This window comes from Aegilops tauschii, chromosome 7 (genome assembly GCF_002575655.3).
Source record: "Aegilops tauschii subsp. strangulata cultivar AL8/78 chromosome 7, Aet v6.0, whole genome shotgun sequence".
Lineage (NCBI taxonomy): Eukaryota > Viridiplantae > Streptophyta > Magnoliopsida > Poales > Poaceae > Aegilops > Aegilops tauschii.
The window spans coordinates 130,590,911-130,662,999 of record NC_053041.3 but is presented as its reverse complement, the minus strand read 5'-3'; the positions used below and the strand labels follow the sequence as shown (position 1 = coordinate 130,662,999).

The 72,089-nt window shown below is 45.9% G+C and overlaps 2 protein-coding genes and 1 pseudogene across 5 annotated transcripts in view; 2 read left to right on the top strand and 1 right to left on the bottom strand.

Moving 5' to 3' along the window:
- Positions 1-5,163, top strand: part of LOC109773379 (uncharacterized) — an 11,751-nt gene extending 6,588 nt beyond the window's left edge. For all 4 annotated transcript variants that reach the window (XM_073504809.1, XM_020332072.4, XM_073504811.1 and 1 more), the window contains 10 exons: positions 1-240; positions 316-534; positions 610-831; positions 911-964; positions 1,148-1,213; positions 1,306-1,443; positions 1,670-1,723; positions 2,583-2,642; positions 3,720-4,352; positions 4,436-5,163. The exon at positions 1-240 is cut by the window's left edge. In XM_073504809.1, the coding sequence (XP_073360910.1) occupies positions 1-240; positions 316-534; positions 610-831; positions 911-964; positions 1,148-1,213; positions 1,306-1,443; positions 1,670-1,723; positions 2,583-2,642; positions 3,720-4,352; positions 4,436-4,594 (1,845 nt within the window). In that variant the 3' untranslated portion in view covers positions 4,595-5,163. The remainder of the gene's footprint in view (positions 241-315; positions 535-609; positions 832-910; positions 965-1,147; positions 1,214-1,305; positions 1,444-1,669; positions 1,724-2,582; positions 2,643-3,719; positions 4,353-4,435) is intronic.
- A 2,193-nt stretch (positions 5,164-7,356) lies between these two features.
- LOC109773381 (aspartic proteinase nepenthesin-1) lies at positions 7,357-9,177 on the bottom strand. The gene has a single exon (XM_020332074.4). The coding sequence runs from the start codon at positions 9,002-9,004 to the stop codon at positions 7,679-7,681; it is 1,326 nt and encodes a 441-aa protein (XP_020187663.1). The 5' UTR covers positions 9,005-9,177; the 3' UTR covers positions 7,357-7,678.
- A 25,452-nt stretch (positions 9,178-34,629) lies between these two features.
- LOC109773391 (uncharacterized) lies at positions 34,630-36,024 on the top strand (annotated as a pseudogene).
- The last annotated feature ends 36,065 nt before the right edge of the window (positions 36,025-72,089 follow it).

Here is a 72,089-nt window from a genome sequence, read left to right as displayed (position 1 = left end):
AAGGTTGTCCAGAGTCTTCCTCAAGAAATGGATTCTTCCAATAAAAGAAAATGGGACCATATCATTGTGAACCAGTTCCTTCGTGATATAAGGGAAGCTAAGAAACGCGGGAACACAGAGAGGAGACACAAAGAAGCTCAGGCTATCCTAGCTGCAACTGCACCTATTGCTGCACCCACCTCAAAAGATGTAAACATTCGGAAAGAGACAGAAAATGATGCTGTGCCTGTCAAACAAGAGGTTTATACTTGTTCTTGTGCTTGTTTCATTGATCTTGTGCTATGGATATTCATATTTTTCTTTTTGTTGTTGCAGAGTATTACCAAAGTCCATGCTGGATCTTTAAGAGTCAGCCAATTGACTTCGTTGCCACAAACAAAGGATCCATCATTTTCTAACAGTAAAGTCTCAGCGGATACTAATTTTGGCATTTTCGATCTGGCAAAATTTTCCAAGAAAAATGGTCTTCCGTGTGATGTGTGCATGCGACGTGAGACTGTATTGAACCGAGTATTTCTCTGCTCAAGCTGCAAGGTGGATTTGTATCCCCCTTCTTGTACTTTTCTCATGTTGCACTTCAATAAATCATTAACCCCGCATGTTTTGCAGGCTGCTGTCCACTTGGACTGTTACCAGAGTCGAACGAATCCCACCGGCCCCTGGAAGTGTGAACGTTGCCAAGAGATGCTATCAGATGCTGTCGTGTCGGATAGTCAATCAGACTGCAGTGGTTCAAAATCCTGGTTGGTGCAGTGCGGTTTGTGCCATGGTACATCAGGAGCTCTTCGGAAGACTACAAACGGGCAATGGGTTCATGCTTTTTGTGCCGAGGTACTTTGTCTGGCATCTTTATTTTTCATATTGCAGCCTTTGCTTAACTGACATTGTTGACTTCGTCAAATTTCTATAGTGGCTCCTGGAGAACTCATTCATAAGGGGACAATGCAATCCAGTAGATGGAATGGTACCCAACCTCTTCCAGCATCGCACATGCTCATAATTTTAATATTGAGAAATAAATACTTAAATAGGTCATCTTCCATAATTTTATTTCATTGTTTATATATTGATACCATCTGAAGACATCTATTATAAGTTCCTGCTAATTATCTTATTGTAATATTCTGACTATTTGGATCTATCTAAGGAGGGTCTTCTTAAGGGGAAAGACACATGCTCAATCTGCCAACACAATGTTGGCACATGCTTGAAGGTCTGAACTTGTAATTATTCGTTGGACCTAATCTCTAATGATAAGACAAACCAATTCATTCTTGCTATGTTTTTCCTCTTTCAACCATGCAGTGCAGCACTGTAGGCTGTCAAGTTACTTTCCACCCTGCATGTGCTAGAGATGCTGGTCTTTACATGAACACAAAAAAGTTTGGGAGCTTGTGGCAACACAAAGCATATTGTGGCAATCACAGTATTGAGCAAAAAAAGGTAAGTGTTGCTTTAAGATGTTTAGTTGGATATCTTTGATCTGCAACAAGAAACTGGTTTCCCTCAAAATCCGCCTTTTATGGATCTGCTAGTACAATAGAAATGTAGTACTACAACATTCTTCTATAGTAGTCTTATGTTAAAAATACTCTTATTTTCTTATTATTCTTCTATAGCAGTCTTATGTTAACAATACTCTTGTTTTCTTATTTGTAAACTTTCACAGGTCGACTCTCAACAATATGGACCCGCGGAAGTCAAGATCATGAAACAAATGAGGGTAAATGTGTCCATCGCATGCTTTATGTAGTTCTGCTTTGTAGGTATTAGCTGGAAACCTGAAAGTAGCACTATGTAACAACCTTCGAATTTGAATTTTATATGCTAATATCTGTGGTATGTGCCATGCCGGCAATTTTAATAGGTACTAACGAGCAGCTTTAGTTTACTGCTAAATTGTGTATCCCAAGCTGACCAGATTAATGGATGTGGCTATCAGATAACTAGTTGTCGTAGGGTTTACAAAAAAAAGAACTTCATTGCTTTTTCCTTTAGCTTTTTGCAAGCTGTAGATGCTTTTTAGGATATTTATCTGGAAGTTGAGAAAAATATTTTTGGAAAGTATTATCTCTGGACCAGTTTGAAGCCATTATGCTGAAGAAATATGAACTCCTAATTTATTTGGATTTTGGTAATGTGTACTCCATGTGCCAGAGCCATGAGTTGGTTGCGAGATCTTATGGGTTTCACCTCTAGCCTACCCCAACTTGTTTGGGACTAAAGGCTTTGTTGTTGTTGTTGTTGTTGTTGTTGTTGTTTGGTAACGTGTACTCAATGCTAGCTTGAAGCCAGTGTTTCTGTTGCTGGTGGCGGCATCCGTGTTTTAAGTGTTATAAACAAGGTTGTTTCCATAGGTTAGTATTCGATGAAGCCTTAAACGCTCTGTGTCCTTAGGTTAGTATTCGAAACGCTCTGTGCTGAGTTGGCTTATCTTTAGTGTAGATCATTATAAGTGGCACTAATGACTCTGCATATATCACTAACACAAGGCTTGTGCAGTAAAAGAGCACCTTCTGCTTACGAACTCCTTAGGGTTAAATGTGATTTATGCTAACGTAATATTACCTCTCACGTGGCAGGTTGAATTGGAAAGATTACGTCTTCTTTGCGAGAGGGTTGTTAAAAGAGAAAAGGAGAAGGTACTGTATCTGTGATATGCATTTACTTTTTGTGCCTTTTGGTTGCCCAGAAAACTAGACTTCATCAGGCACTAGTATGATCTCTTTGAGAATTACTGGCATTATTCCTTTGTGCTAGTAGTGATCGTGCTGAGTGACTTGCATCATTTGATTTCATAATTATTGTATTATATCTGATTTTCCTATCAACGCCTTAGTTGTGGATATTTTTCTACTGAACTATCCCTTCAGTCTCAAGATCTGAGTACCCCACATATTATATCAAGAGTAAGTTGAACTTAGTATACTTTGGTGAGCAATTGATGCATGGACATAGTGTATAAATTTGACCACACATACTCAGACACTTAGATATATTGAACATTCTAGTACTTAACAAAGTTCCCCAGATACCCGCCCCACAGCAACATGTGACTTATATCTTGAAACAGAGTGGGTTGTAGCAGAAAAATTGAGGACTGGTCCCTTCTCCTTTTCCATAGTTTTTTATGTTTGCAGATATGTTCTTTTTTACTTACCAATGTTGGGCTTTAAGGACCCAGTTACTCGGTTGTGGTGGGTCGGCATTCAAGGTGACGGACGGCGGATACTTAAGATTTATCATTCAGGGAACTGGGTTGCAGGTTAAAAATTACTCCCTCCGATCCAAATTATTTGTCGCAGCTTTAGTACAACTTTGTACTAAAGCTGCGACAATTAATATGGATCGGAGGGAGTACTATGAATCAGGCTCTAGTTTGGACTTCTTGACAGGCGTTCCAAATATCTACTGTACTGTTTTTCCTGTCCAGGTGATTTGGTACATATGTGGTTGTGAGACATTTAGAAATGGGGAATTCACAAATAATATAAGATTCTGGGTAGTTAATTTCAAAGTGAGTGGGTGTGACAGATACGCTATTAAACAAAACGTATTAATTATTAAATACTCATCTGAGATACAGTAAAGAGTATACTTCAAAACATCAATTGTATACAAGGTTTGGTTATGCCAGTTTATATGATACTTTGTCATACGTTAGTTGTCTAGCTGCAATAGTTACGGAGTTTTTACATGCCAACTTTTTTTTATATCAGAAAGAGTTGCTTGTATGTGAACATGATATACTTGCTGTGAAGAGGGACTATGTTGCCTTCTCGATGCGGGCTTCATGTTATACGCCTGCACCTGGAGCAAGTTCAGAATCTGCCACTACTTCCGTTAATAACAATTCGTATGGTGGAAAAAGGCAAAGGTCGGATGATATCACAGTGAGATCAGACGATGTGACAGTGGATAGTACTATTCCCAGGAAACACACTATCAGGTTCCCAGTGCATAGCAAGGACACTGATAGGAATACAGCTGACAGTTCGACATCAACAATATCATACAAGCGTAAGTTGGATGATGTGGAATCACTCGCTCTTAAGAATCTTCAAGAAAGAGCAGCTACTGCCATGCAGAAATCAGAAGACGGAGAAACAAAGTCAACAGATAATGCCTTGCAGAAATCAGAAGACGGAGAAACAAAGTCAACAGATTATGCCTTGCAGAAATCAGAAGACGGAGAAACAAAGTCAACAGATAATGCCTTGCAGAAATCAGAAGACGGAGAAACAAAGTCAACAGATAATGCCTTGCAGAAATCAGAAGACGGAGAAATAAAGTCAACAGATAATGCCTTGCAGATATCAGAAGACGGAGAAACAAAGTCAGCAGATAAAAAGGTTCAGTATTTTTTTTCTCTGCAGTTGATTTATATTCTGTTACATCCCCTCATTGCTGATACTTGAACTATATGACGTTGCAGCATGAGGAAACAGCTAAAAAGGAGCCTGCTATCACATCTGACCAAGCTGTGTCGCAGAAACAACACCCTCCAAAGAGACTTGTTTATACTCGCCGTGGCTCCTCCAAAAAGAAGCAACGGAGTCAGGATGTTGTAGTACAAGGGCCTGTTGGTGGATAGCAGCAGCGTATCGAAGTGGCTCCTTCCTCCATGGCCAGGGAACATGGTTTCTTGCCCGGCGTCCGAAAAGCAGATTGCAGCAAGCGGGGCTGGCCAGTGTTACCATCTCATCACACAGCCAATGGGGGCACGGACGGGCGGAGGTTATAAAATGGTGTGCACCGAGCCCTGCAGTGTGATTTGAGCTTCCAGCCAGAAGGTTTGACCCCTTGAGCTGATGCCACTCAGATGACGTGGCGGCATGGGTGAATTCATCCACTGATTAAGTTATTCGAGGGCAGATTTTGTGAAATATGCTCTGTACGTTGTCATCTCTGTAGTCATTAGTTTAGTCTTGTAACAGAGAACAAGTAGCTACATCTGGTGGATGATGAAAGAAGAGGGAGGGGTAGTAGGGGGGTTGTCACTGACTGACATCTGTAGTTGACAAATTGACTTCTGTAGTTAACGTAGGCCATCCATCTGCACATGAATTATCTCTGTACAACAGCAGCAGCATATGTAGGCCCGAATGTACACAGAAATTTGACTGCTCGGTTGATCAGTAGTGTGGGTGTGCTTACAGCTTACATTAGCTTGTGACCTTTGAGACGAAACGTTGCCAATTTCATGAATCCTGGTAGAGCACAGCAACTTGTTGTTTAAATTCTTTACACAGTTTCAGCTTCCTTCCATATGGCACTTGTTTTTGTGAGAAAACAGAGCTGCCATGCATGCGGCGATGTCCCTATTATGCGTTGAAAACGTGATGGATTTCATTTTAATGCCACCTGCATCTATATGTTTGTTCCAAATGTCATGATTGGGAATTGCACCGTGCAGCCATGGCAGCATCTCCAGCCCTGGCGTGGACTTTGATGCCCGCATATGGACTCACCATACGCAGGCATGTCAACGTCCCCTACCTCCCAGTCTCCTATAGATTACGGTCCCATATTCCTAATGTCGTCGATCCCAAGGCCCTTGCACCCACACCTGCGATTTGGCACCGGCAGATGGGCCATATAGTACGCCCTGGACTTTGATGCCATATGTCATCGACTCGCCCTTGTTTTGGCATGTCAACGTCTGCGACCTCCTAGATTATCACCCCAAATGGCATATGTGCGGAATGAAAACGCCGGATTCCCGGGAATGTTTTTCTCAAAGAGTTAGGGGCCTGTAGCAGTGGACATAAGTCAGGTCGCAGATTTTGACCCTTTTGCACACCAAAGTAGGCCTCGTATCCGTTAAATGCATCTTCACTTATTTTGACCTGCCGACAAAGCGCCGAAAGCTAAATGCATCTTCACTGAGCCTTTTGGCGCATGGCGACTTGGACGTACCTGCTGTGATTTTTGACCGACGACTTATAGCTAAGCTACAGAAACAGTAGATGTTTGTTACTAGTAATGTTCATAGAATCTTGCATATTAATAAATTAATCCCTAAAAATATTAATAACGGAAAAGTTATGTACGTAAAATTCTGCCCCAGAAAAGAAGAGCAGCCTCTCCACCAGAAACAGTAGACAACCACCACCGCTTCACACGCTCCCAGCCGACGAGGCAGCAATGCTACATTCACGGGCTTAATACGGGGCATTTACGGAGTGTCTCTGAGTTGGCAGGGGCTGATTGGATTAAGGGGGGAGATTGGGCCCCACCCACCTGAAAAGAGGGGGGGGGGGGGGGGCAGGTTTAGTTATATGAAAGCAGCCCGTAAAAGCCTGTGTAACTAGCCTGTGCGTTTAGCATTTTTGCCCGTGAGGCCACATGTCCCTCCTCCCCCGCTTGCCGCTTCGGCGGCGGGATTGCATGGGGACCCTAGATCTGTGGTGCGGCATTGCAGTTAGGTCTTTTAAGGTTGGAGTTTGGTTCCTTAGCGGCAGTGTTTGTGGTGGCGATGGTGGTGGAGTGCGGATCAAGAATAAAGTTTCCCCGAGTCCTGGTGTACTGCGGTGTGGATGTACAGTCCTCCATGTTGTGAGGACTTATTGCCTCTCGATTATAACCCTGTAAGTTTGGAATAAAACTCCCATATGATGTCGCAAAAAAAAAACTAGGGACACAGGGAGGATACTTTATCGTCTGGTCGTTTCTCTTATTGAATCTAAGGTGCACCTTGCCTTTTTCAGGTAGCTTTGTTACGCCTATTCAGCTAGGTGGGGCATTGGTCATAGTCGAAGTCAAAGGAAAAAAAATTAAGATAATGAGATGATGGTGCCATCAAGAAGTTTTCGATGAACGTAGTAGCGGCCAAAAATGAAACTCTTGCATGAAAGACCGGATTTGACGCAAGATGAATGTATGTTATACAGGTGGTGTTTGAAGGCGTCTTATGACAGGGTATACAACGGCGCCTCGTATCTTGGTCCTCTGGCTCCTTCTCCGACATGTGATGTTCCTCCAGTTTAGGCGTCACAGGGGAGCTTCTGAGGTTAGGTCCCCTGAACCTGTCTGACTGGATATGGGGTGGTCTTCTAGTCTTCTTCTCCGGGGCGACGACCTATTTTTCAAATCACTATTAGTGCCATCTTCTGGCTCGGATCGATGACTTCCTAGCCGTTGCGTCAACATTTTCCTGATGATGTTTGGAGGGCCAGAGATGACATCAAGCTTCGCTCATGGCGCGTCGTCCATGAGTGTAGGAGGAAGATGGCGTCCTTCCTCCAATAATGACACGCGTGTAATTTTTAATTTCTGTAAGGATGACCTTGTAAGGGTTGGTCGACTTTAATATATGGCCCTTTGCATTTTTGCAAAATAAAAATAAAATAAAAGTTATGTACTACTACAAGCTTAAAGAAGAGCAACACCTCATGCGAGGCACCGGCGGGAGCAACATCTTGAGACCCATCGGCTTGCTTTCGCTTAAGAACGCTCCTAAGTGCCAAGGACATGTTTTCCTTAGCTTTGGAATTTTCCAAACTCTGTACAACCGAAGCGCTCGGCATTCCGTTGGAGAGGCTCATGCGTGTGCGCCGTCAGATCAGCCACATGGACGGTCCAGTTTACACGGCCGCACAAAATTTACTCTACCGCCGCCACGTCGGCGCGTTTCACCCGATCAGTGCTACGAGTTCTACTATGTACAATTTCACCATTACAACGATGCTACGAGCTTGTCGCACTGCGCCGGCGCGAAGGACAGCAGGTCCCTGTCGAGGTCGTAGACGACGTGCGTGTTCTGCTGCTGGTAGTTGCCGATGACGGTCTGCTCCCCGGCCGCCGCGTCGAGCACCAGGCACATGACCCGCGCGCCGTGGTCCTCGAACACGTAGTTGCCGCGCGGCAGCTCCCAGTCGGCGCCGTCCAGGTGGAGCGTCAGCGACGGCACGGCCACGGCCCGCCGCCTCCAGAACGGCGCCGTCGCCGGCAGCGCGAAGCAGAGGTCCAGCGCCGCGCCGGCCTCCGCGCCGATCACCGGCAGCCCGACCTGCGCCACGAACTCCGCCTTCACCGCCTCGTACACGTCCTCCGGCAGCGTCGTGATCGACGCGCCCGAGTCGATGATCGTCGACCGGAGCCGCCGCTCCGGCACCGGCAGCCGCTTCGAGCCGACGCTGATGCCCTTCAGCGAGAGGAAGTAGAGCGACGGCTGCGAGGGGTCCTTGATCAGCGGGGTGGACTGGAAGACGGTGCCGCTCTTGAGCTCGGCCGCCGCGCCGAGCGTCACGCGGCTGCTCTTGGACTCGAACATGGACGTGAAGCAGTAGGAGAAGCTGGTGACGCCGAGCTGCGACGGCAGCGACCACCGCCCCCGCCCGAAGCCGGCAATGCCGGTCTCGTTCGCCTGGAAGATGCCCTTGTTGAAGTGGCCGCAGCCGAACGTCAGCCGCCGCTCGGCATTGCCGAAGGTGAAGCGGTCGGCGGCGAGCTGGCCGACGGTGAGCGACTTGTCGCCGTAGTGGTAGACGTAGACGCAGCTCCGTTCGCCCCAGCTCCCTCCGCCACCGCCGCACGACGTGAACGGGAGCGCGCGGCACAGCGGCGCGTCGCAGGGGAGCGCGGCGTAGGTGGAGGACCGGGCGGGGTCCAGGAGCGGCATCCCCTGATCAAAGCAGTCGAGGCAGGGCGCGCACTGCGTCCAGACGAGGTCGCTGCCGGTGTCGAGCGTGAGCGCCACGGGCCGCGGCGGCGTGCCCACGGACAGGTGCACCAGGTACTCGTTCGTCACGATGCTGCCGCCGCCGCCGGCGCCGAGGCCGGCGCGCACCGGCCGACCCGCCCCCGTCTCCTGCGACGACAGCAGCCGCCGCCGCCGCGCCCTGGACCGGTGCGCCATCCGCCGCACGAGCTCGGGCCTCGCGAGCCCGAGGCCGGCGTCGGCGTGCGTCAGCAGCGCCGCGATCCCGGCGCCCGGAGCGGACGCGGCGAACGCCGGCAGCGCGAGCAGGACCAGCAGCGCGGCCACGAGCTGCTGCTTCATGGCTGGTTGGTAGCTAAAGGCAGTGACAAAGATCGCCGGGAGCTAGTCGTGGGATTACGCTGCTTATTTATGTTCCATTTAGCAAGCAGCGAGAGAGCTGCTTAGTCGTGATTGGATTAGTCATTGGATAATTCAGGGGACCAGTAGTTGGGTGATGTGCCACTGCCTACTGGATGGCTACTTCTCGGCGGAAGCCAGTAACAGCAATCTTAAAATAAGATTGCTTGATAACCAAAAAAAACAACAGCACTTTTGTTGCTCTTGCACTTGTCAGGGGGTCGATCTATGCCCCCGTTTGTGTGGTGGTTTGCATAGATGCAACTGAATTCATGTTTTTTTATGACTCACAAGTTCCATGTTTTGGTGACATTTGTACGAACGGTGTAATAAGTTGGCTGTGTGCATCTCACGATGCTAAGACGGAGCGGGACATCTCTTACTTTTATAGTATATTTTCGCCCTACTCCATGTGCACATTTTTTTTGTCAAAATTCTAAAAATGCAGAAATTCACAATATCTTATAATAAAACACCATGATTTCCTCCTACAACAACTATCACCCATGATTATTTTAATAAATAGACAGAAGTGCATGCAAGAACCACAAAATAGTCCCTGTGATTGGTATTGTAATGAGGTCTAACATCTTGGCTAGAAATCCTATGAAATTGAAGTGTGGGAAAGCAATCAACAAATGGTCTCTTTGATTGGTATCGCAATGTTCATGCCCATTTAAATCCTACATGATTGAATTTTCAGTGTATGTTGCTTGATCGCATCATCGGAAAACAAAAATAATATTTTCAAGAAGACTTTCCGATGTACATTTCTACAAAATGCAATGCAAATGAATTCCAATGAAAAAGTTCTATATAACATAATGATACAAAGCATCAAACATAGGAAATATTGACAAATATTCTAATCCTTGAATGCTGAAAATCTTTTGAGTAAAAGAGGCCAATAAATTTTGGTGGTCATGATTTCCTACTCCTACACAAACTATTGCACATGATTTTTTTTATAAATAGAAACATGGTGCATGCAAGAACCACATGGAGCCTCAATGAAGTCTAACATTTGGCTAGAAATCCTATGAAATTGAAGTGTGGGAAATCAATCAACAGATGGTCTCTTTGATTGGTATTGCATTGTTCATGCACATTTAATTAAATCATGCATGATTGAATTTACAGTCTATTTTGTTTGATTACATCATCAGAAAACAAAAATAATATTTCCAAGAAGACTTATCCAATGGACATTTCAACAAAATGCAATGCAAATGAATTCAAAGGAAAAAGTTCTATAGAAGATAATGATACAAAACATCGAACATAACGGTGGAAAATGCAATGCAAATATTTTAATCCTTTAATGTTCCTATGAAAATCTTTTGAGTAGAAGAGGCCAATAAGTTTTGGTGGTCATATTAGTTAATCCAACGGAACACTAAAGATTCTTTTGCATTATTATAATCTTATGGAAGTCGCGTGTCACATACAACCCTTCATGAGTGTGTCTATCATTCAGATAACGTTTAAGGAACTTCGAAGGATTTAAATCCTTGTGAATTTCTCCTATGTGGATTGTTTGATTTGTAGGATTGTATCCCATTTACAATTTTCTACACTACATTTCAAAAGTTTTTCTATCCGCTTGAATTTCATAGAAAAACATTTGTTTTTCCTTGTTGCGACCAAACAAAATTTATTACAAATCAATCATGTAATATTTGAGTGACATGAGACCGCAATGTCTTGAATGGGTTCTTAATGTTTTAAAGGGTATAAAGTAAATTAATTGTACGAATATTTCATAAATGTGAGTATCTGACGGATATATGTGCGACTGACCACACATTGGACTTAGAAATATTGTTGTATTGCAGTAGAGTACTCGAAAGGCATGTGTATACGATGCAAATAGTGTTAGATCGAGTTGAGTTGAGTACTTGTATTCTTGGCCTCTTAAACGAGGAGGCGACACATGTTGTAATCCAACGTGGGAGAATAACTTTGATTAGCAAAGGGCCCGGTTAGGGCATCTCCAACGCTGACCCGCAAATTTGCTCCAGCATCCGTCCGTGGACAAGGGGGTGTGTGTGTGTGTGTGGGGGGGGGGGGGGGGGGGGGGGCGAATATGGATGCGGGAGGTGGCCATCCAGTGATGCGCGCATACATACATTTCAACCACCGTTTGATCTGAATTTAAAAAACATAATTTTAACTAACCGGACGAAATTCTTGCAAACACGATGGATTTCATCAAAGTTCGGATAGAAAATAGCACAAATCATCCATACATATCATGCAAGTAAGTCTAGTACACCAATATGTCAAATTTAACTTCAACAATATTAACCCGATGTTCAACTAGTTTTTCATGAACGGATCATGTCGTCCCACACATACCGTCCCTTCAACTTCATCCAATAGTGTATGCACCTAAATGGCCGTCCCTCTATCCTCTGGTACATTATAACATCGCGTACGGGTTACACATTGTGTAGAGTAACATTGAATGAATGAATGAATCGATCCACAAATTGAGCAAGAAGAAGCAAAAGTTACGATCTCTTTGGATGCCGCACACAATGGCCATCTTGCCTCTAGCATATCAACCGCGCCACAAAACTTGGTGACGCTAGTCTGGATGGCATACCATCGATATGAGAATGACCTCACATTGCAACCATGGATGGTGTGCATGTCATAGGGCACAATGTGTTTTCGCGCGTGAAGCGAGTCATGCACGCTCTACCAGAACGACCCCCCTCTGCCCCTGCCTGTGAAAACCGCAGATATGGCCAACCACGCATCACACAACAACTCATTCTTCATGGTTGAGTACCCCGCCATCCTACATACTCTAAAAAAACGACATGGCGCTCGAAAATAAGCTTAATGGCATTTGAACGAACACCTACCGGGTGTGGTGACCACCATGGGCCAATTCGACGACGAGGGGGGGGGGGGGAGTGTACCTACCTATGGACGGGTCCTGGGTGGACTACGCCGTCATAAAAGGCGAGCGGGCGCGTCGGTGCTGCTTGCAGAGGTCTGGCAATGCATGTGTGCCAGCCGAAGAGGTACATCGGCGACGGCGGAGGAGGGTGCGATGCAAAGTAAGGGGGAGAAGGGGCGGATTGAAAGAAAATGTGGGATTTAGTGGGCCGGGGTGTCAAGCCCTACGTGGCTCTTGTCCGGACTCCGGCAAAGCCATCGCCAATTTTGTCTCCGTTTTGCAGGAAAAGTGCGCCCGGACCGCTCGGCGGACCGATACAAGCCTGCGTTGGATGGTACAACACGTCCGGACCACGTGGTTAGTACGTATGAGGGCGATTTGAGAGACAACTTTGGAGATGTCCTTAAATATCGTGCACCCAAAAGATGTCTATATGGTTAGCATATTTTAACAATACAGGCGCTAAAGGTTCGGAGAAGGGTTGTGTAATGAACCATTAACAAATTTTGGTGTCGTCGTGCTGTGATTGCTTATCCTAAAAATCTCCTTCTATCTATCTTCCGATCATAATAGTGTTTCTTTTCTTTCATTTTACTACATATTTTTCAAAAATGACCTTTTTACATATTATTTTTCTTTGCGAGGAACCTTCTTACATATTTACATTTGAAAATCCAGTCTCAGTCTCAACATCATACACGCTGAAATGGAGTACATGAATTTGGCTGTCAAACATAGGTCGGTGCACGGACTGGAACATCATGTTATAGTTTGACCTTGACGCCTCGTCGGCTACCTATGCATGTGGCTGGGCTGGATGAACACGTGAGAAATCGAAGTATGGCAACGTGATGGTGAATGAGAACGTAAGAATTTTGCGTCCACTTCTTCTGTGGACATCGACCTGTAATTAAACCGGTCGACATGTTATGTTCTTCCGTAGGTGATGAGTAACACATCTCTTCTCTCCTACTCCCTCTGTAAAAAAAAAAAAAGAATATTTAGATCACTACTTTAGTATTCTAAATGCTCTTATATTGTTTACGGAGGGAGTACTTAAAAAGCGCGGAAGCCTAAGGTTATGTCGTTTGCTCGTCCTTCGTCCAATCTTATGCAGGGCTCCATTCTCTTTTCATTTTGATTTTCCTCTCATTTCAATAAGTCAATACATTTTTACTTAATAAAATTCTAGTTTTTACACAATCATACTAATATGGACAAATAAATCATGTGCTAAATTAATAAAATATTTATGTTCCCATTGTAACGTACGTGGAATTATCTAATCTATTTTAAAAAAGTAAGGTTGTGTGGTCCGCTCGTCCTTCGTCCAACTTAGGTATATCCTTCCTGCCTTTTCCCTCCCTCTCTTCTTTCTATATTTCCTTCGATCTTTGTTTATTTTACTTCATCCATCCCATAATATATTAGTTTGCACTTATATTACGGGACAGATGGAGTAGCATTTTTGGAAAACCGCATTAACTTCACATTTTTTTATTAACTTACCAAATAAAGTTATGTTGTCTTCAAGGCAATAAATGTTTACCCAATAATAGTTTATCAAATAAAATCCTTCTTTTTTACACAATCACACATACATCCTACCAGATAAATCACGGACTAACCTGCTAGATTATTTATGCCCCCGTTGCAATGCACAGCCAATTATCTAGTAACTAATGGTGCGCCAAGTGCGGTATAGTAGTAACCCGCATGAGACATCCATCCTTTGCGTACTAAGGATAACTTAGATGATTAGATTCCTTGTGGTGAAAGCAGCCTATTTAGATTTAAGACCTAGAGTAGGCACATGTGTTCGCATATCTTTTGAATTTATTTCAGCCTTTTCGGTGCTATTTCTTTCAATAGTATGATATGCCTGTCGACTACATGGTGCTTGCGACGACTTCATCAATCTCAAGACCCGCAGACTCAGTCTTTCGAAAGTGCTCATATGTAGGATGTACTCCCTCCGTTCCCAAATATAAGTCTTTCTAGATATTCCAACAAGTGACTACATACAGAACAAAATGAGTGAATCTACACTCTAAAATATGTCTACATACATCCGTATGTTGTTGTCTATTTGAAATGTTTAAAAAGACTTATATTTAGGAACGGAGGGAGTATATGTGAAGACTTGTTTTTTAACCGATCAGCTTTTTAGCCCTGTCAATCTTGACATGACCCGCAAAAAAGCGTCTTGATATGACCAGTACTTTTGTTGCAATAAGATTTCCAGTAACACGTAGTTTTCATCAACTACCTGGAGGTGGAAGCGTCCTAATCCGCACCGGAAACCGCAGAGTCAAACAACGGTGGTTAGCTCTAGAACAAAGAAGCCAAAAGCGTGTAGTGGCTACATATATTCTCAAATGGTAGCCAACTATATAACCATATAAGTAGGTGATTTGCTTTAGCCTCTTATTAATCGGGATGAGACGTCATACCGAAAAAAGGCTAATTATTTCTCCGCGAAGAAACCTTTACCCATCGCTTTTTAGAGTCATCACCGTCGCGGATCAGGGCCATCTTTCTTGGTCTGTTCATTTCGGCCAAGTTGTCTCTGTCGCCCGCTTGGATCTTAGTACCAAGCAATCAAGCACGGTGGGGTTGCACTCGTGGCGTTGCTTTGAGTGATTAGCACTCAAGGCACCGTAGAGCGATCTTGGACAGTGTTGGCGACGTATGTGTACCGGAGCATGGCCCGGGCTGGGAAACGGACAATTTCCTTCCTTCCTATCCATCGCGGGCTGGCGTGCACCGACCGAAAATGCACATGCTTAAAATCGCTAGAAAGATACACGGAGGAAGGCTGAAATATAGCATGATTAGCAAGTATCTAGGACCGATCGCGTACACCTCCAAAACTCTTGCTAAGTTTGACTAGCTACAGCTGGATCCGACGTAACTCTATGGGAGAGGTGCTTGGGCACATTAATGCTTCAGCTAATTCATTCAATCAAAAGTCATAACTGATGAAGAGAGATATACAATTGATTTCAACACTTTTTCTCGTTGTAGCCTTACATAATTTTTTTAATACTGCATTGGAAGGGTTTTGAACTTAAGACCTCTTGGCCGTCTGACTTACAACGTTGTGCTGAAATAAGCATCAATGGCGAACAACCCATATTATGCGCTCTAGTCAACTCATCCAAAAGTTCAAACTAATGAAAAGAGACGGCAATATATTTTAACATAGACTCTCACCATTAGTCTTACGAAGTCGAGGCCAAATACACGATTGTCTATACAATGGTTCGTTCTTTCCTTTTTCTTTTTTGGCACAAATTTGCACTTCCGAAGAATGGTTTTGCAAAGAAAAATCTTGGGATCTCGAGCTTCCAAGCGCTGTAACCGACTCCTGTTAGGAAGAAGGGTCCAACCACTGCCACTAGCGACGTACGGCATGTCACGCCAGACTCTGGCGGCAGCTAGCATCTAGCGGCATTCACAATGACTAAATGTGTCACCGCCGAGTAGGACAAATGGGTGGATGGGTCAAGCACTGCAGAATAGGTGGCAACGATGCGTTCTTCAGTAGTTAACTGTGAGTGATTCGCTCGTGTGTGCTCAGCAGTCCAAAGAAATGGGCATGCAGAAATGAGCCTCGAGCTCGATGGCGTACCGAACTATGGATGGATCACTGGAACTCGCAGGTTCGTCATATTTATTTCCTCACGACTAGCTGGATGCCATAGCAGTAGTAGCAAGCTTAATTCACCGCCGTCCGTCCGTTTGTCAGTCAACAAGATCAATCCACGACTAGTGACTAGTTACGATTCTACTCTACCAGTATCTCAACTGCAGGTGTCATCTAGCGTCGGGGCCTACTCTCTTGTCTCTTGTAGGGCACCGCGCGATAGTCAGCGTCGTCCACTGTTCGCGAGGCCTTGGCGTCCCAACATAGATCGATTTGGACGCTACTACCTTCGCAGGCAGGCAACTTGACGGGTTAATTAACGGGGTCTCGCCAATCACGTATAAGTAGGAGGGCATGCTAGCTTGCTGGTTTTGCCGGCCGATGGATGAAGATCTCACTAATCATGCATGTAAGTGGAAAGCCGGAGCTTGTTGCACGTCTCGCCTCGGCGGCGTGCGTATTGGCCGTAGCGCAAGTGTTGACCTCCCAGCACGACGGAAAGGTTAACTTATTGAGCTCCCCTTTACGGTGATTGGGGCGGTACTGGGAGTACTTTCGACTACTTACCTCTCCGATTTTTATTAGCCGTCCGATCTGGTGGGGGATTAAAAATGAATTAACTTAATTAGCTTAATCAGAGAAGGGCATAATGGTTCAGGGTATTTTTTTTTTCAACCGATCATGTCCACGACCAGAACCACGTCTAGATCTAGTAGCTCGGTCAAGTCCTCCTTCTCGTCCTCTTCCTTCTGTCCGACGAGCCCGGCGAGCGGAACCAATTCACCGTCGTCGGCGTCGTTCTCGTCCTCCTCCTGGTCCCCTTCACTATAAAAGTCGTGGTCGGCGGCAGGAAGAAGAATAAGGCCGCGTGACATCTACGGCGGCAGTGTCGGCGGCGGTATAGGAGAAAGCCCCCCGCTGATCCCATCGCTTCCGGACTTGCATCTTAAGGTATGAATCGCCCGAACCTCAACTTACTTTGATTCGTAGCCTGCACTTCCTACTTAGATTTGTTTAGTCATCATCGATTTAGGTTTCCCTAGTGCATGCAATTCAATTTAGAATTTTTCATCATCCATGGTCACTTCACTAGTTTACGGGAGACCCAGTTTATGGACGTTTATGATCGCTTGCCATAACATGTACAAGGAGCAAAGTTTAAAATTCCACGCAAGATTTCATACTGGGTTTTGCATGCATTTATGTTTTCAGATTTTTATTCGTCCGAATTGTGATGCAGCAAGACATGGTGGATGTAAGTCACGAGTCAATGATGGAGTACTATCATATTGTCAACAAGATGTTTAATAGTGAGGATGAAGGTTATACATTCTATAACAAATATGGTCTTGAGAAAGGTTTTAGTGTCCGGAGAAGCTATGTCGAGTGGGATGGATCCAACTGCCATATAATTTTAAGGAAATTTGTGTGTAGTCGTGAAGGGGTTCGTGAAGAGAAGCACATGAAGAGGAAGATGGAAGATAGAAAGAGGAGGCCACGGAGTATAACTCGTGTAGGGTGTAAAGCTAAATTGGTGATTGCAAGACAGGAGGAAACAGGTCAGTGGTTTGTCAAGGATTTCATCGATGAACACAACCATCCTCTAGCCCCACGGGATCTGTCGTGTCTTTTGCGTTCACACAGAAGAATTAGCGATGAGTAGAAAACGGACATTGCAGACATGGAAAAATCTGGGATCAGAAAACACCATATTATGGATATTATGTGCATGCAATACGGTGGATATGATGAGGTTGGATGCATTATGAGGGACATTTACAATTTCTGCCATGCTAACAAGCAGGAAACAATTTCTTCCGGGGATGCTCAAACGGTGATCAATCACATGGTGGCGAGGCAAGAGAAAGATTCAGATTTTTTCTTCAGGTACTTGGTTGATGAAGCTGGCCATCTGAAGGGACTGTTCTGGTGTGATAGTCAATCCCGACTTGACTACGAGGCTTTCGGAGACGTTATTGTTTTTGATAGCACATACAGAACCAATAAGTACAATCTGCCATTTGTGCCGTTTGTCGGGTTGAATCACCACCGCAGCACCGTTATTTTTGCATGTGGTATCATTTCACATGAAACAAGCCAGGCATATGAGTGGATGTTACGGACCTTTTCTAATGCTATGGGACAGAAGCATCCTATAACTGTGATCACGGATGGGGACCTTGCAATGCAGAGAGCAATTAGGGTGGTGTGGCCTGACTCAAACCATAGGCTCTGTATATGGCACATTCAGCAGAACATTGTACGCCATCTGCATGATGACGCGGTAAAGGAGGAATTCCGATCTTTCATATATGATACATCTTCCATTGAAGAGCATGAGAGAAAATGGTTACACCTCTTACAATGAAATAAAGTAACATGTGAGGACTCCTGGCTGCATCAGATGTATAAGATGAGAAAACTATGGTGTGCTCCATATCTTGAGGGCCGTTGTTTCCTAGGATTGAGCACCAATCAGCGGAGTGAGAGTTTAAACTCGGTGCTACATACACATCTTGAGGCTAAGATGACGTTGTTTCAAATGCTAGAGCACTATGAGCGTTTCCTTGCGTCGCGACGCTTGAACGAGGCTCTCCAAGACGTCGAGGCCTTACAGTCCGTTCCGTTCACAGAGGAAAATCCTTCAGTTCTTGAGAAACACGCCACGAAAGTTTTCACTCCTGCTGTGTTTAAGTTGGTCTTATGGAGCATAGATGCTGTCAAAAAATGTGAGATCAGAGAGGTACTTGATGCAGCAGAGGTTACCACATACGTTGTGTCTAAGAAGGAAAGAATGGATAAAAAGATCAAAGTGCGCACGGAGTCGAAGGAAGGTATGCTTCACAGTATCAGTTGTTCTTGCCGCAATTTGGAATGCGCAGGCACACCATGTTCCCACATATTTTACATATTGGGAATTTTACAAGAAGAAACATTGCCCAGGTGTTGTGTTCCCACTAGGTGAACAATGAGTGCAAAATGTGCATTCGCACTGACCAGAAAGAGCGAGATGTATGCATACTCTGCAGCCCTACAAAGGTACCGTAAGCTAAGGAATTTTAGCACACAACATGTTTCAAGGCATGCCACTCTGATGAGGCGTTTCAGCATCTAAAAAGGGTTTTGGAAGGACAAGATGTTTGCAAGGGATCAACAAGTGAACAAGCAGATAGCAAGGGATCAACTAATGCTCAGGGTAACAACATTAGGTTTGGGCCGTTGATGCCACAATCGGCTAACCTTGACGGTGAAGGTTTCGAAAAGGCTCTGGATCCCATGCATGTGCCAGGCCGAGGTGCTCCGAAGAAAAGGCTACAGGCAAAGATGAAGACAACCAGAACAATGGGTAGATGTAGCTATTGTCATGAGGCAGATGGTCACAATTGACGTACGTGCGCCAAATTGGTAGAGGTACCTAATATGCCATAATTTAATGTTTTAATGTGTCCAAATATATTCCATGGCATTAATAATATCCTTATGTGCAGGATCTCAAAGCAGAACTATGATAGCTACAACATTGTGCGCACGGTCGGACAGCAAGTACGTCGACGATCAACCTGATGTTGGCGTGTGCATTATCGTCTATGTCAAGTATCGTGTGACCTTTTCTCTAAAATACTTCATTCTGTCAGTTAGTGACTTCTTCATAATGTATGACTCAGCTATTTGGTTGTCCACTCCCTTGTAACAGTATTAGTTTGGGATATTTTTTTTGCATTTTATATGTGAGTTTTTCAAGTGCAACCTCAAGAATCATGGTTTCTTCGTGGCCAGTGTGTAGCTTGTTTATGTTGCACGATAAAATTTGGAAATAGATGTAATGGAGGAATTATATTTCGCTCCTGAAAACAAAATAAAAGCCTGATAAATCCAAAAAATACATTAGTCATCCATGCTCTCCAATTGAAGAATATACAGGATGAATAAAGATGATGAATCATACTCATCCTACATATCCTCCATGTAGAGTGCAAGGAAAACTGCTTGCGACTTCTTATCACAGTGTGTTTGTATCTGCATGTACAACTCACCATGCTACAGGGGAGCCAGGCGAACAAAACAGTGAAAACGGCGAAGAAACTGGTGAAGAAATCGTTCCGGGTGAGTTATATCGCGTGTGCCGCGGCGTGGGGAACATATCCTCCTCGGGATTTCCATCGCAGAGGCCCAGGCAATCGTCTCCGGGATCAGCGCCAGGTGACAGCTGCGGATCCACTGCAGATCGACCAGACGCGCCAGCTGCGGTCGGCTGCACGCGCGCCTCCGACCCGCCGCTCGACACGTGGCCACCTCGGACCGGGCGAGGCGCGCCCTCCAGCCCACACCAATCACCGGCGGCCACGCGGCAACCAGATAATGGTCAAGGACGCACGCGCTTTGCGGCCCAGCCCGTGTGCTACAAGCGGCGCCCCGCTGTTCGCCAGGCAGACGTGGAGACAGCCCCTGACTCCAGTGGGCCATCATGGGCTCATGATGAGTCTGCTAGCCGCCCTGGATCTTTTGCGGCTCCAATCTCACCAGCGCCTCGGCCCGCTGCCACAGAAGATCAGAATCTGCCTTGGATTCCGTCGCTGTCCTGTCTCATGTGGGTCAGCGTGTAAAAGAAAATTTGGGTGATTTGGAGGTGGTGGAAAAAATCACCTTTGTTCAAAAAATGGCTTAAGTTAGACCAAATGGCCCCTCCGGAAAGCGGTGATTTTTTCGACCACCTCCAAATCACCCAAAAATTAGCACATATGATCTCTTGCACAAACAAAGCTAGGTTTCCAAGGTTTTATATATTTTTTATTTATTTTGAATTTATACTGCGCTCTAGACTGACTGATCAAAAAATCGGTCTATACCTCTAGGGGGCATTGTAAAATATTTTTTTTCCAAATTTTCTTTCATAGACATGTTTGGCACATGTGGGTCACCGTGACATAGAAAAATTGGGTGATTTTGAGGTGGTGGAAAAAATCACCTTTGTTCAAAAAATGGCTTAAGTTAGACCAAATGGTCCCTTCGGAATGCGGTGATTTTTTCGACCACCTCCAAATCACCTTAATTTTGGCACACATGATCTCTTGCACAAACAAAGCTAAGTTTCCAAGGTTTTATATTTTTTGAATTTTTTTGAATTTATACTGCCCTCTAGACTGACTGATCATAACATCGGTCTATACCTCAGGGGGCATTGTAAAATACTTTTTTTCCAAATTTTCTTTCATGGACATGTTTGGCACATGTGGGTCGCTGTGTAAAAGAAAATTTGAGTGATTTGGAGGTGGTGGAAAAAATCACCTTTGTTCAAAAAATGACTTAAGTTAGACCAAATGGTCCCTGCGGAATGCGGTGATTTTTTCGACCACCTCCAAATCACCTCAATTTTGGCACAGATGATCTCTTGCACAAACAAAGCTAGGTTCTCAAGGTTTTATATTTTTTTGAATTTATACTGCCCTCTAGACTGACTGATCATAACATCGGTCTATATCTCAAGGGGGCATTGTAAAATATTTTTTTTCCAAATTTTTCTTTCATAGACATGTTTCGCACATATGGGTCATCATGTCATAGAAATTTTGGCTGATTTGGAGGTGGTGGAAAAAAATCACCTTTGTTCAAAAAATGGCTTAAGTTAAACCAACTGGTCTCTCCGGAATACGGTGATTTTTTCGACCACCTCCAAATCACCCAAATTTTGGCACACATGATCTCTTGCACAAACAAAGCTAGGTTTCCAAAGTTTTATTTGTTTTAATTTTTTTTTGAATTTATACTGCCCTCTAGACTGATTGATCATAACATCGGTCTATACCTTAAGGGGGCATTGTAAAATATATTTTTTCCAAATTTTCTTTCATAGACATGTTTGGCACATGTGGGTCACCGTGTCATAGAAAATTTGGGTGATTTGGAGGTGGTGGAAAAAATCACCTTTGTTCAAAAAATGGCTTAAGTTAGACCAAAACGTCTCTCCGGAATGCGGTGATTTTTTCGACCACCTCCAAATCACCTCAATTTTGGCACACATGATCTCTTGCACAAACAAAGCTAGGTAAGTCGGTGAGCATGTGTTAAATTTTGTTGACTAATTTCAATATGAATGCAAAAAAAAAATGCACACCTACCATACCAGAGGTAGGAGTTTTCATACACCACGACCTGTATACGACTAGGAACCCAACAGTTTATGGGCCAGGATACAGGCCCGGGGTGCAGATTACTTTTCTGCTGGTGGGCCCAACTGGACAAAGAGCATGAACATTAGGCAAAGTACTGCCTGCATATGAGAGGAGATTGAGTGGGGAGGCACAGCCGGGTATATAAGCTGGTGCGTCTCCCTCTCGCTCGGCGAGGTGGGACTAAACTCCCACCACCGTCTGCTCTGCCCTGGTGTGCCCACGCGATGGGCCAGATTAGATGAGCTATCACAGGCCAGCCTATCCCGCGTGCTGGACCACGCGTGGGTCTAGATGTCTAGGCTGGCCCATGCTTTTCCTTTTGTTTATTTTTTTCCTTTTCCTTTTGTTTACATAAAAATTACCTGACCACTCAAAAAATAACATGAAAGTTACACGACGCCTCGAAAAATAACATACAAAAAATTCAAAAGGTATTTTTATCAAACACAGCTTTTTAAATATTTATATTTTCTTTTCTTATAAATAAGTGACATTTTCAAAATTCTAATAAGTAGGATAATATAACTTTATTAAAAATATATATTACATCTTATTTCAAATTCTCTTTTTTGCACACACTATTTTTAATAGTCCACACCCTTGTAACAATATGAGTTTGCGATATTTGGTTTGCATTTTCTATAAATCTAAAAAAAATACATCAGTCGTCCTTGCTCTCCAATTAAAGAATATATAGGATGAATACAGATGATTAATCATACTCATCCTACATATCCTCCACGTAGAGTGCAAGGAAGACCAACGCTTGTAATAATCAAATAGATGAAGGTATTTAAGCCGATGCAGCACTTGCTCGGGGGGCGAGGTGGGACTAAAAATATTAAGACATGATCTTGGCTCGAGATCGCCGCGACGTGGGCCGGCCCGCCCTGAATTGCTTGAATGGGTCGGGCTTTGGGGGAGGAGGCGTGGCGGACGTGGGAAACCTACGTGCATGCATGGAATTGCACAGCAGGCGGATCGCGCGGGATTATCGAACTGGGCCCGACAGGCGTACATGTGCGGGGCCCGCATAGATTAATTCGGTCGGCCTGTCTCCGGGTGACGACGCGCGGGCGTGCGACGGCCCTTTCTCGTGCGCTTTGGCGGGGATCCGCCTGCGCTTCGATGCGCCCTGACACCGCACCGATCCCGGAGCAGATCTCGTCAGGTCTGACTCCACGGATCCCGAGGATGATTCGCCAATAATTTTGTCACTTTGTGCCACATAAAATGTCCGTTTGGTTTATTTCTTGCACCATTTTGCAGCAATTTTTTTCCAGTCGCAGTTGTACATGATCCTGCAGCACCTGCTCATTAACAACTACTCCCTCCGTTCGTAAATATAAGTCTTTTTTGAGATTTCAGTATGAAATACATACGGAGCAAAATGAGTGAATCTACACTCTAAAATACGTCTATATACATCCGTATGTAGTTCATAATTGAAATATCTTAAAAAACATATAGTATTTAGGAACGGACGGAGTGTACAGTTGGGTATAAACACATGCATGTCGCGTTGGAAATGGAAAGCACATTCTAGCAAAAATGTTATTACAAGACCTCCATCGTGAATGAATTGTTCCATAACAGAAAACATTCGTAAAAAACCAAAAAATGTTGTCTCCAGCTTAAAACATTTCAAATAACATTAGCCCTACTACGGAAGCTCGTCTCTGGTGCCAAAATCCAGTGACTTCTTCGTATTGGTCGTTGGAGTTTGCGCCAGGATTTGCGATGAACCACCTTCTCCAATATTTTTTCATGGTACATCAATGTAACCTAAGGAGTTCAGTTGTTCCTTTGCCTCAAGCTCTCTAGCCAGAGCCTCCTCATGCAGCAAGTCTTGGATGCGCAGTTCCTGTAAAATCATACGAACGTATTAGGACAAACTTAAGGATGATGAAGCCATAAAATTGATGTAACATGAAGAATAGGAACCTCTGAATCCATGTCCGACCACCACTCATAATCATCTTTCGGTGGACGATTATACACCAAATACAAATGACATGTCTTGCTGCCGTTTAGGCGGGAAATCATCTTTGCAAAATCACCTAGTCCTGAAATCAGGAACATTCCTTCTGGTAGGTTGCACGCATGCTCAGGTAAGAAGTGGTACAAATCTGAATCCTTTTTATAACCATATCCAGCCACTTCTTTCATGAGAAAATCATATTCCAATACGCCGGGTTCAAACAATCTCATCTCAATGGGTCTTTCGTCAAAGTATCTTGTCGGGACATGTGAAAGCTCACAATCCCTATGAATGTAAAATTCCATTACCAGCACCTACATACGAGTATCTCATGTCAAATTTAATACATTGCAATCACCAAAGTTTCATAAATAATTTTTGATGTGCGTAGCAACATCGCGACAAAGTTACGTTATTATTATATGGGATGTAAACTTCATCTGCAAGGATTCGGGATTGTTCCGTCACTGGATGCTTAGCCTACGTATGATTCGCCGACATAGAGTTACACACGAATTAAATATGGTCATACAAAATGTTGGATGTGAATGTTTACCATGGGTGCGAGGTACTTACAGGGGGAGACTTGAAGACATGTTCTTCGAGTGGAGAACTGTGGCATTCAACGGGTGACACTGACATCACTAGGCCTTTAGTGTTTGGAGATTGTGCCGCGTAACGCTTCTTGGACTGCATATGAATAGCTTACACAAAGTTACTCACAAAAAAACTATTAATACACAATATCGGTCGTGATCGTGACTGAATAACATCGTTGCAAGGTACTCAAAGGGGGAGTACTGAAGACATGCTCTTGCGGTTGACTGTTGTGGCATTGAACGTGGGATTGAAACATCGCACAGTCTTCCAACATCTTTCCTTCCATCATGACCTGCTCCACCATAGCCTTGTAGTCCATGTCCTTGCGCTCCTGTTGCCGCCTAATGTCCATATTGGCACGTGCCTGCAACACATTCGCGTCCATGTTGACACGCTCTGTCTGTATAAGGCCGTCGACAACCTTCCGGTCCTTTTGCAATTTAAGTTGCATCTCCTTGTACACCAGCTGGAATTTCTTTTCCATGGCCTCGTGGTCCTGATTTAACTTTTTTTCCATCTCTTCACGCATCTGCTTAATCTTCTGAGTCATATCAGCACGCTCATCCTTAAGCATCCTATTGACATACGTACGTTCTTGTTTGAGTGCCCTGTCCATCTCATCACGTTCATGTTGGACCTTCGCGTCGATCTCCAGGCGGGCTTCACGCAAAAACCTGTCGTACTCCGTATTGCCATGCACATGTGAATCCATGGTGCCTACAACACCAGATAGTAGAATGCGATTAATGAGATCCAGATTGTCAAAATATACCGATTCTCACTAAAACATAGGTTTATTTAAATACCTCGTAATATAGAATAGCATGGTATGTGTGAGACAAACTGAGTCATGAATTTCCAGCAAACTCTCTAATCTCCTAAAATTCGTATTCCTAATTTGGTATGAACAACCTCATCCAAATCAGTCCTAAATAATCCAGCAACTCCTTCAACAGCACCTCCTTTACTGTAGTATTGAGAACAAGTCTTTGTACGCCACATCTAAGTGGCTAAATCAAACATCATCCAATCATTCCTACTAATGGAACATAGCCTAAAGGTCTTGTAAAGAAAATCCAACGACAAAAAAATATATCCATAACTAGATCGTATGATCAGGATCCCCTAACAACCAATCGCAAAGCTCTTGCATAAAATTCTTCACTCCAACCTTATGCAAATCATTCATAGTAATCCAGTATAGCAGAAAGGGCTAGAAAATTAGCTCCACCAACATAATATTTCCGTAACCAGATCGTATTATGAACTACTGTGAACTTGCAATCACATCTAATCTCATAACGACCTTTACTCCAAGTAAAGACAAGCACACACAATCTTGCACCAAAATAGTACCTTCGACGAAAAACTAATCCGCCAGGAACAAATACCAAAGATCTTGCACACAAATATGGCATCTCTAATCTCATCACAACCTCCTTTTTGGTCCAATAGACGGAAAAAAGTATGAACATTTCAAGAGATGGGAGGAGACGTGGAGGATGATACCTTTTTCTTTTTACTCGGCCGTCGGCGTGGGCTTCCGCAGAGCGATGGAGATTATTCCGGCGAGGCTACCTCTGGACACCAAAACTTTCTGGGCGGTTAAGGAAGGAGCGATATGCGGAAAGAAAAGATGGGAGGGATATGTAGTACGATGGAAGGGTACATATCTCCCGTGATATCTGACGATATATTTACAAGTAATGCGCATGGATGGTCCGTCCGTGCTTTTAGGGTGGGTTAGTCGGTTGGAAGATTTGTTAGTTAGCCTATTTAGAGGGAGCACGATGCTCTGGTCCTGGTGTTAGGGTTTGTCAGCCCAGCGGAGGAATCCCTAGTTCTTCTCTTACCCAAAGGATTACGACCACCGTCTGTCATTGCCGCAGTTGCCTGACACCAAATCAACCATGTCGTCGTCGAGCTCGATTAGGTGCGCGCTGAGGGGCCGATCAGTTGATGTGCCCCTAATCCCTTGCCCTGACTTTGGCGAAACGGTTAGATTCTATCTCTCCAGTACCGAAGAGCATGATGGTTGGGTGTTCTACAAGTGCAAGCACCACGATGTACAATCCCTTTACACTTTGGGTTGACATTTACTGCATGAGTAAATTTTTCTACTGTTTCGTTAGTGCTGGTTTGATTTGAGTTCACTTGATTCATAGGATCCATGTGATTTCTGGCGCTGGGAACTAGAGTACGTGGATCATCTTGTTGGTACAAGTGTCCTTGTTGGTGCTTATGCCCTTGATGCAATGGCTGCGGCACAGGATAGAAGGGAACAACTACAACGCACAAAAAAAACAGTGTGAAAAGAATGCATGTGCCAAGAGTGGCAACATTGGAGGCAGGACAAATTACAGTCAGAGCAATGTGGCAACCATTACGAAGCACCAAGCTTATACGATGTTAGGACTAGGGAGACAAATTGTTTTCATGCTGAAGCTATTGACGGCTAGTGTAATGGTGTTGTGTGTGATGTTGATTGTGAAGAAATAATATATTTGTGATCGTATCAAGGCAATTATCATGGTCACATGTAATAACAGCTTAATAAGAAGAGGTGTTCTAACATGATACCTCTTACACCCCCCGCCCCCACCCCTCTTTTAACTTGACAGGTAAGAGTAAGAAAATAAGGGGTAAGACGGAGCATGTTAAAATTGCTAAAAAATAATGAATAAACCGAGTTGCAATGAAGGCAATCGAATGGAAAAACGTAAACGACCATTTAAATTCTTGCCCACTATGTTGTGCATGAACACAAGAGTACCGTGATATAAAAATAAAGTACGCCATTACAACAATGACTTGAAAATCCCTTAATTTATTTTCTCACACAACGTTTTGCCAAAACTACTCTAGAGGCACATCAGGAACATGGGAAACAAACAGATAAATCCCATGATCTCCCAGGTACAGCAACATCAGCACCTTCTGTCCTAACATCAAGATTTTTTCCTTCTTCATGAACTCGTTCCATTTGTTGACGCAGACACGACCGTCAATATCAGAAATGGTGTATGTACTTGACACAGTACTGTGTGGATGACAAACAATGGTTATGGCACCATATTCCTCCATTTCTTCGGGGACAACACGATTAGGCAGTTTCTGTTTGAAAACAATATTTGTTACATCAACACGTGGCAACTTATTGTTATGTAGTAAAGGAAGAACAATTAATTTGGAACAAAGCTAAAAACATACTGAAATGACACAAAGTAAATGAAGAACAGAAAGATGGTTACCGAGAAGTTCTTGTTGCAATCTGACCATGTCAACGTACGGACGAATGCATATGCTCTTCCTTGATCATAGTTTCCAGCATCATGACGCTCCACTAACTTGTCAAGGTCCATCACTTGGCGTATGACATACTCCATCATTCTCCAGTTTAAGCTTGTCCCCTCAGTTACAGTGACATTGTCAATAATATCTCTTTTCTCATTGGACAATTGGTAATATGCTACAATATTATAGCACATACAATTTAATTTATTATATATGGTATATGATAAAGTTAGAGTAATAAAACTTGCAGGAGCAAAAAAGTATCTTACTCGGATGTATGATAGGCAAATTCCCAGTTGTCACAACGCTACTTGGTACTTCTGAATTGTCAGTACTGAACGTAATCTCCTGACCCACATGTAGCATGTAAACTCTAACAAATTCCTTCCAAGACTCCCCTGAAATGTATGCCAACTCATTGTCATTGGTAATCTCACATGGGAATTCAAACCCCTCATTGGTACTGAACTTGCTTCAAAGTTCCCATATTTTCCCAAGGGCACTCCAAATTTCTGCGTGAAAATGTATCTGTCCTAGCAAGGGATTACCTGAGTAGCATATGTACGATTGTTAATATATATGAACTGCCTGTTAATCTAAAGAATTTGTCCAATCATAGATGACTAGCATAGTATAGTTCACTACTTCTTAGCAGTATTATCATATAACCCCATAGAAGATTTAAATTTACATGCACGTACACAAAACCATTTTATCATCTAAGAAATCAACATGCAATATAACTCTTTTTGCAGTAAACATTACGAACAACTGACTGAGTACAAAGGGTCCGAGTACAATATTCGTTCAATATTACTGCCTCCGTCCAAAAATTTGTGGACAAATTTTTGTACATACGGATGTATCTATGCAGAAAACATGACTAGATACATGCGTATCTACATGAATCTAACACATTAATTTTGGATCGGGCGGAGTACTAAATTTCTCATGATATTTGCTACGGGTCATGTCAGACTGGATCTTACTGTCTTGTTTGCAAATCCCGCGCGCAGGGTGACGGTACAAAACTCCCTCATACGATGCTCACCGGGGCACAAACCCTTGGTGTCCAAACAAATGCCACACTGCGAATCGAGATCAATCTCATTACTAGTACGTACAGTCTTAAAGATTAGTGCTAGCTGTTGAATTCAGATCTGACAGATTCTATAGTGCAAATACGTACCGCGCTGATCTCCTTAACCATTTTCGCTCGAGAGAGGGACGTGAGGAGGAGGGGGCGAAAAGAGTAGTCACTTCTGACCCCTAAGCTGACGATGGCGGCGGCGGCGTCCAGAGATTTCGAAAAGCGCTTACGCCCGGCGTCTCCGATCTTATATTGGAGCGGTCGTGGTGGTGGTAGGAGGCCCCGATGCCACGTGTGGTTAGGAGGAAGGCGGTGCAATCACGAGATTTCGGGAGAGGTGGCGTGCGTGAGTTATGGGATCTTTTAACATATATCATCAAGATAAAAAGAGAACATTATGTTGTGCTAAAAAATACATTTCATAAGGGTGAACTAGATTTTTGGTTCGAAACAAGTTTGAACGATATATAATTCCAAAATTGGCCTTGTCCATTTTCCAAATAAGTTTCACAACTATACATGCCATGACCAATGCAAGCAAGCATGCAAAATGGTTTTTAGTTTAGCGAAGTTTTTCATTTTCGGACGAAAATGCCCGAATGTGTCCGCACGTGACAACACTTGCAATCATTGCCGAAAATGGTTCAAACTAGGCATGGAGGCGTACAATGGCCATGAATTGTCACCGCAAAAAAGTTCGGTTGACTTAAGATATGTGAACAAACCATCGGGCATTTTCGGAGGGTGCCAGGCTAGCCCGGAAGGGCGAGTCCGGGAGCACCTCCATGTTAACACCACATACAAATGATTCCAACTTTTTTTCATGCCCTCCCATGAGCAAATCAAGCAAACACGGAAATATGGTTCTCAGTTTCGACAACTTCTCCATGTATTGGGATTTATTTATATCGAAAATGCCTGAAAACTGGCCCCATGTGACATTAGTTGCAAACTTTACTAAGAATACTTCAAACTTGGCATGGAGGACTAACATGACCATGAGTTGTTACCCCAAAAATTTTGTGTTGATTCACGAAAGGTCAACAAACCAGCATGTGTCTTCTTAGAGGATGCCATGTTAGCCCAAAGGAAGGGCGCGTATTGGAGCAACTCCGTGTTTACAATATCCACAAATGATGCCAACTTTATTTCATGATCTCCCATGAGAAAATCAATAATGCATTCACAATGGTTTTTAATTTGTCCAACATTTATAATCCTTCTGCAATTTCGAAGCAAAAAGAAACATCGCCTCCATGGTCTACCCCCTAGCCACACATCGAAAGGAGGGGGCACATGATGCATTACACTTTGTTTGTCTTATGGTGGACCTAGTTGACACACCAAGCCTAGTTGGATCATTGGGGATTTTTTCGACCACCTCCAAATCACCCAAATTTTGGCACACATGATCTCTTGCACAAACAAAGCTAGGTTTCCAAGGTTTTATATTTTTTTGATTTTGTTTGAATTTATACTGCCCCCTCTAGACTGACTGATCAAAACATCGGTCTATACCTCTAGGGGGCACTGTAAAATATATTTTTTCCAAATTTTCTTTCATAGACATGTTTGGCACATGTGGTTCACCATGTCATAGAAAAAATGGGTGATTTGGAGGTGGTGGAAAAAATCACCTTTGTTCAAAAAAGGCTTAAGTAGACCAAATGGTCCCTCCGGAATGCGGTGATTTTTTCGACCACCTCCAAATCACCCAAATTTTGGCACACATGATCTATTGCACAAACAAAGCTAGGTTTCCAAGGTTTTATATTTTTTGAATTTTTTTGAATTTATACTGCCCTCTAGACTGACTGATCAAAACATCGGTCTATACCTCTAGGGGGCATTGTAAAATATTTTTTTCTAAATTTTCTTTCATACACATGTTTGGCACATGTGGGTCACCGTGTAAAAGAAAATTAGGGTGATTTGGAGGTGGTGGAAAAAATCACCTTTGTTCAAAAAATGGCTTAAGTTAAAAGACCAAATGGTCCCTTCGGAATGCGGTGATTTTTTCGACCACCTCCAAATCACCCAAAATTTGGCATACATGATCTCTTGCACAAACAAAGCTAGGTTTCCAAGGTTTTATATTTTTTTGAATTTATACTGCCCTCTAGACTGACTGATCATAACATCGGTCTATACCTCAAGGGGGCATTGTAAAATCTTTTTTTCAAAATTTTCTTTCATAGATATGTTTGGCACATGTGGGTCAGCGTGTAAAAGATAATGTGGGTGATTTGGAGGTGGTGGAAAAAATCACCTTTGTTCAAAAAATGGCTTAAGTTATGGTCCCTCCGAAATGCGGTGATTATTTCGACCACCTCCAAATCACCCAAAATTTGGCACACATGATCTCTTGCACAAACAAAGCTAGGTTTCAAAGGTTTTATATTTTTTTGATTTTTTTTGAATTTATACTGCCCTCTAGACTGACTGATCAAAACATCGGTCTATACCTCTAGGGGGCATTGTAAAATATATTTTTTCCAAATTATCTTTCATAGATATGTTTGGCACATGTGGGTCACCGTGTAAACGAAAAATTGGGTGATTTGGAGGTGGTGGAAAAAATCACCTTTGTTCAAAAAATGGCTTAACTTAGACCAAATGGTCCCTCCGGAATGCGATGATTTTTTTGACCACCTCCAAATCACCCAAAATTTGGCACACATGATCTCTTGCACAAACAAAACTAGGTTTCCAAGGTTTTATATTTTTTGAATTTTGTTCGAATTTATACTGCCCTCTAGACTGACTGATCATAACATTGGTCTATACCGCAAGGGGGCATTGTAAAATATTTTTTCCAAATTTTATTTCATAGACATGTTTCGCACATATGGGTCATCATGTCATAGAAAATTTGGCTGATTTGGAGGTGGTGGAGAAAATCACCTTTGTTCAAAGCTAGGTTTCCAAAGTTTTATATTTTTTTTATTTTTTTGAATTTATACTGCTTAAAATACTTGCCGGACATGATGTAAATGGACCCAAAATTTTTCCACTTCTTTGTATCAACATGAGAAGGAAGCATGACTAGTTTGGTAAGGTTGTCGGCATTTGTATGGATTTTCTAATACGATTAAATGCTTAAAATACTTCTCAGAGGTGACGTGAGAAGCGCACGTTGTGGATCCTTCACCGGCGGCCGTTCCCGTAGGAGGTAAGGGTCCGTGTGGAAGGACGGGTTTTTCTCGACTTGCTTCAAATGGACCTATATTCTTTCTTCACCCTTGTACCAACATGAGAAGCATCCATGACTAGTTCCATTGATTTTCGACGTTTTTATTAATTTTCTAGGGTTATCACGATGATAAAACCCTAAAATATTTCCCACCAGCGCCACCCTTCCCTCCGATCACTCTCACGAGCATGTACTTAACTTAGCATCAAGGCCATGAAAACAGGAATCAGAACCGTATTAGATTTTGATCCCACACATACAAAATAGATAACACACAGACTGCAGGTACTACGATTATCAGATTGAACTTGTAATGCATAACAACTTCTGGTATTCAAATACATCACATGAAATACCGAGACAACTAGAAATGCAAAAAATCTTGTGATGTTGAGGTTGAGCAAGGGACTTTTATTGTGAGGCGCAACATCTTCAGCAACCTATCCATGATTCCGCCTGTAGCATATAAGTAACTGAAAGTTTCAGATTGAATACAGTTGGTATTGGAAAAATGACAGTACGGTAATTTGAAGATGCCAAGGAAATCTGTCACAACAACTGTAGGAGGATATGAATTTGAATACAAAGTTCATAGAAGTCAATGTTGAATTAATAAGACCTTTGCAAGATGCAAAATCACTGCTGTGATGAGAGTAAACATCATGTAGGCCATAGCACATGCAAGAAGCACTTACAGGAAGTGAAGCAAAAGGTTGTACAACACGGCAACATGAGTAAGCCAACATCCCTACAAAAATTATTCACTGCTTATGTCTATTTTTTTGCTGAATCATTAGGAAGCCCTAAATATTTGGATGCAAGATCACCGACAGGGCACTACTGAAATATTTCAGTGTCTACATCTCTGTACTGAAAGTGCATTACTGAAATATTTCAGTGGCTACGTGTGTGTACTGAAACAGCACCACTGAAATATTTCAGTTGCTACATGCGTGTACTGGAACAGCACCACTGAAATATTTCATTTCGTACGTGCGTGTACTGAAAGTGAACCACTGAAATATTTCAGTGGGTACGTGCGTGTACTGAAAGTGCACCACCGAAATATTTCAGAGGCTACGTGCTTGTACTGAAACAACACCACCGAAATATTTCAGTGGCTACGCGCGTGTACTAAAACTGCTACACCGAAATATTTCAGGGGTTGCGTGCGTGTACTGAAACTGCAGTACTAAAATATTTCAGTGTCTACCCGTGTGTAGTGAAATTGCATTGCACTACTGAAATTTTTCAGTGTGTACCCGTGTGTACTGCAATTGCACTACACAAATATTTCAGTGTGAACCGGTCAGTACTGAAATATTTTAATGCCTACAACTATCTACTAAACTTGCAGTATTGAAATATTTCAGTGTGAACCCAGAGTCTATCACTCTAAACTGTGTACTGAACTTGTCTGGAGGCACTTCTTGCAGCCAAAATATTGCAAGTTCAATTTACACAGATTGCATCACGTAATTTGGACACAACTCTTGAGGTGGCAGACAAAATTTCCTATCATGGATACCACTCTAGCACATCAAAACATAGCAAGTAAACATAGCAATGCTATATGCCTAGACTCATTCCAGCCTCGTCGATCAAACTAAGCTGCCATCCAAAGGCTACGGATTCAAGTACACAGGTAGCAAGAACATATTGCAGAGAATCAAATTAAGCAAGTGGCAAGAAATGATGAATGAAATTCAGCAATCTTACCCTAAACATAGCTATGGCCACCGTTCAGACGAGGAGAGCGGCGAGGGAAGCGTGGAGAACGGCGGGGAAGCGATGTCGCGACCACTGTCCTCCTCCTCTTGCGCTTCGGAGTCATCTCCGACTCGGTTGGAGGCTCCACAATTTGCAACGACACCTCGTGCACCATGGGTTCCTGATCCAGTGGATGCTCTACCCTGGATCTGAACGCCCACCACCTCCACCTGGTCCACGGGCTGGACGAATCGGCCTGCTCCATCGCCCAGAGGAGGATCTCGACCTTGTGCATCGGTTGTGCGGGTGGGGGGAAAAGCTTTGCCCTCTCCCTCCTCGTCATTTGCTTCAAAGTGGCCATTGCCGTCCAGTTCATTTGCAATATGTTGTGAAACCAAGAACGGATCTCCGTCAACCTGGCCATCTTGACCTGGTCGCCGCCGGCGATCTCCATGAAGTCGGCGTTCTCGCCGCCGGCGATCTCCACGAAGTCGGCGTTCTCGCCGCCGCCGATGTGCTCGATCTGCTGCTCCATCGAGTATCTTGCGTGGATGGAAGAGGGGGGTGGATGTGGAAGATGAGAAGAGCAAAGTTGCGGCCGCGAGAAGGAGGAGAAGGCTAGGAGATGGCCGCGGTTGCAATGGTGATGGAAGAGGGGAAGGAGCACGGCGGCGGCTTTGCATTGGAGGAGAGGGGCGGCAGTTTTGTATTGGAGGAGAGGGGCGGCGGTTTTGCATTGGAGGAGAGGGGCATCGTTTTTGCATTGGACGAGAGGGCCCCACCTTGTCATATATTTCCTAGGACTAAAATGCCCCTAGACTAATAGTACTTTCGAGTACTTTCATCCGCGTACTTTCGAGTACTACGTATGTATGCGCCGTTAGATCGAGACAAACGAACGGCTCCAAAAAAATGCCAACTACTGTAAAAGTTGTAATAACAAAAGCGACAAATAGTAAGTGAGTGACTCATGGTAGGCCCGCATACAAGCTGGCCGTGTAGGAATTTGGCCCAACTCCGTGAGCTCGGCATCTGCAGGCTGCAGCGTCATCATGGAGGACGGGGACATTGACTTCGTCGATGCCAAGAGCCCCGTCCTGGAGACCTTCAACATCCATGGATGCAACAAGGGGCTGCACCTTCGCCTCGTTAGCCACAGCCTCCGGTGCGTCCAAATTTGTGGCTCTGTTCTTGAGGATATCGCGGTGGTGAAGACTCCTCGCCTCGAGTGGCTCATCCTGGAGGGTTTTCGGAGCAATGCCGGTGGCTTGTCCACCATGGTGAGGATTGGCGATGCTCCCAGACTGCACGCATTAGGAATCTTGGAGCCAGGGAGCACCATCCTAGAGATCCGAGACACCATGTTTATGCTACATACATCTCCTGCAGTCTCTGACTAAATGTTTGATTTTTTTGTTTGTTAATTTGGGTTCATTCATGCAGGCCGGGATGAAGGCGAGCACAAGCGTGCGTTTCGGAAACCACACCGATGCCAAGATGGTTCTCTCCTTCCTCGGCTGCTTTCCCAATTTGAAGGCACTGCACATTACGGTATTTTTTCCATTTCATGTTTTGCTTACATTTATACCGAATTCCACTGTGTCTTCTTATGTGTAGAATGTTTGCAGCAGCACATTTTCTTCACAGCAGATGGTGTGTTTTCAGCTTCTGATTGATTAATTGCAGATAATGTACTATGCAGTTCTCATGATGTCGATTGCTTTGCTTCTTAACCTCTTGTTATAGTGTCTCTCACCGTGGTCATATATCGTACTACTTGGCAATATTCGTGCTGTTGATGTTGTAAGTGGCTTGTAGTGCTCGTTCCGGATTTATGGAATTTACACATGACAAACCAACACATTGCTAACTACAGTTTTTTGCATTGTGTGTATCAACATTATATACTCAACATGATTCATTGAAGCTGAACTGTGAGTGATTTAAGTGTTTTTTTCTTGCAGTATGAAAAATGTGATTATGAAGCTGGCGGTGCCAGGCTGAACCTCAACTTTTGAAGCTGGCCAAGCCCACTGAATGCATCAAGTCATGCATCAAGGTGTTCTCTTACAGAGTCCGAGGGAAGCTCGGGGAGGTTGCCTTCCTCAAGTTCTTCTTCCAGAGCGCGAGGGAACTGAGGACTGCATCCATCTCCATGGCTAACCCGAGCTTCACGTCATTCTCGATGGATGAGGCGACTTCTAAATTGGAGAAAGCTTCTAACAAAATGGCCAGTAGATCCTGCCAAATGGTGCTTCTCGGGAGCACAGGTCCTGAAGGAGGCAAGCCCTGGAGCTTCAAGAAAGGAACTGATTACTCCTTTGAGGACCCTTTCATAATGGTGGAGGTTCGCAACATAGGTTAATATCTGTGGAGCAGTGAAGGACTTTTTTGGTATCTGCTTCTTTTGGCACCTGACTTTGGTGGTATTACATTGCAGACTTTGTGTTAAATTCATGGGCCGATGTTTGGTGGGACCATGGGAGTCACAAATACTATGGACTAATGATAGCTTACTTGCAGCTTTACTACTTCGGAATCATTAGTACGCTTGAATCATTACTATGGACATATATGCTCTGCTAGGTACACGTGAGACAATGACAAATTCAGGCTTCAAAAGTCTGGATCCCACAACAGTGCTATACTGAATCAGATGATTTCATTTTTTCTCCTTCCTATCTCCAACAAGTACTTATGTATCCTTCTAGATACATCCTTCTAGATACTGCTTGATTTTACAATAAAATTAAGTTGATTTTACAACAAGTAGTTTTCAGCTACCACTTGATTTATACAGATCGATTTAACAACAAGGGACTAGAACATTCAGTGTAGACTAAGGAACTTGGGAAGATCATTCTGACCGAAAATTGTCTTAGTTCGCTAAATTCTGGCTGCAAAATCTCAGTGTTCAAGAAAGCGTTTTTAGGCGGTGCTTAAGCGCTGAGCGACAGCTAAACGCTTCGCTTCTGCCGTAGGCGCAGATTTTAGCGTTGAGCGCGTTGGTTAAGCAAGCGCTACGCGCGCTTAAGCGATAAAAAAGTGAAGCCTAGGCCACAACGGAGGGAAAAGAGGGGGTTGGGGGGTGTTATGAAGGCTAGCTCCTCCTCTTCCCCCTCCTGGAGGCAAAATTTCGTGTTTTGACCCTTTTGTGGTATAAATTGGGGATCTGACCCCTGTTTCAAATTTTTTCGACATCTGACCCTTTTTGCTACCGCCAAAGGGCTCGGCGGTAGGGATACATAGGCTACCGCCAAGTGGCTCGGCGGTAGCAAACTTGTCCACGTCAGCACACAAACTGCCGCCGTCCCCCCTCCGTCGCACCCTACCGCCGTAGGTCGTGGCGGTAGGTTGTCTGATCCTACCGCCAGGGACCCTGGCGGTAGGGTGCGAATAGGTATTTGGTGCGGCCGCACACCCCACCCCCTTCTCCCCCCACACCCACCCACCCCAACCCCCAAGAACAGAGAGGAACTGCCTCTCTCGCCCTTCTCTCATCTCCTCCATCTCCCCCTCCGATCTTCTTCGTTTCTTCATCTTTTTTGCGGATCGAGATGGCCCCGAAGAGAGAAAAGTAAGCTCCCCCGATCCCTCCAATTGGTTTGAGTCAAATAGCTTCCGATTCGTCGCATTATTCAATTCAAATAACTCCCTTTTTGAAAATCACACCGCATTATTTGATTCAAATCACTCATTACTCTTGTGTGCACGAATGAGTACCTTGTGCACCTAAGCCTCTTTGATGCCAAAAAAACTCATTTTTTTGAATTTTCTTGCTATTTTATTTCAAATTTACTGTTCAGAAGTATACAGATTAACTGCTTTTCCTTGCCACGAGCTCCTGGAATGTCCAAATAGGAAGAAAATTTGCACGCACCTTGCGCACATGAGTATCTTCGATCCCACAAAATTTTAGTTTTTTTTGCTATTTTTTTCAAGACGGTCAAAGCCCGTTGACCAGACGGTAACGGCGCAGAAGTGCATTTCTGTAAGAGCACCTAACGGTGGAGGGGAAAATTTGAGCAGGCTTTGAAATTAAGGGAAAATCTGATTAGGTGGTTCGAGTTAGGGATAGAAATGCGAATGGCCCAATTTTTTTAACCCTAGGATTGATTTTGATTGATTCTAGATGTTATATTGTGTTAGATATGAACTCTATTCACTAGTTGGTATGGTTGTGTGAAGATGAACCCTAGTTCATATTTGATTTGAAGGTATTTTTTTGATATGATGCATGTTGGAGGCATTTGTTGTGATATGATGATGCATGTTCATATGCTACGATGCAAGTAGTGGATGTAGTTGGAGAAAAAGTGTTGAATCCTCAAGATGAACCTAGTTCATACTTTTTTTGTTATCAAATTTTTTATTATATGATGAATATTGGAGATATTTGTTGCATATAGTGGATGCTATATGATGCAAATACTGGATTTTGTCGGGGTAAAAATGGTGAACCCCTCAAGATGAACCCTAGTTCATGTTTTTTGTTTTTGAAGAAAATATGACATGATGCATGTTGGATGTTGTTGGAGAAATATGATACGATATGATGCATTTGAACCTTGATGAACCTTTGTTATGCATCTATATGTCCCCTAGTTCATGATGAACCCTAGTTCATGTTAATAATTCTTTTGATATGCTTATGCTTATGTTTATGCAATTTTTTAGGAGGCCACCTCTTGCGGATGACATTGGCATCAAGTATACAATGCTTGACCCTACATTCGACAAGGGCCATCGTGCCCGTTTCATTGAGAACAGAGTGGTAATTACCTTTTTTAAACCAAATATTTTGAATCGATGAAAAAAAGTTACTATTTTTTTGGGTCTTCATTTCGACAGATGCTCCCGCCACTGTGGATGAGGGGTCACGGGATGACCGTGAAGATGGAGTACGACGAGCGGTATGCGCGGTTCTACAGGAGAGCCCGACTGCTGGGTTTCGTCCTGTAGTTCAAGCACAAGCCGCCGACGCTCGTCCACTCAGCTCTCACGGCTTTGATCGATCGGTGGCGGCCAGAGACGCACAGCTTCCATATTCCATGTGGGGAGATGATGGTTACACTCGAGGACTGGGGGATGATTACGGGCCTACCGCTCGAGGGTCATGCTCTCACAGGACGAGTGGAGAGGAAGAACTGGCACGATAGGGTTATCGCCCTCATCGGCGACTGCCCCCCAGATAAGAAGAACCTGACTTCTGGCATCCCGCTGTCCTGGCTCCTGAAGTACCAGAGCAAGTGCCCAGAAGGTGCCAAACCCCGGGTGTTGGAGCAGTACGCCAGGGCCTACCTGTGGTATCTTCTCATGGAGGTAGTGTTTCCAGACTGCTCCGGGGACACTGCCCTCTGGATGTATCTCGACTTCCTGGCGGACTAGGATGCGGGGTACAACTGGGGGACGCCGGCTCGCCTACCTATACAGTTCGGTAAGTGAATATCACATTGTTTCAAATATCATGGACGTGTGCTGCTTTGGATTTTGTCATATTATCATCTATACTTGTTTTGTAGCTTGACGACACAACCCAGAGGATGGAATCTTCGTCCGGTATGTGTGGATGTGTATGGGGCCTCTCCATTTGGATGTGGGAGCGAATCCCGGTGGGGCGTCTGGAGAAGCTTAGAGCGCGTACATGGACTGACTATGGCGAAGATGGCGACGATGCTCGATACCCGACTGTCGCATACGCTTGGGACATGGTGGGTACAATCTCGGGTGAATCCAAGGCCTTGTACAAGATCTTCAGTAACGAGCTTGATGCTCTGACGCCTTTCCAGGTATAAGAACTAAATTTTGAATGTGGTCGACAACACTTTCACTTGCGCCTACCACTTTTGGTACTAGGTTAACTGGCGGCCGTATGCTAACGACAGAGAGTGGGGGTTCGAGCTGAACGCGATGTGCATACAACACAGGCTTCTCTGGCGGTGCATCGTGCCCATGATTTGTCTCTATGCTACCGAGTACCACTTGCCACAGTGCGTTGCCGCACAATTTGGTAAGGCGCAACGTACACCACCAGCCGACATCGTCAAAGATACCGGTGGCTACGACCTGCACTTGTGAGTACCGCCACCCATTCTCATCGTTACCAACTTTCGTTTTGATGTTTTACATTCTTCCTAATGGTGTTTTACATTCTTTCTTATGCTTTGCAGGATGAGCAGGAAGAAGAATCAGTCTATCACTGATTGGGGAGAGCAACATGCCAAATACGTGACTGAATGGAACCAGTGGAAAACTCGCAAAGATGTGGAGAGAAAAGTGATTGACTGGGAGGAGTATGTGGATCACCTGCTATGGTACGACGATGGCATCAAGCATCGTGTGCGCCTAAGGCCACAGTGGACGACAACAGATGCCGAAGATCTGTACGACGACGACTCCGAGAATGAAGCCTACAATGACAACATCAGAGAGCTACAATGCGGATTTAGGGAGTATGGACCCATCATGAACAGAGTGGTAAGTTGTTTTTATCTGGTTTCAACCGACGGTTGGATGAAATCAACTTTAGTGCTAGTGACTCATTTTATTACATTGCAGTCTTCGGAGCTGAACAAAAGCCTTTTTGATGCCTCTGATGCACTTAGTTCTATCCCCGGGACTCGAGCTAGTGAGAACAAGTTGAGGGGAACGGTGAAGGTAACATGGAGTTCATTTACTTAAGTTCATTTTCGTTTTTAACAATAAAGTTGATCCATATTGTGCTTATTGTTTTGTTCTCATTGCAGAAGTTCGTCAAAAAATGTCGCAAGCTTGTGGGCCTGCTTGGGTGTGCCACCTCCTCCACTGATGTGATTGCTCCTGCAGCACCGATGCGTAACCTCGCTTCATCGAGCCAGGCCGCCTCATCGTCTATGGCGGTTCAAGATGACGAGGAGGATGGCGTGGACGATGATGATGAAGAGGAAGATGAAGAAGAGGGCGAGGAAGAGGGAGCAGAAGAAGAACATGGTGAAGAAGAGGAAGAGGACGATGAGGAGGAGGAGTACGATGATGACGACGGACTTCCAGCAACTCAGACAACCCAGCGTGAGAAGAGGAATGTGCTGAAGAAGGATTGGAAGAGTCCATCCCCGTTCCAGAAAGCGCGTCCAACTCACCGCAACAAGAAGGCGGCCGAGAAGCGATCAAAGAACAACGAGGACCAGACCGCGAAGAGGGGAAGGAGGGATTGAAGTTGCTGCCGTGCCGTGCCGTTGAACTAGAAATTTTCATGTTTGCTTCGTGAACCATTTGCTCGTGAAACTGTTTCGTATTTGTTGAATTTGCTATGTAAAACTTCGTGAAACATTTGTGGATGTGTGCTTGCTATGTAACCAACTTTCTTATTTGTGGATTTGTGGATGTGTGCTTGCTATGCGATACATATGCTTCATGTTTATAAGTATTGAAATGTTATGTGCAAAAAACTGAAGACAAGAGAAGTTAGGAGGTGCAAAAAATGTACTAGGGCCTCCCCTACCGCCAGGACCCACGGCGGTAGGTTTGTACAGCCTACCGCCACACCCTCTGGCAGTAAGGGGCCTCCCCCCGCACGCCTGCCTCCTGTGACCAAAACTGCCACCAAACAAGCGGTAGGGTTGCACACCCTACCGCCAGGCCTCATGGCGGTAAGACCCTACCGCCAAAGGCCCTGGCCGTAGGACGTGGCACCCCGGCTCAGAGAAACCGGAACGCCCCGTATTCCAGCCTAGAGATCGAGGAGAAGTCTTCTGGAATAAGGCACTGCTTAGCATAGAACAAATCATCTCTCTATTATTACACGAATATGAATACAAGGTCTCCGATATTACAATGAATAACATCGGCACGGCGACACTACGCCATCCTCAGTTGCTCTATGCAAGCAGCAGAACAACTCGAAGCAGTGGAAAAACTTCTAGCAGCGGAACAACGATGACGGTGGTGAACTCCACTCCGCAGGGACTCTGGCTGGAACGCTTATCCTAGCTCGCATGAAAGAAAACGGAAAACAAGCAATCAATTCCGGCATGACCCGCAAACTAGCATGACACGGTAGGTCAATACATTGAATGTACTTGCAAGCTCACAATAACCAGAAGCATTCAAGACAAACAACAACATGGCAATTACAAGTTAAGCAGGAACTAACATGATATCATCAGGGCCACATGACAAGAGCAACATGAACATGGTACAGCTAGAACAATATGAGCATGGCATGAACATATAAATCTGACGATACTAGCATGCAACATGATGACATTATATGCACCACTTATTCTGCTCGGGTCACCTCGTAACCATCACATGCATCACTTACCAACCTCGGACATCACACAATCATCTCAGGATCAAATCAAGCTTGGTATAAACAATACCGTAGTAATCATTAAATGACCACAAGGAGCTTGATCTTTACCCATGATTCTCGCACAACATCATGAATATCCAACAACTCGGTATCCTCGATACCACGGTGATCATTCACAGATCACAAACGGAACCACTCTGGGCTCAACGGGTTACCTCGTAACCAAACAGTGATCATTCATGGATCACAAACGGAACCACTCTGGGCTCAACGGGTTACCTCATAACCAAACGGTGATGATCTACGGGTCACAAACGGAACCACTTTGGGCTCAACGGGTTACCTCGTAACCAAACGGTGATCATTCACGGATCACATAACCAACTTATCTCATCATCGAACCGGGGTTGTTATTAAACACATCATTATTATTACCGTTGACCCATAGTGTGACCGACACGAACTGGGTCCTTATCCGCGGGCACGGCTATCGATAGATTTAGTATACACTTTGCAGAGGTTAGCACACTATACCCACACCACGGAACCCATGGCCTCGCACTCCCATTCGGGTGGACCAACGGCGTTCCGAAATAACCGTCCTATTGCCATGACACTCTCCCGGCCACTCCGACTCACTCCTCACTTGGCTAAGTCCTGGGTGGCCCCGTGCCTACCAAAGGCACCAATGGCCACCATCGTGGCAAAAATGGTCCCAAACGGGGACAAACCGGTTACAACAACTACGGGCACACAAGGCTTATGTCCGCCTACCTGATCAGGGTAGCGCGTGCCCATAACCTTCCCGCGTGGGAGGCACTGGCGAGAGGCACGACAATAGACCCAGTTAGGACCTTCCCATAAAGGTAAGCGTGGTTGCACTGGTCAGCTCGATATGGTGGCACCATGACTCAGCCAACAGTTGTTTAAGTTCAATTTAATCCGGTTAAACTTGAATGCAAATATGCTGAGCCATGATAAAATAACATGATGCAATTACAATGCATGAGCATGATATCAACATAATCATGAGGGTACAACATAACTATCCACCATATCAACAATGAATCATATCCACTGAGCATAGCATAATGACGAGCATGAATATCACCAGTACAACACTACTCATAGCATGACATGACCATTAGCATCAACAATAAGTACCATGCAAGAACACATCAATAACATAACGGAGTAAACACATAACCAACTAACAACAAGGAACAATGCATATTAACGGTACTCGGTAACCGACGTTAGTCATGCACCGAAGAACAAGACCGACCCAACATGTACTACTATCAACCAATATGAAAGTAATACTAGCAAGTAATTCATGATAATAGAGTACAAGAAAACAAAGCATGACGGTAACCACCGATCCCTAAGCATAACCGAAGTAACGACAGCAGCTGCAAAACAAGCATACAGTTATTAAAGATTCAAGTTGAAAACCAATGCTACTGCATGGCTATCATGCAAATGGTGGTTGTGGCTTGCCTGGGGATGAAGAAAACACCGGGAAGTTGTGCGGAAAGATCGCGGAAAGATTCGCCGGAAACACTTCTCTCTCGGAGGGGCTGTTTACGGGCAAGGGCAAAGTGGACATTTTCAGAATGTTGTCATATGGCAAAAATGATACCAACAGAACGGGCTCGACGAAACGAAGAAGCGGGCTTTGGAATCACCTCATTCGGAGTTAGGATCAAAAAGTTATGAAGTGTTTTCTGCCAGGGACCTATCTGTAATGAAAATATTTTCAAACAGGGCCTGGACAGAAAAAACAGAAAGCGTATTAGAAGGAAATCCATTTTCTAGAAGTGAAAACGCCTTCTGCGCTGAACTAGAAGAGGAATACGCTTTTGATAAGCGAAGTGTAATCCAGTGGATTACGCCTCCACTTATCTAGTGTGGCAAAGGCGGGGCCGGCTTACCGAGCCACAGACGCGTGGGGCCGCGGGGTCCACGCGCGGTCAACTCCCTCCTCCCGCAACTCCTTCTTTCCCCGACGCCGCGCGCAGGGCAGAGGAGGGCCACCGGTGCCGATGCTCGTCCGGGTGGTTCAGGTCGACTCCGGCGACGCCCCAGCTACCGGAATGACCAGCGCGGGGAGGCGCATCCGCCTCAGCCCTTCACGCGCGCCGGAGAGAGCTAGAGGAGGCAGGGCCTCGGCCGCGGTGGACGGCTGGCGTCGGTGAAGATGGAGCCGAGGCCATGGTGCTCCGGCGGAGGAGGTGAGGGCTGTGGAGGTTCGCAGGAGCACGGGTAAGATGAGGGTAGTGGTGTGAGGGGTGGACGGGCTCGGCGTTGACCAAAATTGAGAGGTTGGTCGCGGCGGCCATGGCGGACGGAGGAAGAGCAGAGGGGCTCCGTTGCTTGGGGAAGAGGTGGGGCGGGGTCAGAGGAGTGAGGCAGGGGCGATTGTGAGCTCGGGAGGCCACGGGGAGGCCTATATATAGGCGTGGTCGAGGAGGGGAGGCCGTGGACGCGTGGCCGTGGCTCGGGTGCCGCCGGGCACGTCCGGCCGAGGCTCTGGCCACGGCCAGCGAGCACGAGAGGGCACGGGAACACGATGAGCCATTGATTCAGAGATCACGAAGGGGTAGACGACGCCGGAGAGCAGAGGAAGAGGACGAAACGAGCTCGGGGCCAAACGGAGCACTGTGCTCCCGTGGGCGTTCAGCGGCGAGCGTCGGTGAGGAAGTGGATGGAGGGGGAGAGGGGTCCAGGGGAACTGAGATGATGAGATGATGACGCTGGACATGCTCACGCGCGCGAAGGCGATGAGAGGAGAAAGTGCCGAAGCACAAACAGCGTCCTGGACGCGCCACAGTGAACAGAGCGCGTAAAACAGCATGCCAGCTGCGCGGTCAGCACGGGACAATGCACAGTGAGGACTGTAGAGGATTGCAAACTATGTCTGTGATGAAGTTCTTCCAAGGTAAGTTGTAACTGCGGTGGTAGCTCGGTTAAAAGTGTTCTGGTTAAATGGTAAGCAACCTCTAAAGTTTAGTGCAGTAAACTTGGATGAGCATTGGTGATCAACAGGAAAGTGATTCGGCCAAATGAATTTGTCTGAGAGGTTTAGGTAAAGAAGGACTTTCATCCTGGTAACTTTGAGAAGATTTGGACCAAGATTTAATATAGTTGCTTTGCAACTGCCAAATCTGGTCAGGAACTAAATCAGGAAGGTGCACTCACATGGAGAATCCACTTGAGCTGAAATTTGGCAAGGCTTATTGATTTGGTCATACAATGATGCTGCAAAAAGTTCATACCAATTGGATTTACCAAAATGGTACTTGCTTCACAAACATCTTCACTGACCAGAATCTTGGAATAATTTTGGAGAAATATTGGCTTAATGAAATGGTGCCGAACTTGGCGGAGATATGTTATTTGGGTAGAAGCACAATCTGGTATTTTATCAGTATTTTTGAAGCAATATAAAATGCACTTGCTTCACAACCTGAAAATATTGCCAGAATCAAAGATTTGGCCCTGTGCTCACATAGGTGATGGGATGGGTCTGAAATTTGGAGGAGGGTAATTATATGATTACATGAAGAGGCATGAAAAATTTCAACTCATTTGGATAACCCTAGCTTGCACTTCCTTCACAAAGCTTCTATTTGGGCAGAAACTTTGAAAAATCACTGACAAAGATTGGCTAGGCAAATAAAGTTGAATTTTGGCATGAGGCAATTATTTGGACATAAAAGAATGCCCAACAAGTTTGGGAGCAAATAAGATTGGAGAGGTGGCACTTCCTTCACAAAATGCCACTCTGGACAGAAATGAAGAATAATTATTGGAGAATTATTCTTGGGCTAGGACAGGAAAGTTTGGGCATATTTGAGCAAAATATGACCCAAAGGAATTGTGAGAATTATTTGGGAATTTTTGGATGGACAGAAATATAGGTTGCTTCACAACCTAGGGCAGACAGGGTTATTCCTTTGATAGAAAAAGGAATTTTCCCTAGAAAAAGAAATTCGGGTTTGGTCAAGGAGTGAAGTGACATGATCTTGGCAAGGTTTTGAGAATGATGAGCCACTTGGGAGAGGGAATGAGGATGATTTCCCAGGTGGCAAGGCCACAGAACCACTCCAAAAAGAAAAACAGAGCAAAAACCAATAAATCAAAAAGAAAAAGAAAAGGGCCAAAAACCAGGCTGTTACAAACCTTCCCCCCTTAAAGAAATCTCGTCCTCGAGATTTGGTTGCTCAGGGAACAAGTATGACTTGAGGACACTGTTTCCAACTCGGGTATCATTTTTCCTTTAGTTATTGTTTCCCCAAGAATTTCATATGATTTTCTTCTTTTGCTCTGGGTGGTTTGCTTCACCTTTCCCAAATCCTGACAGGGTTTCGCTCATATACCAATTCCTTTTTACTGACGTTGATTGTCTCATATCTGCGGTGATATCCAATGAATCTGAGTATAAATTTTCTTTTGGTCATGAAAACCTTTTTACTTCTGTCATGGGGTTGCTTCAAATAAATGCAGGCCTTCTGGTTTCAATAAATGCTGACAATTAATCAAGGCCATCTTCTGACGGGATCTGACTGCTCATAAGTGGTACTGATTCATTTTGATTTATTCCTTTGGCTTGAGCATGAGATATGTACCAAGGATTTGACTGCTTTTTGTCGAGAGCAATATAATGGTGTATGGAGTTATAGCTGTGTCATACCTCAAATATTTACATCTTGAGACTGGCCCGACAGGGGCTGACGGACAACTGCTTTTCCTCACAGACTGACCGTATACTTGATTCCGTCGGTGAGTATACCGGGTCTAAGCTGATTTTTCGGATTTTCATTTTCTCATTTTGTCGGTATACTCATTTGGATTTCCCATACTAGCCATTCCAAGCGGGTCAACGGAATATGAAATCCTTGTAAAACAGAGTAGGCCTCTAAGGGCATGCCTTCGTGGATCCATATGGAATTACGGCCTCCAACTGATTTGGGTATCCGGACCCTGATGGTCATGCAAAAATCATCATACCTTTGCTGTTAGTCTCACCCTTTAACGATCATGATTTTCTTTGTTAGGATACCTTACTGAAATATCTTGGCCACACCTGGCCTTGATTCTTCGTATGACCATAGACGTGATTAGTACAATATTTTCCTTTGCCTGACTCATGAGGTTGTTGGATCTGTACCTTCCTTAGGTATATCTGTTGGATCCTTGTCGTATCCCGTATGAATGACTGATCTGACTAGGGATGCATGCTCACCATATATAAGAACCATATGCGACCAAACACTTGATTCTTGAAGAGGACACATGCCCTGACGGATTTGTGCTTTCGAAAAAAATGTTGCGAGTCTGATTCTTGAGCGGTACTGCCGTACATTGGTAACTCATCATATAACCTCTGAGGACGGTACATAGTGTTGTACTGACGGGGCTGAGTGGCTTACGAGAGAAGCCACCCGAGTAGCTTGCTGAGGAAGACTTGTTAACTTCTGCTCAAATCTTTTGTTGGGTATCGTGCAGAAGAAGGCTCTATAACTTACACACAAAGCTTGGTATGATTATTGTGCTGGAGAAGCCCGAGTTCCGTACTTGAGAAGCTTCTCCTCAGGTTTGCTTGTTGAGAAAAAATTATTTCCGTCTGTTAGAAGATTTTACCGAGGTATCTTGCTGAGAAAGACTGAGTATCTTGGACCGGAATCTGTCCATATATCATGCTGAGGAAAAACCGAGGAACCTTGCATCATAAATTTCTTCCGACAGCTGCTACCTCTTGAGCACTGCGTTGGTTTTCCCTTGAAGAGGAAAGGGTGATGTAGTAAAGTAGCGTAAGTATTTCGCTCAGTTTTTGAGAACCAAGGTATCAATCCAGTAGGAGATCACGCTCGAGTCCCACACACCTACACAAACAAATAAGAACCTCGCAACCAACGCGATAAAGGGGTTGTCAATCCCTTCACGGTCACTTAGGAGAGTGAGATCTGATATATATGATAAGATAATATTTTCGTTATTTTTATAATAAAGAGTAAATAAAGATGCAAGTAAAATAAACGGCAATAGAAATAGCTAAGTGTTGGAAGATTAATATGTTGGAAAATAGACCCAGGGGCCATAGGTTTCACTAGTGGCTTCTCTCAAGAGCATAAGTATTACGGTGGGTAAACGAATTACTGTCGAGCAATTGATAGAATTGAGCATAGTTATGAGAATATCTAGGTATGATCATGTACATAGGCATCACGTCCGCGACAAGTAGACCGAAACGATTCTGCATCTACTACTATTACTCCACACATCGACCGCTATCCAGCATGCATCTAGAGTATTAAGTTCATAAGAACAGAGTAATGCTTTAAGTAAGATGACATGATGTAGAGGGATAAACTCATGAAATATGATATAAACCCCATCTTTTTATCCTCGATGGCAACAATACAATACGTGCCTTGCTGCCCCTGCTGTCACTGGTAAAGGACACCGCAAGATTGAACCCAAAGCTAAACACTTCTCGCATCGCAAGAAAGATCAATCTAGTAGGCCAAACTAAACTAATAATTCGAAGAGACTTGCAAAGATAACCAATCATACATAAAAGAATTCAGAGGAGATTCAAATATTGTTCATAGATAAACTTGATCATAAACCCACAATTCATCGGATCTCGACAAACACACCGCAAAAGAAGATTACATCGAATAGATCTCCAAGAAGATCGAGGAGAACATTGTATTGAGATCCAAAGAGAGAGAAGAAGCCATCTAGCTAATAACTATGGACCCGAAGGTCTAAGATAAACTACTCACACATCATCGGAGAGGCTATGGTGTTGATGTAGAAGCCCTCCGTGATCAATGCCCCCTCCGGCGGAGCGCCGGAAAAGGCCCCAAGATGGGATATCACGGGTACAGAAGGTTGCGGCAGTGGAAATAGGGTTTTGGCTCCGTATCTGATGTTTCCAGGGTATATGAGTATATATAGGAGGAAGAAGTACGTCGGTGGAGCAACGAGGGGCCCACGAGGGTGGAGGGCGCGCCCAGGGGAGGTAGGCGCGCCCCCTGCCTCATGCCCTCCTCATTGATTGCTTTACGTAGACTCTAAGTCCTCTGGATCACGTTTGTTCCGAAAATCACGTTCCCGAAGGTTTCATTCCGTTTGGACTCCGTTTGATATTCCTTTTCTGCGAAACACTGAAATAGGCAAAAAAAACCCAGCAATCTGGGCTAGGCCTCCGGTTAATAGGTTAGTCCCCAAAATAATATAAAAGTGTATAATAAAGCCCATTAAACATCCAAAACAGAATATAATATAGCATGGAACAATAAAGAATTATAGATATGTTGGAGACGTATCAAGCATCCCCAAGTTTAATTCCTGCTCGTCCTCGAGTAGGTAAATGATAAAAACAAAATTTTTGATGTGGAATGCTACTTGGCATAATTTTAAATGTAACCCTCTTAGTTGTGGTATGAATATTCAGATCCGAAAGATTCAAGATAAAAGTTTAATATTGACATAAAAATAATAATACTTCAAGCATACTACTAAGCAATCATCTCTTCTCAAAATAACATGGCCAAAGAAAGTTATCCCTACAAAATCATATAGTCTGGCTATGCTCTATCTTCATCACACAAAATATTTAAATCATGCACAACCCCGGTTTCAGTCAAGCAATTGTTTCATACTTTAGAATTCTCAAACTTTTTCAATCTTCACGCAATACATGAGCGTGAGCCATGGACATATCACTATATGTGGAATAGAATGGTGGTTGTGGAGAAGACAAAAAAGGAGAAGATAGTCTCACATCAACTAGGCGTATCAACGGGCTATGGAGATGCCCATTAATAGATATCAATGTGAGTGAGTAGGGATTGCCATGCAACGGATGCACTAGAGCTATAAGTGTATGAAAGCTCAACAGAAGAAACTAAGTGGGTGTGCATCCAACTCGCTTGCTCACGAAGACCTAGGGCATTTTGAGGAAGCCCATCATTGGAATATACAAGCCAAGTTCTATAATGAAAAATTCCCACTAGTATATGAAAGTGACAAAATGAGAGACTCTCTATCATGAAGATCTTGGTGCTACTTTGAAGCACAAGTGTGGAAAAAGGATAGTAACATTGTCCCTTCTCTCTTTTCCTCTCATTTTTTTATTTGGGCCTTTTCTCTTTTTTTATTTTTTTTCATGGCCCCCTTTTTTTATTTAGTCCGGAGTCTCATCCCGACTTGTGGGGGAATCATAGTCTCCGTCATCCTTTCCTCACTTGGGAAAATGCTCTAATGATGGTGATCATCACACTTTTATTTACTTACAACTCAAAAATTACAACTCAATACTTAGAACAAAATATGACTCTATGTGAATGCCTCCGGCGGTGTACCGGGATATGCATTGAATCAAGAGTGACATGTATGAAAGAATTATGAACGGTGGCTTTGCCACAAATACGATGTCAACTACATGATCATGCAAAGCAATATGACAATGATGGAGCGTGTCATGATAAACGGAACGGTGGAAAGTTGCATGGCAATATATCTCGGAATGGCTATGGAAATGCAATAATAGGTAGGTATGGTGGGTGTTTTGAGGAAGGTATATGGTGGGTGTATGATACCGGCGAAGAGTGCACGGAAATAGAGAGGCTAGCAATGGTGGAAGGGAGAGAGTGCGTATAATCTATTGACTCAACATTAGTCATAAAGAACTCACATACTTATTGCAAAAATCTACAAGTCATCAAAGCAAAGTACTACACTCATGCTCCTAGGGGAAGGGTTGGTAGGAGTTAACCATCGCGCGATCCCGACCTCCACACATAAGGAAGACAATCAATAAATACATCATGCTCCAACTTCATCACATAACGGTTCACCATACGTGTGTGCTACGGGAATCACAAACTTCAACACAAGTATTTCTCAAATTCATAATTACTCAACTACCATGACTCTAATATTATCATCCTCATATCTCAAAACAATAATCAAGCATCAAACTTCTCATAGTATTCAACGCACTTATAAGAAAGTTTTTACTAATCTTGGATGCCTATCATATTAGGACTAATTTCACAATTTAAGCAAATTACCATGCTGTTTTGTAGGACTCTCAAAATTATATAAGTGAAGCATGAGAGAACAATAGTTTCTATAAAACAAACCACCACCGTGCTCTAAAATATATAAGTGAAGCACTAGAGCAAAAACTATATAGCTCAAAAGATATAAGTGAAGCACATAGAGTATTCTAATAAATTCCGAATCATGTGTGTCTCTCTCAAAAGGTGTGTACAGCAAGGATGATTGTGGTAAACTAAAAAGCAAAGACTCAAATCATACAAGACGCTCCAAGCAAAACACATATCATGTGGTGAATAAAAATATAGCTCCAAGTAAAGTTACCGATGGACGAAGACTAAAGAGGGGATACCTTCCGGGGCATCCCCAAGCTTTGGCTTTTTGGTGTCCTTAGATTACCTTGGGGTGCCATGGGCATCCCCAAGCTTAGGCTCTTGCCACTCCTTGTTCCATAATCCATCAAATCTTTACCCAAAACTTGAAAACTTCACAACACAAAACTCAACAGAAAATCTCGTGAGCTCCATTAGCGAAAGAAAACAAAACACCACTTCAAGGTACTGTATTGAACTCATTCTTTATTTATATTGACCTACTCTATTCCAAATTCTCTATGGTTTATAAGCTCTTTTACTAGCCATAGATTCATCAAAATAAGCAAACAACACACGAAAAACAGAATCTGTCAAAAACAGAACAGTCTGTAGTAATCTGTAACTAACGCAAACTTATGGAACCTAAAAAATTCCACCAAATTAGGAAGTCCTAGATAATTTGTTTATTGATCTACTGCAAAAAGAATCAACTGAAAAGCACGTTTCTGTGATTTATGAAAATTAATCTCGTGCGCACAAAGTTTCTGTTTTTTACAGCAAGATCAAATAACTATCACTGTAGGTTATCCTAACGGTTTTACTTGGCACAAACACTAATTAAAACATAAAAACAAATCGAACCAGAGGCTAGATCAAATATTTATTCCTAAACAGAAGCAAAAAGCAAAAAACAGAAATAAAATTGGGTTGCCTCCCAACAAGCGCTATCGTTTAACGGCCCTAGCTAGGCATAAAAGCGAGGATAGATCTAAGTATTGCCATCTTTGGTAGGTAATTCCTCAATAAGACACCTATGACCCCTAGGAGTTTCTTTATTTTTATCAATTATCAAACTCCTAGGCACAAAATCAAGAAAATCATTTGTAGCAAACGGTTCCTTAATGATAGAAAAAAGATTGGGATGAACACTTATTGATTTTAGATCCGCAGTTTCGTTACTAGAGGATTCACCCTTATTTTTAGGAACATAAACAAGCTTGGCAATTTTGGTAGGAGGATTTGGAGTATTTTTAACGGAAGAAAAAGCAGTCCCCAAGTTGGTGATAATTCCCTCAAGTTTATCGATTCTAGTAGAATCTTCATTTATTCTTTCATTAACTATAGGTTCTTTTTCCTTAAAACTATTCATAATAACTCCAACCTTAGATCCATATTGGGTAATTTGGTTGTGGATATTTTTATCCAAATTATCCAAATTGCGGACAAGAATGGAAGTAGATTGCTTCCTGGTAGATCTGTTTTGAGCATTGCAAATTCTATACCAAGCGTCTTTTAGATTTTCTCCCTCCCTTTGTTTAAAACTGAGAACTTCATTCTCGGGAGACAACGGAGAAGATAAGGGACTAGCCATAACGACAAGACAAGCAAAAAAGCGACGAACGGAAAAGAGAAGGCGAACAAAACGGCAAGGGTGAAGTGGGGGAAAGGAAAACGAGAGGCAAATGGCAAATAATGTAATGCGAGGGACAAGTGTTTGTGATGGGTACTTGGTCCGTCTTGATTTGTGCGTAGACTCCCCGGCAACGGTGCCATAAATCCTTCTTGCTACCTCTTGAGCACTGCGTTGGTTTTCCCTTGAAGAGGAAAGGGTGATGTAGTAAAGTAGCGTAAGTATTTCGCTCAGTTTTTGAGAACCAAGGTATCAATCCAGTAGGAGATCACGCTCGAGTCCCACGCACCTACACAAACAAATAAGAACCTCGCAACCAACGCGATAAAGGGGTTGTCAATCCCTTCACGGTCACTTAGGAGAGTGAGATCTGATATATATGATAAGATAATATTTTCGGTATTTTTATAATAAAGAGTAAATAAAGATGCAAGTAAAATAAACGGCAATAGAAATAGCTAAGTGTTGGAAGATTAATATGTTGGAAAATAGACCAGGGGCCAGAGGTTTCACTAGTGGCTTCTCTCAAGAGCATAAGTATTACGGTGGGTAAACGAATTACTGTCGAGCAATTGATAGAATTGAGCATAGTTATGAGAATATCTAGGTATGATCATGTACATAGGCATCACGTCCGCGACAAGTAGACCGAAACGATTCTGCATCTACTACTATTACTCCACACATCGACCGCTATCCAGCATGCATCTAGAGTATTAAGTTCATAAGAACAGAGTAATGCTTTAAGTAAGATGACATGATGTAGAGGGATAAGCTCATGCAATATGATATAAACCCCATCTTTTTATCCTCGATGGCAACAATACAATACGTGCCTTGCTGCCCCTGCTGTCAATGGGAAAGGACACCGCAAGATTGAACCGAAAGCTAAACACTTCTCGCATTGCAAGAAAGATCAATCTAGTAGGCCAAACCAAACTGATAATTCGAAGAGACTTGTAAAGATAACCAATCATACATAAAAGAATTCAGAGGAGATTCAAATATTGTTCATAGATAAACTTGATCATAAACCCACAATTCATCGGATCTTGACAAACACACCGCAAAAGAAGATTACATCAAATAGATTTCCAAGAAGATCGAGGAGAACATTGTATTGAGATCCAAAGAGAGAGAAGAAGCCATTTAGCTAATAACTATGGACCCGAAGGTCTGAGATAAACTACTCACACATCATCGGAGAGGCTATGGTGTTGATGTAGAAGCCCTCCGTGATCAATGCCCCCTCCGGCGGAGCGCCGGAAAAGGCCCCGAGATGGGATCTCACGGGTACAGAAGGTTGCGGCGGTGGAAATAGGGGTTTGGCTCCGTATCTGATGTTTCCAGGGTATATGGGTATATATAGGAGGAAGAAGTACATCGATGGAGCAACGAGGGGCCCACGAGGGTGGAGGGCGCACCCAGGGGAGGTAGGCGCGCCCCCTGCCTCGTGCCCTCCTCGTTGATTGCTTTACGTAGACTCTAAGTCCTCTGGATCACGTTTGTTCCAAAAATCACGTTCCCAAAGGTTTCATTCCCTTTGGACTCCGTTTGATATTCCTTTTCTGCGGAACACTGAAATAGGCAAAAAAACAGCAATTTGGGCTGGGCCTCCGGTTAATAGGTTAGTCCCAAAAATAATATAAAAGTGTATAATAAAGCCCATTAAACATCCAAAACAGAATATAATATAGCATGGAACAATAAAAAATTATAGATACGTCGGAGACGTATCAACAGCATGTGAAAGAATACTGAGTTTCTTACATTCGAAGCTTCATATTAGTATGCAGACTGAAATCTACACACGCGCCCATAATATTCTGTGGCTGATTATTTGCATGAGAAAATTTGTTTGATTGTCTTGCTTGAGCAAATCACATTCTGACCTTATTTCGGATGATAACAAATTTTAAGCATCATGCATTGCTGAGCCAAAATTTTGTATATGATCCATACCTTTGACTGAAAATATACCATTGATCTTGTACCTGACTTGCCTTGCTACTGACTTGACCATTACTGCTGTGAGGATTTGTTACTGATGTAGACTGGAGTTATTAGTACTGTTGTGAGGAGTGCACACTAATGCAAAATTGATTATCAGCCTCAAAATCAGATTTTCCCTATTTCACACAGTCGGCTGAGAATTCCAGTCGGTTTAACTGAGTTTCCAAATATTTAAACTCCTTGTTGCTTCTGAGTCCGATGTCAGTTGATGAGCAACTCTTTATAGGGGAAAAATAATGCAACACCGGGGCCCAAAAGAAAGAAGCAAAAGAAAACTCAACTAAACAAAAGCACATAACAACAATCAATTCACACACAATCAATGTCACATATTACTGCTAGTCACACAATATGCATGCCTACTTAAGCACACAAATCTCGCGGGATCTCTGGTTCTACGATCTAGCATGCTGTGACGGTGTGCACGAGGACGAATAAATGTGTGAAAGAGTTCGTGTAAACAGCGCTACACCAAGTGCTAGCTTAGCCAGGTAGCAACCTGGATTAGCTCGGAGGCGAGGACGCACTCGGTAATCATGTAGCAGGACACGAATGTCGCGACCACATTATTATCAAGTGGACGGAAAAAGATCCGTACTCGTCCAAGAAATAGGATAGCGGGGCAAAACTGAGGCTGCTGACATTGCCCTTTCTTGATGACTAAGACCATTAAGGGTCGCCAACGTGACAAGAGAAAAGAACGATTTGTGATAGAAGCATGTCTATCACCGAAACGATAGGCGGGGCTGAAAGAAAGATATCGGTGTGATACCTGAGCACCATTTCTGAAAACAGTGTCGGGATCACTTGGCATCACTCCGATGGGACAGAAATGACACCAAACACCGAAGAACGAGCAATAAAAGAAAACTGGATGAATGCAAGGGCTGAGCTGTAGTGGATCCGGACTGATGCCAGCTAGACTCACCAGATAAACCGTTAGTAACAAATAATAAGACTATATGCATGCTATGCAACAAACAAATGCAGCAACCAAATGCAATAAACAAGCCATACTTTAAACTACCGATTTCTACCGGTTTCTACCGCTTGCGCTGACTAGGGCGTCCTACAACCAGACCTGCTCTGATACCAAGCGCTGTGGCACCCTGGCTCAGAGAAACCGGAACGCCCCGTATTCCAGCCCAGAGATCGAGGAGAAGTCTTCTGGAATACGACACTGCTTAGCATAGAACAAATCAACTCTCTATTATTACACGAATACGAATACAAGGTCTCCGATATTACAATGAATAACATCGTCACAGCGACACTACGTCATCCTCAGTTGCTCTATGCAAGCAACCGAACAAGTAGAAGCAGCGGAAAAACTTCTAGCAGTGGAACAACGACGACGGTGGTGAACTCCACTCCGCAGGGACTATGGCTGGAACGCTTATCCTAGCTCGCACGAATGGAAATCCATGGCAAACAAGCAATCAATTCCGGCATGACCTGCAAACTGGCATGACATGCCAGGTCAGTACATTGAATGTACTTGCAAGCTCACAATAACCAGAAGCATTGAAGACAAACAACAACATGGCAATTACAGGTTAAGCAGGAATTAACATGATATCATCAGGGCCACATGACAAGAGCAACAGGAACATGGTACAGCTAGAACAATATGAGCATGGCATGAACATATAAATCTGACAATACTAGCATGCAACATGATGACACTATATGCACCACTTATTCTACTCGGGTCACCTCGTAACCATCACATGCATCACTTACCAACCTCGGACATCACACAATCATCTCAGGATCAAATCAAGCTTGGTATAAACAATACCGTAGTAATCATTAAATGACCACAAGGAGCTTGATCTTTACCCACGATTCTCGCACAACATCACGAATATCCAACAACTCGGTATCCTCGATACCACGGTGATCATTCACGGATCACAAACGGAACCACTCTCGGCTCAATGGGTTACCTCGTAACCAAACGGTGATCATTCATGGATCACAAATGGAACCACTCTAGGCTCAACGTTTGTCGGTGTGGAACGACACCTATGGGATCACAAGAATCCGTACTACGGTTGCAGGGGCGCGGGGTTGCAAGAAGAGCAGGGCTAGTAGACAGCACAAGGATCATTTACCCAGGTTCGGGCCGCGAGGATGCGTAAAACCCTAGTCCTGCTTTGGTGGGTGTATTTCAGAGAGTTCTTGAGCTCTCGAACTAGCTGTGGTCAGTGCGTGGTTCGAAAGAGCCGAATCCTTCTCCAGTATGCCATGGGCCTCCTTTTATAGTCAGAAGGGGCTGCCACAGTGACACATAGGAGGTGGAAAGGCGTACAGTGCTCTGAGCTTATCACTCGTATTACAGGACAAGACGCATTTAATGCATAGCTTAGGTGTCCCCTTGCTTTATCGGGGACAGGGGCGAGGCCCGTCCCGTCCGTCGCCGCTCCTTCTCGCTTTGACACGCGCCTCGGCCAGTGATGCGTGCGGTGCCATGTAGGCAAGCAGGCAGCTGAGGTGGCGCGGTGGTGGAGCCTTCACGAAGATCTGTATGCCACCACGCAGGCGCTCGATGAGTTGGCAAGGGAGCTGCATGTTTCCATGCAGGTGCCCGCCCAGCTGGTTGGGCTGGCAGCTGCATGTGAACGGCGGTGGAAGCTTGGTTGACGTGGGCCTGGCGGTGGCCCTGCTGGCGTTCTTGGCGAGGGCCTTGCCGGGTTGCCTGGCAAGGGTCTTGCCGTGTGGCCCGGCAAGGGTCTTGCCGTGTGGCCCAGCAAGGGTCTTGCCGTGGCGCGCTGTCGTCCCCGGCAACGGCCTTGCCGGGGGTCTGGTGGCCTTCCTCGGCAAGGATCTTGCCGAGGATCGTCGTCTTCTAATCCTCATCTGATTTTGAATATGTCTTAACAAAGATCTGCATGCCACCACAAAGGCGCCTTCCCGAGCCCTGGCCCCACGTGGATGATGGCGTTGGGGACCGTGGGCTCAAGGGTGGCTTGCTTTGTTGGTGTGGGGCGAGCTGCCCCGGCAAGGGTCTTGCCGGGGCTGCTGAGGCCGCCCCCGGTAAGGGTCTTGCCGGGGGAACCTGCTTCGTCCCTCTGCTCTTTGTGGTCTTGGTCTTGGTGTTGCTCTGATCATCTTGGGCTTCGGTCTTACCTTGGCTCATCTCCCCTATTCTGCTTAGCGTGACCGTAGGCGCGGCTCCGACTGCCCGTGCACAGGTAGAGGGGTACAAAAACGCACCCCTCTTTTTGTACACCGATAGGAGCCCCGGGGCCTGGGCCACACATAAGCGCGACACGTTGTTGGGTCAGGCCCAAAATGGTGCGCCGGCAGGCGGGGCGGTTTTACCGCGGTAAAACTTTTCGCGCGCTGCGATTCCCACGAACCGTGCATGCGGCGCTGCGTGGAGGGGTGTGCGTGACGTGGGTGGCATGCGTGGGGCGGTCTCCGCATGCATGCGTCACGTCACAGTAAAGAGGCGGCTCGCGCCTTCCCCGTAAAAAGAAGGAGGCGTGGAGGCGCGGCTCATTTACTGAATGTGGCCGGGCCGCGATCTTCAAGGCGTCCACTCCCCACGATCACGGGGTGGGGAGATGTCGCTTCACCCGTCCCCTCAGTTCTGCACGTCCGCCACGCGTCCTTCATGCGCTTGGGGTGGCAAGCGGTGGAGGCGGGAAACCGGGCCGTCGCGGGTTGGGGCAGCGGGTCGGTCCTGATTCCCTGCGCCTCCAGTGGCTGGATTGACCTAGCGGGGTGGCCGAGCCCCGACCCCGCCCCTTTATAAAGAGGGGGAAGGGGGGATGGCATCCCGCATTCTCCTGTCATCTATCACTTCTTGCTTCTGCTTCTTCCTTTCACTCGCCATGGAGAAAGGGAACCCGGGTCCCTAGACGGTGGCGGCAAGGGTCGCCACTCAACAGCGCGCCCCTCCTCCTCCTGAGCCCGTGGTGGTGGAACCGGTCGCGAGGGGAAGGGGGAGGGGGCGTGGCCGTGGGCGAGGCCGGGGCAGAGGTCGTAGTGCTCGGGGAAGAGGAGGACGGGGCGGCGCGCCGGCTTCGCCCCCGCCAATGGTGCCTTTCCCGCTGGAAGGCCATGTCGAAGACCAGCCCTGCGAGTTCTTCATCAGGCTGCGCCAGCCTCCGCGTCGTTGTCTCCGTCTTCCTGCCCCGTTCGCTCGGGAGGTGGAGCGTGACCGGCCCCAATCCCTCATATTGCACATGAGGGGTTGTGGGAATGGGGGCACGCGGGTCGACGTCGACTTCCCGGATCCTCGGGTCATGTACCTCCGCCGTGGGTGGAAGACGTTCGCTCGCATCCACAGCCTGACGGCGGGGCTCGTCCTCTACTTCAAATTAATGAAGGACGGCCTGCTCTCCGTCAAGGTCTTCGGAGAGTTCGGAACTCGCCTGAAGTGCTGCGTGGAGAGCTCCTCTGATGGAGATTCCGACAATGGAAGCTCTTCCTCGAGCGAAAGTGATGAGGAGGACAGCGGGGCAGATGACGGGGACGAGTCCGACTAGGCGTCGGACACCCCGCGCCTGGGCGGGTGCGGCAGCAGCAACATCTGCACCTGGCCGCTCCTCCGGCAGAGGCTTGCCGGGGGTCGGGCCAACTCCTTGAACTTCTTGGGGCCGTCTCCTTGGGCGGCTGGCGTCGGGAGGCTGCGGAAGAGGAAGAGGGCGGGCGGCAAGGCCGTCAACTCGCAGTACGGGGGAACCGACGCCTTCATCGCGTATTGCCGGTCCTGCCGCCTCGTCTTCCAGCTCCTTTCCTGGCACCGTCATCACGGGCTCACCCGTGGGTGGCCACCGAGGTGTTCTCTTGGTGCTTTCTACTGCTCGTAGCTCGCCTAGGCGCCCCTTTTGCCCTTTTGCCTCCTTGACCTACCTCCTGAGGAGAGGGACAAGAAAGGGATTACGGGCATCTTACCTCTTTTTTAGTTTGTAAGCCTGCGGGCCTTTGTTAAATTTAAAACTTGTAATCCCCTTGCTCATGTTTTTCATCTCGCATGAACTGTACCTGTATGGGATGTTTTTAATGAAAAAGGGATGCTTGCCGGGTTTTTCATTCGTGGGTAAATCCCGCGACAAGGAGCGAATCCTTGATATTGTTTAAGATAAACGTTTTTCGCCCGGCAACAGGCCTTGCCGTCCCCCCACTCCACTCGACCGTTCTCGCGCTCTTGGCGGAGGCAGGGATGAGGTGGGCTTTAGGCTCCTCGTTATACCTCCTTGCCGCCGCGGCTACAACCAAATCCGGACCCAGGAAATAATCCTTAGGTATAGGAAAAAGGGGAGCACGGCAGCCTAGAGATAAAAACGAGGTTTCACATACCCAGTCCGGTTCCGAAATGCATGACAGAGGATAAAAGACTTATCTGGATCTACAGCCCCCGGCAATCTCATCTTGCCGCGGTTGGATCCTTGTGCTTGCAGCCCCCGGCAACTCTGGTTTGCCAGGGTCGGGGCACTGGTCCGTTTCCTTCTTTCCAAGTAGCTCAGCAGAAGTGCTCATGTGCCCTGTGAACCAAAGGAGGACAGAAAAGGAACAGATAGACACGCACTTGACCTCTAGGCTAGGGGTTAGTCGCCGCTAAGCACTATCAACCCTATCCAAGGAAGAGACTCGACCTAGCATGCATGCTATAACTTAGGGCGCTAGCGCTTCATTTATTTATGCTCAGGGTCTGCGCCTGGCTTTGTACAAAGGGTCACATGCCTTGCCGGCAAAGCTTGTACAAAAGGTGGCTTGCCGGGAGGCCCGGCAAGCCACGCCTTATGGGTAAAAGTTGCTAAGATGCTCGATGTTCCAGGAGTTGCTCACTGGGATGGCATCTTCGGTCTCCAGGCGGACTGCGCCGGGCCTGGTGACTCGTATTACCCGATAAGGGCCTTCCCACTTCGGCGTCAACTTGTTGGTATTCTTGGCCGACTGAACGCGCCGAAGAACAAGGTCGCCTTCCTCAAAGCTTCGGGCATGAACCTTGCGGCTATGGTAGCGGCACAAGGCTTGCTGGTAGCGCGCTGCTCTCACAGCCGCTTGAAGACGATCTTCCTCAAGGAGCGTCGTGTCATCTTGGCGCAACTGCTCTTGCTCAAGCTCATCATAAGCGAGCACTCGAGGTGACCCATATATGAGTTCCATGGGGAGAACTGCTTCTGCCCCGTAGACCAGGGCAAAAGGTGTCTGGCTGCTGGCTCGATTTGGCGTTGTCCTGATCGACCAAAGAACCGCCGACAATTCATCAATCCAGTGCCTTCCGCTCTTGCGCAGCTTGTCAAAAGTCTTTGTCCTTAGGCCTCGCAACACTTCAGCATTTGCCCTCTCTGCTTGGCCGTTGCTCCGTGGGTGTGCCGCGGAAGCAAAACAGACCTTGCTACCGTGGTCTTGAATGTATTGCATGAAGGTGTGGCTCGTGAACTGCGTGCCATTGTCGGTGATGACTCTGTTTGGCACATCAAAATGGCAGACCAGTTCCTTGAAAAACTTGACAGCTGAGTGAGCAGTCACCTTTCTCACTGCTTCCACCTCCGGCCACTTTGTGAACTTGTCGATCGCAACGCACAAGTACTCAAAGCCCTCGATAGCGCGGGGGAAGGGCCCAGTATATCGAGCCCCCAGACCGAGAATGGCCAGGAGAGAGGGATTGTTTGAAGGGCTTGAGCTGGTTGATGAAGCTTCTTTGAATGGAACTGACACGCTTCACACTTGGTTACTAGTGCCGTTGCATCCTGGAGGGCGATGGGCCAGAAGAAACCTTGCCGGAACGCCTTCCCGGCAAGGGCCCTCGACCCTATGTGGGAGCCACATATGCCTCCGTGTATCTCTGCCAACAGCTCTAGTCCTTCCTCTCGGGGGATGCACTTCAATTTCACACCGTTTGGCCTTCTCCTGTACAGGACATCATCGACGAACTGGTACAGGGCGGACCGCCGGGCTACTTTTTCCACTTCTTCCTGCTCCTCAGGAAGATCCCCTGTTTGGAGGAAATGGACGGTATGTTGCGCCCATGCTGGAGCCTGGGGCTCGACGGCAAGGACCAAAGGCATTTCTTCCGCCATGGGAGCGGCTGTCTCTACGGCCAGGGCTTGGCGCCCTGCCGGAGCCAGTTGCTCTTGGGCAGGTTCAGCGTCCATGGCAGCACCCTTGCCGGCGGCCCCAGGGGGCTCGGTAGGAAAGTACTTGCCGGGACCTGACTTCCTCCGCTTGTTCTGCCCCGTTGATGGCTCGACGGACGGTTCAGTTAGCCGGAGCAAAAAGGTACCTGGTTCCACAGGTAGCTTGAATGCAACACGCTTTGACAGGTAATCGGCGATGTCATTGTCCACTCGGGGGATGTGCTCCGCTTGGATACCGTCAAAGCGTTCCTCCAGCTTCCTCACCTCATCTACGTAAGCTTCCATCAATGGGCTCTGATAATCCTTGTTGACCTGCCTGACAACGAGCTGCGAGTCACCCCTGGCGATGAGCTTCTTAACCCCGAGGTCTGCCGTGATCCTGAGACAATAAAATATAACAAATGCAAACATGATGCATATGAACAGATTAATAATGCGCACTCAGATAATAAAACGGCAATGCGCGGGAAGAAAAAAGGAAGTAGGGCGGTAGTCCTCCCGAAATCCCAATGTAATACTGAATGCCAATCGAGTGTCTGAAATGACTCCTCGAAAGGATACAAATAAAATAACATTTTGCCGCAGTCGGGCGTCAAGGCGACACCACATAAAGGGCTTATAATGGAATATAAACGACAGTGCGTGCCACAATCGGACGTCTGAGCGACATCACGTAAAGGGCTTATATCAAAGGTAAATAACGAGAGTGCCACAGTCGGACGTCTGAGCGACATCACATAAAGGGCTTATATCAAAAGTAAATAATGAGAGTGCCACAGTCGGACGTCTGAGCGACATCACATAAAGGGCTTATATTGAAAGTAAATAACGAGAGTGCCACAGTCGGACGTCTGAGCGACATCACATAAAGGGCTTATATTGAAAGTAAATGACAAGGGTGCCACAGTCGGACGTCTGAGCGACATCACATAAAGGGCTTATATCAAAAGTAAATAACGAGAGTGCCACAGTCGGACGTCTGAGCGACATCACATAAAGGGCTTATATTTCAGAACTTAATATTCCAGTAGCTCGTGAAGTTAAATCCTTCCAAGGAAATACTCAGGTACGAAATAATAAAATGGCTAGTCCATCCACAGGAATAACGTTTGACCGGGTTTACCACTCAAACGTGTTCACCAGGTATTTCCACGGAGACTGACACATGGACTGACACTGAGACTGATATGGGTACTGTTTGGGTACATTGACCCAGGTCCTTGACCATGGACACGATGACTCGGAAGGTTTTGACTCTGCAGAGTTTGTACTCTTAACCACAGCCAACGGATTTCAGTAGTCACAAAGAACTAGTTCCGTTACGGTATTTTAGGAGAAACACGTCTAACCAGTACACACCCATTCCACATTCTGATGCCAGGAATCACCCCAAGCAACATTCAAGAAAAACTTTGAGACGGGGAGGCTACAACCTCACGTAGCATGGGATCAAATTTATACCACGCGCTCTAAGGGGTGCCCCCCTCTCGGTCCCAACCGGAAACACCCATGCCCCCTGACCGGATGACTGGCTTTAATCCAGGGCCATGGAACCCTCATCCCTGCCCCTCTATTTGGTGTGTACAAGGAAAGAGGTTTGCAACTTACTAAACCGTATTCTTTGCAGAAAACATGTGGCAGCACGGGAGAGGACGGACGGTAACGTGGCTCGGTCCACGTTAACGTCGGAGTTTATCGGATGACATGAGACTGGCATGCTACAACAATACCATCTTACTACCTCTCATGTCACCACATGATCAGGTCATCTCTCATCAAAGATCACAGTAAACTTCGAAGCACACGGTTAGTTGCCTTGCATGCAACGTAACACTCACCGATGCTCATATGCCATGCACAAACCATTTAAGCAAACATGCAAAACACTCATCATATCAAAGGTTCAAACATGCTTGCCTGGTTCGGAGAAGTCGGAGTCTAGCTCGGCGAAGTTCGCGGCTCCGTCACCTCCTCCGGAACCTACGGTATAACGAGACCGTATACTAACGTGAATACCGTTGCGTGTATAAAAATTGTTCCAAATTTTTTCCAAATAAATACTATAAAAAACTAGACAAAAATATAAGACTGACAGAAAAAGAATCAATCAAAAAGCATCTTTTGTTTAAAAGATATAAGGGTTTTAGTCCAAGGACTAATCTGTGATGAAACAGAAAAGATCCAGGGACTTGTTTGAAAAAGCAGAAAACGCTTCGGTAAGAAATACGTTAGCCCAGAGAGAAAACACACTTTGCCCGAAGGCGCCTTCAGAAAAATGGTTCGTAGGGAAAGGAAAGAGAGGCTGACGGGGGGGTCCCACCCGTCAGGTTCAAAATCTGAACAGGACTCACCGGCGCCCGAAGGCTGCGGTGGTCGCCGGCGTTGATCCACGGCGAGGCAGGGTGATCGGAGGGTACCTACGGGTTCAGGGTGCCCTTCCGCGTCGGTGGGTGGTGGACTTGTCCGTCGGCGAGCACCACATCGACGGCGACCTTATCTCCGGCGGACGGTGGTTCGGGCGAGGGTGGAGCTCTTCGGTGGGTGCTGCAAACTTCAAATTGATGCGTGGGTCAGAGATGTGGATGCACTAGGAGACTACTGGCATGAGCTGAGAGGCAGGGGTGCACGCACGGGAGTGAATCGTGCTGGATCCCGAAGCGGGTCGAGGCGGCCGGAGTTGGGGAAGAAGACTCCCTCGGGGTCTGCCCAGTGGCTTGGCGTGGTACTAGTGGTGTGTAGAGATGGTGTGGGTTCGAGTTCGAGCTCGGGACCTCCTTTTATAGGCGATCCGAGGGGGTGGCCGTGAACGGGATAACGCCGGCGAGAAATTACGGCGAGGCAGAGGTTGGGCAGGGGGTTTAGGTGGCTAGGCATCATCGTGGTGGATCACTGGCACCGTTTCTCTGCTCAAACCTCGGTCGGGCTTGAGTAATACACTGGCCCTCGATGGAACGACCGTACGGGGACGACGGCGGCAGGGAGCGCGCTCCGCGCCTTCCAGTTCACGACGACGGCCCTGGAGCGTGCACAGGTGAGTGGACGGCCATGCGGTGGCCTCTGGTGGCTTGGGCGGCGCTGGACGGCGCCGTCCAACGCTGCGCCTCTCTGGCAGCCGCAATGGGCGCTGCTGCTGCCACTCACGGGGAGGCGCACCTCTGCCAGCTCGTCGCCGACGCCCGCAAGCTTCCAGGCAATCGTGCGGCGCAGGGATAAGAAGGAGGCACAGGGCGCAAGGTGCCACTGCAGCTACTGGCGAGATCGAGGAGAGGTTCTGAAGAAAACGATAGCGGCTTCTAAAACTGTATCTCTGAATTTTCTGAACTTCGACAGTAACAGTGCCCTTCAGGTGTTCGACGATATGATTTGGCATGAGGAAATTTTTTTCTGGAGCTGGGACTTGGTGAGGTGACCTCTCGATGCATCCAGAGGCTGCCTGAATTTTCTCAGATTTTTAGGAGGAGAAAACAAATGAATTTCATCAAATTTGACAAATATGGTCCAAACTTGTAGCAAGCACAATTTGAAATTTTTGAACTGGAGACCAGTGGATCTTCATGGATCTTGGTTGAGGGCTCTAAGGACTAGCCAGGGAAATTTGTTTGGAGGCAAAACTCAAAGGAGAACTAGTAGTTCCTTTGTAAATCTCCAAGGATCAAAATAGAAGGCAGAAAAAGTTTTTGATAAGAAATAAATGGAAACAAAATCATGGGGGAGTTCAACTTGCTGGATTTGAAGTTTATCTTGACACCAAGAGGGGAGATGGCCTTTGGGAGGGGATTTCCACTTAGGTCATGGCAAGAGGAGATTTTGGAAGGGGAAAGGATCACTCCATAAGCCATAGGGCTATTTTAAAAAGAAAAGATTTTCAAAAACTTTTCCAATGAAAAACATTGGTGTTGAGTCAACACAAGATGAAAAACCTGCAAGACCAAAGATCAAGTCTTGGATGAAACTAAGCAAAATACTTGTCATAAAAAGAAGGTTTTTGAGAAGAAGAGTCCTTTAGAAGAAAAATTTAAATAACCTCCCTCAAATAAAATAAAAGTTTGATAAAGCCAAATAAATTTTTTGGGTGTCACAGTGACACTGCTCGGCGTTCACACCATGGGAAGAGCGCGCGATGGTCGCCGGTGTGAGCGTCTTGGAGGTCGCTGCGCCGCCCGGAGGTGGCAGAACGACACCCCTGGAGGGCCCCGCGCCACCTGCGGGGGGCCCGGCTCCGTCTTTGGATCTGGCGGCGTGCGGCCGGTTGTCTGGTGCGCGAACGACACCGCTCGCTAGGCTCTGACTGCCTGGGCTATGCTGGTGCTCGCGGACCGCGGCCCGGGTCCTGTCCGCGACCGGTCCACTGCTCGTCCGCACCGGCACGGGCCGTTCGGCTCCCAACGAGCCAATCGCCGTGGCCGTCTTCTTCTTAGGAGCCATGGCGACGAAGAACTGCTAGGCTAACTAGTAGACCAGATTCTCACAATTGCACCCCCTACCTGGCGTGCCAAAGATGTCGGTGTGGAACGACACCTATGGGATCACAAGAATCCCTACTACGGTTGCCGGGACGCGGGGTTGCAAGAAGAGCAGGGCTAGTAGACAGCACAAGGATCGTTTACCCAGGTTTGGGCCGCGAGGATGCGTAAAACCCTAGTCCTGCTTTGGTGGGTGTATTTCAGGGAGTTCTCGAGCTCTCGAACTAGCTGTGGTCAGTGCGTGGTTCGAAAGAGCCGAATCCTTCTTCAGTATGCCATGGGCCTCCTTTTATAGTCAGAAGGGGCTGCCACAGTGACACATAGGAGGTGGAAAGGCGTACAGTGCTCCGAGCTTATCGCTCATATTACAGGACAAGATGCATTTAGTGCGTAGCTTAGATGTCCCCTTGCTTTATCGAGGACGGGGGCGAGGCCCGTCCCGTCCGTCGCCGCTCCTCCTCGCTTCGACACGCGCCCCGGCCAATGATGCGTGCGGTGCCATGTCGGCAGGCAGGCAGCTGAGGTGGCGCGGTGGTGGAGCCTTCACGAGGATCTGCATGCCGCCACACAGGCGCTCGATGAGTTGGCTTGGGAGCTGCATGTTGCCACGCAGGTGCCCGCCCAGCTGGTTGGGCTGGCAGCTGCATGTGAACGGCGGTAGAAGCTTGGTTGACGTGGGCCTGGCGGTGGTCCTGCAGGCGTTCTTGGCGAGGGCCTTGCCGGGTGGCCCGGCAAGGGTCTTGCCATGTGTCCCGGCAAGGGTCTTGCCGTGGCGCGCTGTCGTCCCCGGCAAGGGCCTTGTCGGGGGTCTGGTGGCCTTCCTCGGCAAGGATCTTGCCGAGGATCGTCGTCTTCTAATCCTCATCTGATCTTGAATATGTCTTCACAAAGATCTGCATGCCACCATAGAGGCGCCTTCCTAAGGCCTGGCCCCACGTGGATGATGGCGTTGGGGACCGTGGGCTCAAGGGTGGCTTGCTCTGTTGGTGTGGGGGGAGCTGCCATGGCAAGGGTCTTGCCGGGGCTGCTGAGGCCGCCCTCGGCAAGGGTCTTGCTGGGGGAACCTGCTTCGTCCCTCTGCTCTTTGTGGTCTTGGTCTTGGTGTTGCTCTGATCATCTTGGGCTTCGGTCTCACCTTGGCTCACCTCCCCTGTTCTGCTTAGCGCGATCGTAGGCGCGGCTCCGACTGCCCATGCACAGGTAGAGGGGTACAAAAACGCACCCCTCTTTTTGTACACCGGCAACGTTTACCTCATAACCAAATAGTGATCATTCACGGATCACAAATGGAACCACTCTGGGCTCAATGGGTTACCTCGTAACCAAACTGTGATCATTCACGGATCACATAACCAACTTATCTCATCATCGAACCGGGGTTGTTATTAAACACATCATTATTATTACTGTTGACCCATAGTGTGACCGACACGAACTGGGCCCTTATCCGCGGGCACGGCTATTGATAGATTTAGTATACACTCTGCAGAGGTTAGCACACTGTACTGTAACATCCCAATTTTTATTAAATTTGGATGTTAATAGAATCATTCAATGCATATCATATTTCTTTGCATTTTGGAGTTTTTGAAATATTCAAATAATATTTTTCCACTCGAGAAAAACAAATGAGAGGGGATAAGATGACTTCCTCAAATTTATAAAAGAGTGGGAAATTTTATTTTGAATATTATTTGATGTTTTGGAGTTTATTGGTATTTATTTTATTTGCAAAAAGTGCATTAGGAAAATATTTTCAAAATATTCTGTGCTTAAGTTAATGTTCATTAGGCTCTAAATATTGTATAGTTATTTTAGAAATTATTGTGGTGTTTTTATTAATTCATTGGAATTATTTAGGGCCACTTTAGTGTTCGGTTTAAAAAAAACACGCACGCCCGCACGCACTCACCCGCCTGGACCGAAACTAGTTCGGCCCAGGGACGCACGCGCTCAGCCAGCCTCGCCAGGCCAGCCAGCCCACCGGCCATTTTCGGCCCAAGGCCGCCCGGTCGACCGCCCCGCGCTCGCCCTCGCTCGCCTCCTCTCGCTGCCGCTGCCAGGCGGGCCCCGCACGTCAGCCCGTCCCCAACCTCCCGCACTGCGCGGGATAAACATCCGCGCCTCGCCGCCCGCAACCGCCGGCCGCCTCGCGCTCGGATAATGCTTATCCGTCGACCCCGAGCCCTCTGCCCTCGCCTATAAAAGCCCCTCGACCCCCTCTTCCACCCTCGCCGTCTCGCTTCTTCCCACGCCGCTCACAGCCGCCGCGCTGCTCGTTCGCATCTCGCCGGAGCCGCGCAACTCGCCTGTAACACCCCAAATTTTTTGAACTTGTTTTATTAATTAAAATTTTGCCAGGAAATAAATTTTTTATTTTTCTGGATTTCTCCTTTGATTTCAGAGCTCCTCTTTTCTTTAATATTGTGAGTTTTACCTCTAGAGGAAAACTTTCCAAAAGTATTATTGGACTTGTGTGCCCTCTTTATAAAATCAATTCTTTATCAGTGGATTTATTTGCATAATTATTTCTCATGAGCTTTATTCTTTTAAAATGAACTTTCATTAATTTGGAGCCCCTATTTGCACTGCAACCATTTGATAAATGCTTCTAATATTTTCACCAAAATTTGGGGATGTCATGTGAGGTTCCCACATCACTTTTATGCAAAAACATCTTTTGGTTATTGGAGATTTTGAGCTCTACATCAATTTTTCAAATCTGGTCCAGTAGGTATTTTTGCACTACAACCTATTTAAATATTTTTCTAAAAAATTCTTCCAAGTGTTTGGTGATGCCAGGAGATGCATATAATGCAACTTCATGCAAAAACCCAGTGTTGTTCTTTGAAAAATTTGAGTGAATCAACCTCATCTTCATTCTGGTCCAATTTGGTGATTTGTACTGCAACCCCATTTTATTTTGCTCTAGTGCCCTTGAGCTTTTTTCTACTTATAGTCCTCCCTACCAAACCCTTAAGTCCAGGAGATTGGACCCATTGGCATATTTTTGGTGCATGCAATGATAGCCTTTAGTTTCTGCCCAAAACTGGTTTTCTCAAAAACTTGCACTATCAACTTTCTGTTTTTGCCAAACTAACCTTGCCACCTTCTTGAGCTCCTAAAGAGACTAGGATCTGGAGAGTTTGGCCACCCCAAGAATTGCCTAGATGCCCATGGCATTCTGTCGAACACCCTGTGTGCAGGAACAGTTTTGGCATGTCTCCTAGCTTGCATTGTGGACTTGAGCCCCTGACCTATCCAGCATGTCCACTAACCTCCTAGATGTCCCTAAGCCTGGCCTGTTGACTTCCAGCCTCACCCAAGCCCTCTAGCGCGCACTGGCATTCCGTCGAACACCTGCTGTGCGTGCTCTGGGCGCGGCCAGAGCGCGCGTTTTGCACGTGCGTGCGCTCGGGTCGACACGTCCCGTCAATGGCCCCAGCTCGCCTGCAGCGCCGCGCCATACACTCGCCCCCTCGCAGCAAACCACCAAGCCGCACTGGCGCCCTACAGCGTCGCCGGCAGAGCTCCCTTGGCGGCACGCCAGCATCGGCAGCGGCCTCTGCTGTGGACGGCGCCGCCCAAGCCACCCGCGCGCGCCAGCTGCCCCTGTGTACAGCCCGTGCTTATCCGCATACTCGCCGGCACGCGCTAGTCGCCGCCATGATGCCCTGCAGCTACAGCGGCGGCGACTCATCGTCGATCTTGTCCACCGCCGCGGAGCCAGCCCCGTCGTGCTATAAAAGGAGGCCCCGTGCCCCTCCGAGCACTCAGGCAACCCCAGGCCACCTCCATAGTTCTCCCGCAGCCAGCAATCGACGGGGATGGGCTTTCTTCCTCGACTCCGGCCAGTTCGGTCGCCGCCGCAATCCGGTGCCGTGCGTCCCAGCCAGGCCCTCCCCCACCAATCGAACGCCACCAAGAGTTTCCCCATAGTCGTGCGGAGCTGCCTAGCGCCTCGGCCTCGACCAAGGACCCCCGGAGCCCAAAACCCACTCTGCTCCCGAACCACCGTCCGCCGCGAAGCTCGCCGCCGGTGACCTCCCCCGTCCCCGCCTGCCTAGCGCCCACTTGGAGGACCGCCCCAGCCTGGCGGATCCATCCCTGCCCTCGGGACCCCGTGGGGAGCTGCCGTTCGCCGACGGCGATCGCCGGAGCCCCGCCCCGTTCGGGCAGAGAGAAAGGAGGGAGAGATAGACCAGTCAAACCTGACTAGTGGGCCCGCTGGACCCACTGTCAGTGACCCGCGCGGCCGTCCTCTCTGTTTAAGTGGAAGCGCAAAGACCGGAGTACGTCACCTCTGCTTTGAAAGCGTATTTTTCCCCGAAGCGTTTTCCTTTTTCTGATTTTATTAAAACAGAACTTTGACTGATCTTTGACTGGCTACAACTTTTAAAATAAAACTCCAAATGAGTTGATTCTTTTTCCTACCTCTCTCAAATTTCATCTAGTTTATTTTAAGATTTATTTCAAAAATATTTGGGACAACTTTTTGTACTGTATTTGAAATGTGTGTTATTTGTATATTTCTCAAAATAGGATTTTTGGAGAAAGGCAACCTTCAAAAATGCACCCCCACATGCATATACTTGAAGGCAACCATTCTGAACCCTGGCTTAATATTTTTGGATGTTGTGATACGGTTACAACATCACCTTGACTTAGAGCATACGCTATTTTATGTGACGATAAAAATCATATGCATGAGTGCATAGTGGAGTTTTCTTTGCTGTGTTAATGGATATGCTGATGGCATTCATCCTCGTAAGCTTCTCTTGCATACCAGAAGGAAGTCGGGAGAGTCGTGGTCTTGGGTAGACGCGAGCTTGTCCCTAGTCCCTCGATGAGACGAGCATGTCCGGTATGGCATGGTGGGGCTTGATGAGTGTTAAGCTTATCTGTTATTGGAAATATTTTTGTTATGCTAATCCTGCAGGGAACACTTGAACCTCCTGAGTTAGCCTTAGATCGAGTCTTGTCCAGTAACCCCCATACTTGCCTGGTACTACCACTTGTCCCTGCCTTAGGTAGGGTACGGTTCAGTAAGTTGTCAACCCCTTTCTAGCACACACCGTACAGAGAGGCCGTGATGAGGGTCCCATGGCCATGGATTAAAGCCAGTCATCCGGTCCGGGGGCATGGGTGTTTCGGTTGTAGCTGGAGGGGTAGCTCCCCTAGTTTCCGCGCGGTATAAATTTTGTGATCCCATGCTACGTCGAGGTTGTAGCCTCCCCACTTAGAGTTTCGCTTGACAGGGTGTCGTGGGTGATTCCAGACACCGGTAAGTTAAGCTGGTGTGTGCAGGTCAGGCGTGTTTTCAATTAAAAGACCGTAGACGAAATTAGTCCCGAGGGACTAAAGAAATCCGTTACCCGTGGGTAAAGAGTACACCCTCTGCAGAGATTATACATCTATTCGAATAGCCGTGTCCATGGTTAAGGACTACAGTCTGGGATAGGTCAAGTGTCGGTCTTAGTGTCGGTCTTCGGAGGCAAAACTATTAAACCAGAACTTGGATCATGACTTGTGACTTGTGACGATTATGATTATTATTGTGGACTAACCATTTACTTTATTTGTATTATTGAGTATCCCTGGGATGGTTCTATCTCCTGGATATTCACTGTGATTATCCTTTATAAGCCCTTCATGTGGTGTCACTCAGACGCCCGACTGTGGCATGCTTGTTGTTTCTTTTATATATAAGCCCTTTATGTGGTGTCGCATAGATGCCCGACTGTGGCATGCTTGTTATTTC

What these genes read in the sequence shown, in the direction of transcription:
- LOC109773381 (XM_020332074.4), bottom strand. Translation starts at nt 9,004, where the DNA reads ATGAAGCAGCAGCTCGTGGCCGCGCTGCTGGTCCTGCTCGCGCTGCCG.